The sequence below is a fragment of the Mytilus trossulus genome, chromosome 6 (assembly GCF_036588685.1).
Source record: "Mytilus trossulus isolate FHL-02 chromosome 6, PNRI_Mtr1.1.1.hap1, whole genome shotgun sequence".
Taxonomy (NCBI): Eukaryota; Metazoa; Mollusca; class Bivalvia; order Mytilida; family Mytilidae; genus Mytilus; species Mytilus trossulus.
In genome coordinates this window covers 62,135,606-62,207,694 of record NC_086378.1, presented here as the reverse complement: position 1 = coordinate 62,207,694, position 72,089 = coordinate 62,135,606, and the positions used below count along the sequence as shown (strand labels likewise).

General features: G+C 31.9%; 1 protein-coding gene and 1 long non-coding RNA gene across 2 annotated transcripts; one reads left to right on the top strand and one right to left on the bottom strand.

Moving 5' to 3' along the window:
- The first annotated feature begins 20,549 nt into the window (after positions 1 to 20,549).
- Positions 20,550 to 39,604, top strand: LOC134723626 (uncharacterized). The gene is made up of 4 exons (XR_010108136.1): positions 20,550 to 20,645; positions 34,773 to 34,858; positions 37,630 to 37,641; positions 39,097 to 39,604. It is a non-coding gene; the product is annotated as an uncharacterized LOC134723626 (long non-coding RNA).
- A 14,528-nt stretch (positions 39,605 to 54,132) lies between these two features.
- Positions 54,133 to 55,640, bottom strand: LOC134723625 (uncharacterized). Its single transcript, XM_063587186.1, has 3 exons — positions 55,563 to 55,640; positions 55,023 to 55,109; positions 54,133 to 54,653 (listed from the first exon to the last, which is right to left on the bottom strand). The coding sequence occupies exons 2-3, from the start codon at positions 55,081 to 55,083 to the stop codon at positions 54,289 to 54,291; spliced, it is 426 nt and encodes a 141-aa protein (XP_063443256.1). The 5' UTR covers positions 55,084 to 55,109; positions 55,563 to 55,640; the 3' UTR covers positions 54,133 to 54,288.
- Between the last annotated feature and the right edge of the window lie 16,449 nt (positions 55,641 to 72,089).

Sequence of the window (72,089 nt, the reverse complement as noted above, 5' to 3'; positions counted from 1 at the left end):
CGGAGTAGTATAGTTGGCCAAACGAGTCAATGATTGCAAGCTATTATACAGTCAATAAAAAAATATCCGACATGGAGAAAATAAGTATATTTGAACTTCTACTGGTACAATGGCTTTGAAACTTTCCGACAGATAAAACTATATATCAGAAAAGGTACAATGTCATGTGAAAATTCAGGTAGCAAACATTGATTTTCGATGTTTATTTGACATTTTTGATCGCTGTTGTGTGACAATTTTGATCGTTTTACACGGAGCTCTACAATTCTAAGGAAAACGTTTTGATGCATATTATTATCTTTCTTATTATTTTATTGGTTCATATTTACATAAAGAATGTTTTAGCTATCAAATTTTGAAGCAGAAACGTTATAGGAACATAAGAGTTCGTCAAAGTTTCCATCAAGCAACTTGTTATTTTACAAATGCCGGAGCACCGCTTGACAGTCTCCCGAATGACGAAATTATAAGAAAACCTTACAGTTCCGTTCCAACACTGTGATATTGGTCGAGTGGTGATACAGCATGCAATATGGATTTTGCCATGTAATATTCTATTTATCATATATTTTAATACAATCAGATACTTGGGATATCCTTTTTTTTAATCGTCTGAAATAAAAAGCTACAAAAATCATAAATGTTCTTTTCTAGCTGCTAGTAAGGAACATTATAATATTCCTGTATTTTTCCAGCTGACTTATTTGTTTAATATATACAAATCGTTAAGTCCCCTATAACCTTATAACATGCTCAATATACGTTAGACCACGTATTTAAATGCACCACTAACGATACTGTCCTTTTATTTCAACTAAAATCAATATAACTTATATCAAATACATATCATAAGATGTAGAAATGTTTAAGTTTAATTGTTTTTTGGCGATTATATTATTCATGATCATTTCTATTGTCTGACGAAATGAACAGCAAGAAAAATATTTTTTGAAAAGTTTGCTATCTATTGTAATCAAATTAGAATCGTGAACATTTTGTAATTGTGTTTAATCTATCAGGTAATAAAAACAAACTTCACGAAAATTATAACCAAGTAAACAGTTATACAACTTCAGATATTTCTACATCTTATTACATTTTTTTTGGGGGGGGGGGGGAATTCATTTTTCCCGATGCAAGGAAATACTGGACGTCATAGATCAAACTTTGACTTCATTCTAATTATGACGTCACACAAGGTATGCGATACGGGTTTTGCTATGCGATACGGGGTATGCGATACAGGGTAGGTGATACAGACTGGAAAAAGTACCTTTATTAGATATACAAGATAGCTGTGGTTTGTACTAAATATATGATACATAGAGAATAATACATGGCAAAATCCGTATCATATGTCGTATCATCCCGAGACATCAATATCAGCCCGAGGGCCTTTAGGCCCGAGGGATGATATTGGTCGAGGGTGATACGGCATGTGATACGGATTTTGCCATGTATTATACGCTTTATCATATATTTCAACAGAAGAGTATTAGTTTAAACATATTTATTTAGAGTGGATTGGGAAACAAGTTTTGCAACTTATATTAATCCCTTTCCACTTTGCGGGTGCTAGTGCTGCCTTGTAGCGGCATTAGCCTACTCTTTTTCGAAATCTACAAGGGTGTCTTTAACGTGCAAGAGATATGGCTCTCTCTTAACACGGGTCAGCCATTTATCGTCCCCTTCCGACGGACTATAGTATATGAACTGTTTTCTGATCCATAGCACTGGGTTACCTTCAGTTCTGCTTTTGTCTTGTTTCAAAGCTTTAAAATAACTGCTCAATTATTTATACGAAGCACCTAGGTTACCTTACAATCTGTAGTTTTGAAAATATTTTGTTTATTATTGTATATATTTAAGTGTTTTGTATTTTTTATAGTTGCATTGAGTGTGCCAAAAAATATGTTGTAAAAACTTGATGTTCGTGACGTCACATACAATATGAAAACTTGATGTACGTGACGTTACATACCAAACAATGACGTCATTCCAAAAAATTACCTATTTTTAGAAAAAAAATTCTTAAGCAAAATAAACCCCTAAAAAACTGACTTAAATTTAAAAAAAAAAAAAAAAAAAAAAAAAAAAAAAAAAAAAAAAGGTATGCGATACGGGTTTTACCATGCGATACGGGTTTAGCCATGCGATACGGGGTATGCGATGCAGGGTAGGTGATACAGACTGGAATAAAGAACCTTTATTAGATACACAAAAAAGCTGTATTTTGTACTAAATATATGATAAAATTATTGATCATATCTTTATCTCTAAACCCGTATCGCATACCCCGTATCGCATGGTAAAACCCGTATCGCATACCTTTTTTTTTTTTTTTTTTTTTTTTTTTACATAAAGTAAGTTTTTTGGGGTTTTTTTGCTTTAGGAAAAAAATTCCTCAAAATAAGTCATTTTTTTATGACGTCATTGTTTGGTATGTAACGTCACGAACGTCAAGTTTTCATATTGTATGTGACGTCACGAACGTCAAGTTTTCATATTGTATGTGACGTCACGAACATCAAGTTTGCATATTTTTTTGCACACTAAATGCAACTATAAAAAATACAAAACACTCAAATAAATACAATAAACAAAATATTTTTAAAACAGCAGCAGGCAAATGGCAAGGTAACCCAGGTGCTTTGTATAAGCAGTTATTTTAAGGCTTTGAAACAAGACAAAAGCAGAACTGAAGGTAACCCAGTAATAATCTATGGATCAGAAAACAGTTCATAATATAATACGCTGCTGTTGAAATATATGATAAAGCGTATAATACATGGCAAAATCCGTATCACATGCCGTATCACCCTCGACCAATATCATCCCTCGGGCCTAAAGGCCCTTGGGTTGATATTGATGTCTCGGGATGATACGACATATGATACGGATTTTGCCATGTATTATTCTCTATATATCTATTTACTTGTTGAACTATTATATACTTTTCTGATGCACAAATCAGTTCTAATACATTGTATAATTGCACTTCAAGTATTCCATTATTGCTAGTATGCATATTTATTATAATGATTTGGCCTTGTATGTATGTATGTATGTTTCTTTTTTTTTTTTTTTTATCTACTAGTAAATGTTAACCGATATAAATGATAGACGGACATTTATACAAACTTAATGAATAATTGAAACCAATGTTATAACGCAAAGATAGGGGAAAAAGAGTTGCGTTAATTTAATGCACTTCCGTAGAATTCTAGACTTGTTAACTCATTTTCTGGTACATGTATCTTAGTATGTTGCTAATTATTTTGTTACCCGTGTTTATAAGATTTTTCTATATTGAGATTTATGTTTGCGAATATCCTGAAAGTTTTTTATATATATATATGAACAATCTTTTATACCTGTTGATGCAAACTTTTCCATCATTTGTTGTCTTTGTGGTGCGAACTTCCTGCAGTTAAATAGATAGTGTCGCAAGTCGTCCACTACTAAACATGTTTCACATAGTTCACAGTGTCGTGGGCCTCAATCCTTTTTGTTGTCTGGGGGGACTATGGGATTGAAGTCACGCTTTTCGTTATCCAAATTTTTTTTTACTGCCATTTAATAACAAACACATGTATGGCAGACGACACTAACTGTTCGCCGCCGACAATCATAACAAAAGGTATACAGTCCCGTAAAATACAATAAACAGTATAAATTATGTCCTACATTTCCGGTAACCAGAAATACCAAATAGAGGTATATAACACTAGTACATTTATCCATTGTGGATTTGAATTTATTTGTGTTGATATAACTTGATCTAAGTTTAAATAGAGTTATTTCTCTTTCTCTCGTACTCTTTGTATAGGTATTCAAAAGTTGACATTATTTTATTAGTGTGTAGTTGATTGCTTGTGTTGCCCCAATATTGTTTCCAGATTTTCTCTAGTTAATTTTACGTAAACATTTCTTCTGTTTAAAGTGCACGTGGTACATGTATGTTGGTTATGCATGTAGTAGTTGTCGTCTGTTTATGTAGTTCATATTTATCGTTTCTCATTTTTATATAGATACGACAGTTGGTTTTCCCGTTTGAATGGTTTTACACTAGTAATTTCTAGGGCCCTCTATACATGTAGCTTGCTGTTCGGTGTGAGTCAAGGCTCCATGTTGAAGGCCGTACCTTGACCTATATTGGTTTACTTTTATAAATTGTTTTTTGGATGGAGAGTTGTCTCGTTGTCACTCATACCACATCTTCCTATAATTATCTATTGATATAGCCTTTTTTTCTGCTGTTTCTTCCATTTCATTTCCACTTAAACCGAAGTGACTAGGCATCCAATCTAAAATAATTGTCTAATTTGGGAAGTTTACTATGATTATATTGAATGTCATATAATATATGTGTTTTTACTTTGAATATACTTCCTGTGATAGCTTTTCGTGCTGAAAGTGAATCTTCAAATATTAAAGTATTTTGTGGTTGAAACTTTTCTACCCAATATAAAGATAAAAGTATGGCTGTTAATTCACACATACATATTGAAACATGCATGTTTTTTTAAAATTTAAAACCTTTTTTTACTTTAAGTTCTGGTAATACAAAAGCACATGTATTTGTGATGTTTCTGGATTCTTAGGTATATATATATATTATATATTAAAAAGTTACACCACTTGGTATCAATAAGGATATTTCCTTCACTGTTAATGAGGTGAGGACTATCTTTTTTAGTTTTAATTGTAAGTTCAGTTCTGACCTTGGGTTTTTGAACATGTCATGGTAGGATTGGACAGTCTTTATATTTGCAAACAGTTATAGTATCTACATCGAATGTCTTCATAGTACCATGCGCAGTTACACAATATGTGATTTTTGATTTTCCTAAAATAAATTCTGGTTAAATTCATAAATTTTTCATGTAGACCTTTTTAGTTAGGTAAGTGTCATTAGGACTAAATATATTCAGAAAAGACTTAGTAATAAGACTTTTTCTCCTCAACTCAAATGGTAAGTCACCAATTTCAACTTATAGTCCACTTATACTGTCTAGCAGTTTCATGAGCATCTTCACATAATCATAAGGCTTGTGCTGGAATGCTATCTTAGTTTTGTTTCTGTCAAAGCTCGAGTTACACTTAGAATTTCATGAGTTAAATGTATATACTAAACGACTTTAGAAACGCAACACTAGATTATTTTGTGTTATTTTTGAATGAATGTGTCAACGTCAAAAGCGATAACTGTCTGTTACTAACTCCAAAATGATTGTCAGACAGGTCAACAAATTCTGTCTGACATTTTTGGGTTCTGTTTTACACTTTCTGATTTTGCATTTTTTCAACCCATTAATTGGTTTTGGCATTTATGCGGTTGTAACTTGAGGGCTTTTCATGTTTTCCTTCAGTCAATTCTTTGGCAATGCAGATTCAAAATTTCGGTATGTTCAATAACCACAGGTAAGTCAGATTTTTTTTTTTTGTAAGAAAAATGAAGCATGATTAGCATAAAAAAGTAGTTGTAAGAGAATACAAAAAAAATCAACAAAATAAGTGTTGCGTTTCTAAAGTCGTTCAGTATACTATGAGTTAAAATTTCTGGTAAGACTTAAAATTTTGAGATCCGATAAAATTAGGAGTAATATTGCAGTTAATCTATTTCTGTTATTGCACCATTTTTCTGTGAATGAACAGTGGAAATCACTTCTAACCTCTGATTAGAACTGTTAGAATAATCTGTCATTGATCTGTTCTAAATGGTCCTAGAACAGGTCTTCCTAGAGCAATTCTACTCTAGAACTGTTCTAAGTAGAACTGCCAGGATCAGTTCGAGGCTAAAACTGTCTTAAACGGTTCTAGATAGAACTGTCCAAATCAATTATAGTCGTAGAACTGTCAGCAGAACTGTCTAAACTGTTCTAGCCGTAGAACTGACCAAATCTGTCAGAACTGTAGAACAGTTCTAAATGACGTCACTGCAGTTAGGGCATGTCACTGGTCACCATTCAGTGTTATTTTTAGCACTTTACGTATTGAGAAATTTTAAAACAGTGCTGTGATGAGAGTTTTCAAATATATATTATATTCTTTTGACGTATTAATATTTATTATTAAAGAGTTCTTAAAATCGTTCTATGGGTAGAACTGATTAAATCAATTCTAGTCGTAGAACTGTTCGAGTCGTAGAACTGACCAAAGTTCTAGGTATAACTGTCTAAAACTATTCTACGCAGAACTGTCAGGATCAGTTCTCGGTAGAACTGTTGGAATCAGTTCTAAGAAGAACTGTATAAATCATTTGTACATTTAGGTAGAACTTCCTTATCATTTCTAGGTTAGAACTATTTTAGCTAGAACTGTCTGAAAAGTGTCAACATGTACACAGAACAGTTCTTCTGAAAGATTTATTGAGAGGTTAGAAGTTATCTCCACTCTATATCTTTTCTTCAAAAGTATGTTTTAGTATGATATTAAGTATGTTTTTTTTTTCATATTACGACCAATGATCGGTTAAGGTCTAGAACTTATTTTAAATAGCTGATTGATTGCGTGTGCCACTTTCAGCACTCATTTCTATACCATTTTGTCCTTATGTTTTAAAAACAAGGTACAATGTAAATGCACTTGTATCCAGAGAGAACCAGCTACATGTACGTTTGTATAAAAAAAATGGTTGTCCATTTCAGTCCTGCATGATCTGAATCTGACAATTATATCCCAATTATAATGTTGATATTAAGATAGTAAAGGCGACTGAATTAAAAATGATAGAATTTGTTCCTTCTTTGCCAAAACGTAGTATCCATTGATATATGTTAAAAAATATAATAAAAAATGATAGGTCACCGCACATTTTCTGAAGCTACAGGTTGTGACAAAATGACACATTTTGTAATATGTGTTATATAGGAAAACACATCATTATGTGATTATATTTATAAGCTAAACTAAATGATATAATTGTAAAATAAAATACCAAAGTTAGCTTTTAGAAAATGCTTTGAGAATATTAAAAGAAAAGATAGAGTCACCGTACGTTTTTTCCGGATAGAATACAAAATAGCAAAATTTCGTGTACATTATAAGGTCTATAAAAACTTGGGATGTTCTCTAAATCTAAGTCCATCAATCTATATAGAATAAAGCTTAGTTAAGGCAATCTTACTTCCAATATATACCTAAAGTGTGTAGTGCAATACTACGAATTTAAGTTACTTGGCCTTATCGAAACATAAATCTTTGACGAACAAAGTTCTTTGACCCAGTCTCAGAGCGAGTATGAATCAATATTATGCACGCGTTTATAGACATGACACACTATACACTACTTCGAAATATCATAGATTAACAGTTTCATGGATAATTCTGTCATTTCTATAAACTGGCTCCTTAGATCTATGCCGTATATATATTTCAGTGTATAAAATTTTACTACTTTTTAAATAAGCACAAAAAAAGTCATGTATAAACAAAAACAAAACAAACACTAATAATAATAACACAAACAAACAAACGAAAAAAATATAAAAATATGATGTGTTGTTAATGATTTAGTACGCAGCGATAATGTAAACGATATATTCCTTTGAAATGTGATAGAGAACTTCTGTGTGTGTGTGGTTCTTTTTTTAATTTTACATTACTAAACACTGGACACTTTCAATTTGCAAAACACTCATTTGCAAATCCGCCGCCGCCTCAAACAAAAGCTACAATATCATGTATATAACCAAAATGTGCAGAATTACATGGGATTCAATAATTTCATTGGTTTTCTACTGTTTCCTTTCATATTTATTTTGCAATTTGAATTATAAAAACATGGGATTTTCAATATCCCATGGGACAGGGCAAAATCCCATGGGATTGATCATTATCCCATGGGATTTTTTTTGGTCCCATGGGATAATTGTAGTCCCATGGGATTTTCAATATCCCATGGGACAAAATAAAATGCTATGGGATTAAAATTATAAATATATAATTATATATATATACATATAAAGTTATGTGTATGTTACAATGAATGCTGTTTGGTAGTAAAATGTTTTAAATGTATACAAGTTTTTTTTAATATAATTTAAATATACATATATATATTTATTTATTTTTAATTTTGTAACATACATGTTTTTTATTTGTTTATATGACAATAAATATTATTCTTTTTTTGGAATGTATAATAATATTTACAGTCAAAGAATAAAGTCCTTTCACCGAAACAAAATGATGAAATGTCTAAATAAATAAAAACATATTGTTTTAAAATCTTTGTCTTGTTTATTCTATTATGAAAAATGTGAGGAACAGTCAGCAAGAAATTAAAGTTTCAAGTAGAAACCGCCTAAATCCAACCTGACAACAATCTACAATCACTAGTGACTGACTGAAAGATCATGGATAGACAGATGTAAAACAATATGTTCCTGTTCCGCGAAAAATCTATGAGTTATGATGACAAGGTCTCCTACAAACTTGAAAAATCTTCAACAATCTCCTTACACCAATAACTAACGCACTACATGTAAGAGTCTGAGATTCATATTGCATATCTATGATCGAGTTTATAAAGCTACAGTTATAAAGCTGCAGTCCAAAACAGAAGCTGAAGATCATGCGAACATTTTATTTTGATTCTGTGTTCCTATGCAAACCAATCTACAATCAAGACACCAACATTTCTAAAATAATCTATGTATCAGTAATAAATATCTCAGTCAACTAATCCTTGAAAGACATTGGTGCTGGTAGTTGTGTTAAACAGAAAAACACAGAAACATCACAAAAATAAGAAGCCCTTGTTTGCAGATCGTCAATGTGTTTTAGCCATTCAACATGGTTTTAATTATATGAAATGAAATCAGTTCACTTAAGAATTACTTTATCACTCCATAACACCATCCCCGACAAACTTGGTTAGGACGATGGAAATTTAAAGTGTTGACAGATAGACGGGCGAATCTACGGAAGCAAAGTGAAACAAGACAGATCACATCAGCTCACATGACCAATACTAGATACTAGTATTAGATTTTGCAAAGTGAACGAAAATTTCAAATTTTCGCAGTGATTTTCAATTGTCCTTTCATAATATCTGTTTTTACTTTTTGGATTTTCGGAGGTTGTGCCAGACATATATACTGTGTTCGCCACAAAACACTAAAATCAGAATGAGATGCATTTACGAAGATATTTTTATTTTGTGGTGATCCCGGCCATGCATGTAATACGGTATACATAATTCGGCACTTCGATTATCAAAGAAATTGATTATAAAGACGGCAAATACAATATAACATTTATTTGTACTTTTACTGCAAAAACTTTTATTTTTATTTTTCAGACACCTTCCTTTGAAGTATACAATATCTATAGTTGATTAGTAAACATGTTGATTCTTTTACTAAGTTACTTAGTATAGAAAGTCCCTGGTTACTTAAACTGACAGTTTTATATACTTTGAATGTTATGAAGTAATGGTCTCTTCTAATACTGAAACAAGTTGAAGACAACCAATGCTTTGCAAATTTTAGGGGGGGGCGCACGCCCGCCACGCCCCCGCCTGAATGCGCCCCAGGATTGGACTTCAACTTCATCAAAAACTACCTTGACCAAAAACTTTAACCTGAAACATGCACTTTCATTTTCTATATTCAGTGGACCGTGCAATTGGGGTCAAAAGTTTAATTTGGTTTAAAAAATAGAAAGATCATATCATAAGGAACATGTGTACTACGTTTCAAGTTGATTGGACTTCAACTTCATCAAAAACTACCTTGACCAAAAACTTTAACCTGAAGCGGGACAGATGGACGAACGGACAGACGAACGAACAGACGGACGCACAGACCAGAAAACATAATGCCCCTCTACTATTGTAGGTGGGGCATAAAAATAGAGGCCACCAATGAGTTAAAAAAGATATTACATTTCAAATGCCAAAAAATGGCATTTTTTGCACCAAAGGGAGATAATTTGGAGCTTTTCCAATGATATATACATTTTAAAAGTCATCTGGGGCCAAACCGAATTGATTGTTTTGAATGAATTGATGTACCATATGATAAAGTTATAAATAAAATGAGTTATGAAAAAAAATTATTAAATATTTTTCTGAAATTGTTATACCCTAGAGCCTCCTCAAATGTCATTTGATCTCTATTGGAGAACTGTCTCATTGGAAATCAGACTGCTAAGTGTTTCTTTTTTTTATATCAACCCAGCCATATTATACCTGTCCAATATCAGGAGCTTGTACATAGTTCAGTGGTTGATGTTGGTTCATATCTGTCATTTCTATTTTTCATAATTTTTTGTTTTTATAAATTAGTCTGGTATATTTGAAGTTTGAATTGATGCTCTGTTTCAAATTTGGTTAGTGTTGTCTTTTATAGATTACTATAACATGTATAGGGTATGGGTTTTCTAATTACTTACACATGTTACAGGTCATCTTTTTTTTATTAAACGAACTGGACATACCCTATAACGTAAATCTGGGTAGCGTTCATCGATTTGGAAAACCCGGACTGAACGGAGCCCGTCCTATTGTAGCCAAATTTATCCACAGAGATGAGCTTGAAGATGTACTTAAAAATACATTCAAGCTGAAAGGGAAAACATTTGGGATAAGCGAACAATTCCCGATCGAAATTGAAAGAAAACGGAAAGAACTCTACCCTGTAATGAAGATGGCCAAGAATGAGGGTAAAAAAGTAAAACTGGTAAGAGATAAATTATATATCAATGGGAAACCGCATGTATCAACCGAAACAAAACCAAACGGCACTGAATATAGGGATGTTCTACTACGTCAAGCCCAACAAAATTTGCATAGAAACAAAACTGTAAATGAACGCCCTTTTAAAAGGTCCCGACAGGAATCTGGAAACAATGACGCCATTAATGAGGCAGCCATAACCACGCAACTGTAGGACAGGTCGAGAGAGTCCTCGAAAAATCAGAATGATCAGTTAAATTATCTAAATCTTACTTGTATTAATTGTTGTGGAATTAAATCAAAACTCAAATATCCTGAATTTACGGAACTGCTGTATAAAACGGACATTGCTGGCATTGTAGAAACAAAACTAGACGATATCGATGATATACAATTACAGGGATATGAATTGATTTATAAAAACAGAAATAAAATTGGCAAAAGAAGGTCGGGGGGTTTAGCTGTAGCGTACAAAAACCATCTCAAAGATAATATTGAATATATCAAAACTGAAAGTAAATTTGTTTTGTGGTGTAAAATATCGAAAGTAATAAATAGATCAGATGATATTCTTTTGGGAATTATTTACATCCCCCCTGAATATACTTCATATTCATCCATTGATGCAATAAACGAAATTGAGATGGAATTATTCGAACTATCACATAGGTTTTCAAAATGTTTACTTGTTGGTGATTTTAACGCAAGAACCGGGTCAGAGGATGATTTTATATTTGTTCCCGACAGTGAATCTCAGGTCGTAGATATCGAAAATATACAAATAAATGCTGTTTGCAATTTAGACCAGTATGACTTCTCTCGCAAAAGGAACAGTAGAGATAAAATCAAGAACAGGTTTGGAAATCAACTACTAGAATTTTGCAAGGGAAATAACTTCTTCATCATGAATGGTAGAACTCTAGGTGACATAGATGGAAAGTTCACATGCCAAAATTCAAGCGTTGTTGATTATTGCCTATGCAGCGCAGAACTTATTCAAAATTTTACTGATTTTAAAGTACTTGATTTTTCAAGTCTCTATTCAGATGTTCATTCCCCAATCGAGATATCGCTGAAACAAACAGATCAAGAAGTTAGCACCAAATATAGCGATGATACTAGAACAAATGAACAAAAAATAAATAATTGGACTAATGAAAAATCACACAAATTCTTAGAATGCTTGAACCTTACAGAAATAGAAAATATTAATTCTGAAAGTGATGGCACGACAGTAGTGACGCAAGAAACAGTAGATACGATAATAGGTAAAATAGGCAAAGTGTTAATAAATTCAGCAAGAAACACTTTTGGGTTTAAAATCAGTGCAGGAAAGAAGTCAGAACATAGAAAAAATAAACCATGGTTTGACCATGACTGCAAAACCGCTAGGTCAGAATTCCGTAAGATGAAACGAAATAAAAATAAGTCACCGTTCAACAGAGCACTTGTGTTAGATGCCGAGAAGAGATATAAAAATACAATGAACAAAGCACATAAGAAATACAGAAGCGATTTCAGAAAGAAAATGGATGATCTAAAGCAAAAGGATGGTAAGGAATTTTGGCAACTTCTAAATGGAAACAAAAGTACAGCTCAGCCCAAGATCGATTTCGACAAATTAGTCTCATATTTCAAAGAATTAAACAGTGATCTGAGAGATGATACAGAAAATCAACAAATTGAAAGTAATATTTCCCATGAAGAAATAAACGATGAGTTAAATAGCAGAATTACAAAACATGAAATTCTTAAAGCGCTGAAAAATCTGAAAAATAACAAAGCATGCGCCGAAGACAAACTGATTAATGAATATTTAAAAACATCAGCTCATGTTCTTATAGACATATATGTGAAAATTTTCAACCTAGTTTTCGACTCCGGAAAAATCCCAAAACAATGGGTCCAAGGAATGATAAAACCTGTCTACAAGAACAAAGGTGACAAACGCAACCCCAAAAATTACAGACCAATAACTATTGTGAGCTGTTTCGGAAAAGTCTTTACAGCGGTATTAAATGAACGCCTTAAAAAATTCTCAGAACAAACATCTCTTCTTAAAGAAAATCAAAATGGTTTCCGAGAAAAATACTCAACAATTGATTGCGCGTTTCTTCTGAACTCTCTAATTGAAGTTTTACAACACTCAAAAAAGAAACTATTTTGCGCATTTGTAGACTTTGAAAAGGCCTTCGATACGGTTAATCGTAATTTCCTATGGTTTAAAATGTTGAACAGCAATATAAAGGGGAAAATGTTTAATACTATTTTCAGCATGTACCAGAATATTAAATCCAGCTTGAGCTATAATGGTCAAATTTGTGAGCCGTTCGCTTGTGAAATCGGTGTCAGACAAGGAGAAAATCTCTCACCGTTTTTATTTGCTTTATACTTGAATGACCTAGAAGACTATCTCATCTCAGAAAATGTTTTAGGCATGAAGACAATAAGTAAAGATATAGAAGAAAAACTTGGAACTTTAATGAAATTATTCATAATTCTCTACGCGGATTACACTGTAATCCTGGCAGAATCACCTGAACAACTACAACATGCACTTAACAAATTTAAAAAGTATTGCGAAACCTGGAAGATGCGAGTAAATGTTGCTAAAACTAAAATCTTAATATTTTCAAAAGGAAGAACGACAAACCCTCCACTTTTCCGATTCAACAATCATCATATTGAAACTGTAAAACACTTTAACTACCTAGGAATTATTTTCAGCAAAACAGGCAGCTTTAAACAATGCAAACAAAATTTAAAGGACAAAGCAATAAGTGCAATGTACGAAGTTTTAAGGAAGGGAAGAATTCACAATTTATCAATTAAATGCCACGTAGATTTATTTGACATACTGGTAAAACCTATTCTGCTATATGGATGCGAAATATGGGGTTACGAAAACATAGATATACTAGAAAGAGTTCAAACTAAATTTTTTAAGCTACTTTTACATCTTAAGCCATCTACTCAAAACGAATTCATTTACGGAGAATTGGGTCGGTATCCCCTAGAAATAGATATAAACATTAGAATTATATCTTATTGGACAAAGTTAATTACCGGTAAAGAAAGTAAGCTCGCTGCTGTCATGTTTAGATACCTTTTGAAGTTATCACAAGAAACAACATTTCGATCGCGATCATTAGACAAGATGAAAAGTATTCTAGATAATTGTGGATTTTCTTACTTATGGTCATTCCAAAATACACCACCTAACATTAAATCGACAATTAAACAAAGACTAGAAGATCAGTTTACACAGTTATGAACAGGAAAGGTAAACGATTCGCCGAAAGCCCTGAATTATCGCCTATACAAGACATTACACAATTTCGAACACTACCTTAATGTACTTGACGATAAAGATGTGATAACAATGTCGCGGTTTAGGACCATGATCCATAAACTGCCGATTGAAAATGGCAGATGGCAAAACATTCCCCGTGAACAGAGAAAGTGTCCGTTATGCAGAGCTGCTATAGGTGATGAATACCACTATGTAATGGAATGCAGCAGTCTCCTGACAAATAGAACACTACTAATTGACAATAAATACCTAACGAACTGTAATGTTATAAAATTTAATGCTATTATGAACCAAAAACAGAAATCTAAACTCCAAAAATTGTGCAAATTTATCAGAATTATATATGACAAACTGGATTCTCTCTGATGTTAACCTGTCGACTACACTGATCATACCGTTGTAAAAAAAAATCTCATAATATTATTTAATGCTTCCTCAACAAATGTACTTGTATGTAATGTAATGTAAACTAATGTGTTTTTCTGTATACCTTTGTCCAACTTAGGTGATACCAGAATAAAATGATATATATATAATAAGTAATTACAATGCTTACATTATTATATTTTAATAAATATTTAATCATTATTCACGGACAAAAACTTTAATAACAGTGGACTTACCAGTTAGGCTTTGTTGACCGCTGTAAATCTTATTTTGTTGATGATTTCTTCTGTTTATACTTTCCCCTTTATCTTTGATGTTCTTGCCCTACACATAAAAGGGTAAACATCATTTAATGACAAAAATAACTACTATATCATAATTAGTAGGCAACAGAAAATTTTGCCTTATTTGTATATAACGTCAACTTACTCATCATTTTTGCTGTTCAATATCATGAATATTATCATTATTCTATGAATCAGAGGTCACAGTAAAATTAACCTTGGCAGGCAGACATCTTTTTTTATATGATACCTTGTAGTCATTCCATACAACAACAAGTAGACCTATGCTTAGAAAAACTGATAAAATGACAAAACCAAGAAAACTTATCATTGACCAAAGAACAATAAAATGCGGTCATGGTTTATATATGAATCTGCCATTCAGACATGCACACCTTACAATTGTTTCATATCTACCAAATATAATCTACCTGTAACTTTAAACATATGATAAACTGACAAAACAATGCAGCGTTTCATTGACCAATAAACCATGAAAATGAGGTCAAGTTCATATAAAATATGGCAGACAGATATGTGCATCTTACAATTATTTCATTCACTAAATAAAGGGGCCTTATTGCTTACAGTATCCGGAAAAAAGACCAAAGCACAAAAACTAAAAAACTTTTCAAAGTTCCTTATACCCTGGCCTGCCAATTTGTTATGGATGTGCCTGTTCCAAAAAAGGATCCTATAATTCAGTGATTGTCATTTGTTTATGTGAAACATATCTGTTTTTCATTTTTTTTGTACATAAATTAGGTTGTTAGTTTTCAACTTTCAACTTGGCTATCATGTGTAAATTCATACAAGTGTTCGGAAAACAGGAAGTTGTGGAGTGATGAATCTGAAAATGCATCACACGGTATAGCTGACTTATTTATTAAACCCTGAAAAAACCAAATTTCAGAAATCCTTCTATTGTAGTTCCTGAGGAAATTGGGACGAAAAATATTCATTGGACGGACTGACTGACGCAAGACAGAGGTAAAACAGTATACCCCCCTTTTAAAGTGGGGGTATAATTTTAATACGTAGGTATAAAAACCCTTGCAAGATGTCAAAACAAAAAGTAAAATCACAAAAATACTGAACTCAGAGGAAAATCAATTTGGAAAGTCCATAATCACATGGCAAAATCAAAAAACTGGGGGCTACATTGTATTTATTTATTGTCGGTTATACATATAACAATACAACATAAGCTCTGTAGAGCTTTTATCCGACATACATACAAGACAAGCACAATACATTTGTACATGAAACATAAAGCTTATCAATGAGATAGTATTCTCAGATAGAGGGAGACGCGGTCAACCAAACTCCCCTATTCAATCTGAATGTAGGACAGAAAGTCACATTTAAAAAGTCACACACTGTCACAGGACAAAAAGTCACAATTTAGTTTTGAGATTATTTTTCTTTGAACAAGAAAACACTCTTTTTGTATTTTTGTTGAAGTTTTATACATGAACATGATGTAGCAACTTTGTAATTAAAATTTATTAAATCAAATAAATCAGTGCTTTAGGTTTGCGCACATTACCATTACATTTGCACACAAAAATCATTACGTACAATGTGTGCAGCTTTTGATTACATTTGCACACATTTTTTGACATGTAAATATAAAAAAAAAATATGGTATGATTGCCTTTTACAGCTGACTATGCGGTATGGGCTTTACCTCGGCTTTGCTCATTGTTGAAGGCTGTATGGTGATCTATGGTTGTTAATGTCTGTGTCATTTTGGTCTCTTGTGGACAGTTGTCTCATTGGCAATCATACCACATCTTTTTGATATTGACTCATTGTTGAAGGCCGTAAAGACCTATAGTTGTTTATGTCTGTGTATTTTGGTCTCTTGTGGACAGTTGTCTTATTGGCAATCATACCACATGAATTTCAGTAAGTAACTTGTGGATTTACATGTATATACTCAAAATTTAGTACTAATATTAATGGGATTTTAGCATGACATCCTGCCAAATGCTTGTTAATCATGTTTATGTTCCAGAACATACAAGTATTTGGACTGTATGCATACAGTCTGCCCAATTTTAAGAAGTTGGTCAAGTTTATTAGAAACAAATGTACAGTACAGATCAACATAACTGAAATCTTTGACTTTAATAGAATAATACAAAAAGTTTAATTGCAATTAAAATAAAAACACAGGTTTGGTCGAGCTGGTACCAGACAGTACAAGTACACTTAAATGGTCTGACTGTACACATATGGTTGGACAAAGTTCTGGACCGTAAACGTAAGATCCAAATACTGATATGGTCTGGAACATTTAAACATGTCTTAAAATTGATATCAAACACATTGGTGTTTTTGAACTAATAAGTTATTTGATAGAACTATAATGTTTTGGGATATCAAAAATATCCCATTTTTACTTTTAATAAAGAAGAACATTATTGATGTATGTATAAATGTATATTAAAATGAGACAGCAAGCCAACAACACAAAAAATAAGGATGAAACATACATAATTTTTTGGTATCAATGTTATAATTTCCAATATATGTTCAAAGAGTTCAATGGTTTTTTTCATTGAAATAAAACACAAATTGAAATCTGTCAGAACTTCAAAAGCTTAAAGACATATTGTTTCTGTTGTCTGCATTTTGTATAATATATTGCAAATTCTTGTGAATAATGGAATGTTATTACAGTTGTCAGTTTTAACATTTATCTTTATACTGTAAATTCATAAATCACTGCGTGCATTTATTATTGTGATTCTGTCATTTTAGACTTAAATGCGATTTTAAATTTAACGATTTTGAGAAAAATCCTGTTTAATCCATATAAAACATTTCATAATGCGAGTTTAAATTATTGCGTCTACAACTCCGTTGCATTTTTCGAAATAAAAAAAAACTCGCATTAATTCTGAATTTACAGTATATATATTATGTACATAACTTTGGAAAATACCCAAATGTTATAAAGAAGAACAAATTTATTGATTGTTATATGGTATTAGAATAGGAAGATGTGGTATATTGCTAATTTGACAACCCTCCATCAGAGACCAAAGGATGTAGGCCGTTAGCAACTGATGACACTGGACAACCTTTAACAATCAGTAAAATCCATACTGCATAGCTATTTTTATTGAAAATCATATTATTGCTACATGTATGCAAACAATTTTGTATAATACATTACTTTAGATTTTATTGGTTCTTTTTCAGAAGGATTGAAATTCACCACCTAATATAAATGGAGAAAACATAAAAACAAGACCAGAATAAATTCAAAGACAAAAAATGGATCAGTTATTATTTTCATCACTCAGTCAATGATTTGAAGTTCTTTTTTTAAAAAACATAAAAATATTGAAACCACAATAATGTCAAAGTTCTGTGCTGAATGACCAAAAAGTGGACTATACCATCAAACAATGCTGGCTGATAAGAAACTATTAATGTTTTGTGTTGAGGGATATGGTGAAAAAAAATAGATTTACTTAAATAGCTACTAGTACATGTAATATTTTAAGCCTAACAATAGAGTTTTTATTGATTTCAAATGGGAAATAATTGTGTTTCAAGAAAGTATTCTATAATTCATGAATAAACATATATTGATACTTACATTATCTGCTTCGTTGTTTAAAAGTTTAGTTTTGAACTGTTATAGAACAATATGCTAAATTAACATTTCCCAAGAAAAAAAGATATTCAATTAAAACGATTCATATTATAATTATTTACTACCAAATAGAATACATTGTAACATACACATTACTGTATATTTATATCTATATATTTACAATAAGAATCCCATAGGATTTTAATTTGTCCCATGGGATATTAAAAATCCCATGGGATAATAAAAATCCCAGGGGATTTTTTTGGTCCCATGGGACAACAAATATCCCATGGGACTACAATTATCCCATGGGACCAAACAAAATCCCATGGGATAATGGTCAAACCCATGGGATTTTGCCCTTTCCCATGGGATATTGAAAATCCCATGTTTTAATAATTCAAATTGCAAAATAAATATGAACGAAACAGTAGAAAACCAATGAAATGATTCAATCCCATGTAATTCCGCACATTTTGGTCATATACATGATATTGTAGCTTTCATTTGAGGCGGCGGCGGATTTGCAAATGACTGTTTTGCAAATTAAAAGTGTCCAGTGTTACTAGACCAATACTTATATATATGATAAAATGAGAGACCTTTAAAATAAAACACAACTCTGTGGTCGGGTTGTTGTCTCTTTGACACATTCCCCATTTCCATTCTCAATTTTATAATACATTTAACCAAGTGAATACTTTAATGGCCTATCAACAGGACGTCCACAGCGTGTTCTACGCGTGAGGGTTCCAAATATTTCTTCCTTTAAAACGCTGACCTATTTTTCTTCAATTCTTTAATATTTTAAGCTGTTCCGTTTTTAAATCACTCAAAATATTTTGTGCAGAGCATCTGAAACTCATTGTTAATTGCTGAGTCTTTCAGTCACCGGACCAACCATTCTATATTGCCGTTTGCTTAAAGTGTACCACGTAATCTTTATAATCAGTTGACTACCCGTCAGGCTTTTTTGGTTCCTTTTCACGCCTAGAAATCGGTCTTGTACTTATACTTGAGCGCTATATCGGACGAGGGGTAGCAGTTGTTGGAGGATTATATAATCGGTTGTACATTCCAAACGTGACGCCTCTCTGAGTCTCGACTGGGCAGGTTGTAAGCATGCAACACTTCACGCCTATTTTGAAGACTTTCTTCGGATTCTTTCTCTCGTCTTATTCGCTTTATTAAAAGTCGTGTCCATTACCAATCCCAGCAAAACATATTATTACCTTTGTCAATAAATGACTTACAATGTATATATTGCTTCCTGTACAGACTTTTTTTAAAAACAAATATATTGCGTAACTTATACATTTATTTTATAGTTATTTTCATCGTCACCTGATTTGACCTTTCTTATGTAAAATAATTACTGTTAGAAAGGTGTATGTCTGTTAAAAGTTGAGGTTATAAGATTATCATACAATTTATTAAAAGTCGTGTCCTAAAATAAATGTATAAGTTACGCAATATATTTGTTTTAAAAAAAAGTCTGTACAGGAAGCAATATATAAGTCATTTATTGACAAAGGTATTAATATGTTTTGCTGGGATTGGTAATGGACACGACTTTTAATAAATCGGGTATTATTCGAGTAAACATGCTCTAAATTAAATTTAACATTCGAATAATCGCGACTGTTATTCCTATTAATGCTAAAGTCGTGTCGCAAGTTTTCATTCGGGATACTACTTTTATGCTTATCTCCCTCCCGTTATTTTAATTCAAACTAACTTATTACAATCAGACCTGCCCACAAAATCAACCTTCTCACTAGAACCTAACAAAAATCTACTTGCACCAATACCAGGCTTAGACAGACCCCTATATTACTTATAATCTTTAAATGTCTTGTGTATCTTATCCTCAAAATCTCTTTTAATAACACTAATATAGCTCATGACTCTTTTTTTTGGCCATTTCAACCGGTACGTAATCTTCAGAACAAATATTTTTGCACCCTTTTGTCGTTTTGAAATCATATATATCCTCAAATAAACTCTATGTACGAACTTTAAGTTTCCATAAATAAAAAAAAATGCAATTTTCTTATCTCTCAGCCTTACAACAGGGCCCACGTTGGGCGCTAAAATGAAACAAGAGACGGTTCGACCTTAGTATATTTTCTATGTATCAACTATTCTTTTTAACTATCTGTGTGTTTTCTTTGGTAAAGTCAGCTGTAATTGTAACTCAGCATCTACAACTAATTTAAGGTATTTCTACATTGTAATGATGAGCTCCTTTTTATCGTGTGTATAAATCCACAATACGTGTGTCTACTATTCGAACACACCTTTACCTATAAGTACATGTACACCGACAGAGGAATACTATAATACTGTTCACGGAACTTGATCGTAAGTAATTGTTTATATCACTGTAAATTGAATAGGACAGTTATATTAAATCAAGCGTAATTAATCTTATGGCTCGGAAATAATTAATTCCCGAAACACAAGTGTACTTGATATTTCCGACTAAAAATTTAAACCGCCTGTTAACCTCGTATAAAGGTTCGAACCACTGGGCCCTGAGTCTCCATGGCTGAAGAGATCGAGTTAATAAAATTGAGAATGAAAATGGGGAATGTGTCAAAGAGACAACAACCCGACCAAATAAAAAACAACAGCAGAAGGTCACCAACAGGTCTTCAATGTAGCGAGAAATTCCCGCACCCGGAGGCGTCCTTCAGCTGGCCCCTAAACAAATATATACTAGTAGTTCAGTGATAATGAACGCCATACTAATTTCCAAATTGTACACAAGAAACTAAAATTAAAATAATACAAGACTAACAAAGGCCAGAGTTAAGTTTCTATCATTTAATAAGGTCTCTCAAAATATCAACACATGTAAATAGTTGCCATAACAATAACAATATGAAGTATCAGTCACATACATTACATTGTAAAAAAATGTAAAATTCTTATCAAAATGTAAAATGAATATTAAGTTACGGCTTCTAAACAATATGGAGTAAAATTGCATGGGGCCTAATCTCACTCAAAGTAAATGCATAGAAAATACAGTTTTTTTGTTTCTACATTGGATAGAGGTATAGTAGAGGGAGGGGTGAGATATCAAAAAAATGTTCAACAATTACCCTGCCGCAGTTTTGCTTGTCCAAAGACAGGAGCCTATGGCCTTTGTTAGTCTTGAATGATTTTAAATTTTAGTTTCTTGTGTATAATTCGGGGTTTAGGATGACGTTCATTATCACTGAACTAGTATACATATTTGTTAAGGGCATACGATACAGTTACAGGGAAGGTAATGACGTTGCTAACGTAATTTGTTATTTTCGCGACGTCAAACTGTGACATATCGGGAAAAGATGCATTTTTCGACTGATTTCTATCATTCAAATGATTTAATTTGAAAACGAGTTCATGGACCCCTATTTTTCAAAACGGCATTTTGTTTCATTTTACAGGGAGATAATGTGACCCAAATTTTATAAAACTGTAAATAGATTTTTTTTTTTAAATGTGATAAACATGCAGTAAAAAATTACGTTTTTTCCTCAATTCATGAAAATTTGATAAATATGAGTAATTTCTGAATAAAAAAATGCATATTTTTTAAAGATATTTATAAAAAACAGAAATTAACGATTATTTAACAAAAAATAATTTGTCTTTATCTTTTATAACAAAAAAGTTATGTCTTTCTTTCGAAAAAGAAGTTACGGCCACAAATCTGAATTTCGAGTAAATATACAAAATTTCGACCTCATTTTACGCAAAAAGTAGCACATGAAGGTATATTTTTTATTACATATTTGAGTTAATCCGGTAAAAAATAGCCTATATGCAAATTTCATGAACTTGTAAATACAGGATCAAAACTGTATCGTATGCCCTTAAGGGGCCAGCTGAAGGACACCTCTGAGTGCGGGAGTTTCTAGTTACATTGAAGACCCATTGGTGGCCTTCGGCTGTTGTATGTAATAGGTCTACTATAGTTAGATATGGAATGATTGTAAGGTAAACATGTCTAGCTGGCAGGTGTCATCTGGCCTTGACCTCATTTTCATGGTTCAATGGTTAAAAATAAGTTTTTGAGTTTTGGACTTTTTTTCTAATACTAACTGCAATAGGTCAACTATATTTGGTGTATGGAAATATTGTTTGATCTATATGTCAGTCGCGCAGTTTTTTTTTAACCTTGACCTCATTATCATGGTTCATTGCTCAGTGTTAATTTTTTTGATTTTTTGTCTTTTTTTCTATAAGCAAAAGGTCAACTATATTTGTTGTATGGAAGAATTGTCAGCTGTACATGCCTGCCTTGCATTGTTTATCTGACCTTTACTTCATTTTCATGGTTCATTGGTCAATGTTTAGTTTTCATGGTTAAGTTTATGTGACCAGTGTAATAAAGCTTTATATTTAGGACTATCAATATAACATCAATGATAAGTAAAGAAGGCGAGACATTTCAGCGTGTGCACTCTCATTTTTCTAGATTTTATTGCATGTCATGCATGTGAAAGTAGTACCTATTCGGTCACTAGTTGTGTGGTGTGTCTAAATATGAATGTAACACGTTTAAGTGACTGACAAGGTCAAAGAAATACTTCACAAGAAACATGCAGAAAAAAAGGCAACTTGGAACAGCATCAGCCATGCAAGACTAAAAAAACAAAGTATGTATGAATACAAACCAAGATCAGAATAGCATGGACGATATGTTATTTGGTATCTTTCGTCCCTATTTTAGTTATATGTTCTTATGAATTGTAACGAAATCTATCAATAATTCTGCAGATAACGCAGTTTTATTAGGTTTATCATACATTTTCTATTAAAAATTTCACACAATCAGGGAAGCATTTAAAAGGGTTTAACTAAGTTTTTATTACTGAAACAACTCGTGGATTTCTGTGAAAAAAATGCTTGTGCAACTTTGTGAATTAAAGGTTAAAAAGATCTTTTTTCGGTGCACTGGAATATGTCAATTGTTAACTGACCCAGTATATTTTCTTAATCATGACCAGTCAACATTATCAATGAGTACACATCACAGGGGAAATGTACAAATTACCGATAAAATAACTTACACGCCCTGTTTCGTTTGTATCCCCTGTTATATCAGTATTTGATGGAAAAACAACTAAAAATGTTCTTTATGACAACTGACTCCTAATCTCTTGGTACCATAACCCCCAAAATCAATTCTTACCGTTCTTCTGGTACAATTTCATACATTTGTCATAGAGATCCTAGTAGTTTGTTGTTATTGATGTATTATTGTCATTTTTTTTTCTTTGGTTATTACATCTTCTGACATCAGACTTGGACTTCTCTTGAACTGAATTTTAATGTGCATATTGTTATGCGTTTACTTTTCTACATTGGCTAGAGGTATAGGGGAAGGATTAAGATCTCATAAACATGTTAAACATTGCCGCATTTTTGCGCCTGTCCAAAGTCCGGAGCCTCTGGTCTTTGTTAGTCTTGCATTATTTTTATTTTTAGTTTCTTTTGTACAGTTTGGAGTTTAGTATGGCGTTCATTATCACTTAACTAGTATATATTTGTTTAGGGGCCAGCAATATATTTGTTTAGAAGCCAGCTGAAGGACGCCTCTGGGTGCGTTTTTTGTTATCGCTACATTGAAAATTGTTGGTGACCTACTGCTGTTGTCTTTTCTATGGTCGGGTTGTTGTCTCTTTGACACATTCCCGGTTTCAATTCTCAATTTTATCCATTCACTTAAACTAAAGTTATTGCACGCAAACTTAATGTGTCTTTAAACAACAACAGTGAAATGATAGCATTACTCGAAAACAATTTTTTGACATTATTTTCCATTTTCATTCTCAATTTTATTTTGCCTTCAAAATAAAAACTTGAATAGAAAGCTTATACTAGTAACACAAAATGCAAGAAAAACTTCGAAGCTGACTCTGAATTAGTACATGTACATTGATGTAGAAACTCCCAAACAGAAGATGATTAGAAATGCATTTATTCTGCTGAGCAGCGTTATCCCCTCAAATTCTAAATAACATCTACATTTGTATGAAAATCGACCAAAAAAAAAGTTAATAAATTGATGGATTGTATAACACATGTAACAAAATTTCTATTTTAAACGCGCGTCTGGCGTACTAAATTATAATCCTGGTACCTTTGATAACTATTAACAAATGTCATGTTTTTTTCATGCTGTTATTAATGTTATGCTCTTTTAAAATAGGCCCTTTAATTTGAAAAATAAAAGTATTGTATTTTATTGTATTGTATAATGTTCAAAATTTGGTTAGATTTGCAAAGAAAAAAAATGTTATAAAAATGGCACAAGATAATGACTGTAAGCATGGTCATTTATATAAATCACCTATAGATTAATGGTCAGCAGAAAACAATAACCTTTAGGGAGCAACCATTTAGGTTCAACGTGGTGGTGGGTGGAAAATTTGTTTTTGTTTAAGTCAGATTTTTTTACATGCGCAGCGCTTCCAATGTTGTCAATTAAAATTAGTTGGTTAAAATATAACATTAAAAATGTGGAAAATCTTGATTTAGAATAAATTTGTTTCATTAATTTGGGAATCAGAATATTTTTTGGAAAAAATACTAGACCAAAAACTTTTGTTGTCTAGGAATTCTAAATTATTTGTTTCCATTGTCAGACGCCTCCTGCAATGTAGCAAAGAAAAAAAAACCAATGGCGTCTAGTTACAAATGTAGGCTATTTAAAATGTTTGCTGTTAATGCCTTCCTACAACACATCAAATAATAAAGACGTCATAATTATTTGGACAAGAAAATTATCATACCCCTCCTCCCTTTTAAAATAAAATGATCTTTTTTCATCTGAACTTATTATTTTATTTTAGACAAAACTATTGGCATGATGTAGGACATTCATCCTGCACAAGCATTACATATTTGCCACTGAACATTAAGCAACCAACAATCAATCAATATATAGAACAAAGTAATGTTATCAAGCCGGCATTTAAAGTAGCGCCTTCCTCATATTAAATGTGAAATAGTATTGAATATATTATTTTATTACTCATTTATGGACAGATATTATGATTTAGGTATATGTGCAAAATGTTTTTTATACTTTGAATGCATTTTTGTTTTGAATGAGCTTTCTTACTCTCAATAAGTCTCATGGTTTGTCATTCGGCATCTACGCCGGGTATGCCGACCACCTTTCCATGGTTGGCTTTTTTGTTTTTAAAAATTAAAAAAAATCCGGGATTTTGTTTTTGGTTCCGCACCGTGAAAATGTAGAAAATAATCCCGCCTCGCTGATTTGTTTTCAATGACAAAAATGACCGATCATTAATGTTATTATTCACAAACATGTTCCAGAACATGAAAAAATTATAACCCTCTCATCTGGCATATATTTGTCATGTTATTTCTGTTGCAAAATTCAAATTAATTCAATAACATTTTAAAATACATTACAGGTAATTTTATAGTTTACATGAAAAAACACATTGTATTTTTTTTTTAACTATTGCGAACAAAGAACTTTCATAATCAATGCTCTCATTCACAAACATGTTACAGAACATAAAAAAACAGAACATGAAAAAAATCTACCGTGTAAATGTCAACAATCCAAGTTGTACATAAATTTGTCATTTTTTTTTTCAATTGCAAAATATATCACGATATCTCAGTAGCATGGGTTCGAATTCCGGCGAGGGAAGAACAAAAATTTGCAAAAGCAAATGTACAGATCTAATAACATTGTTGGGTTGATGTTTAGACGAGTTGTATATACATAATGTACACAGCCATGTATCACCATCATTGCTGGTGATCCGATGGACAAATCTGTTGTAGAGTTGTCACTGGCTCAGACGTACTTATATATACACATCAGTTGTTCGACCTGTTAGTCAAATGCGTTTTGTTTAATTAACACATGACATGAGTAATATCTCTTTGTTCTTACTGTGCTTTAATCTGGATAATGCACAGCAAAGGTGTGCATTAACTATCTTAGATATACTGCACAGTTCAAATCTATTTTTATTTTTACTCCTACGTCGTTCGGGTTAATAAGGGTCAACTGAGCTGTGCAGATTAACTTCTTTATACTGCAATCAGCTAGTTTACTGTACAGATAAAGCTATACGTATACACGTTAGCTTTATACGTCAATGACCCCAACTGACCTATAAGCCCCGCCTCCTTATTGTATTTCATCAACAACATCACGTCACGACCATGACAACGTAAAGTAACAATGGTCAAACTTTTTTCAATGTAAACTTTTATGTCTTCAAATTGGTTATTTATATATCATGTTTATCAAATGTTATTAATTTAGTTCATTTTCCCTTTCTAATTCCTTAATACGCCAATGTCTTACCACCTGGACTACGCTCATAGGGAAATACCCCAAAATGGTACCTCAAGAGGGAAATTCCAAAGACTTTTTTTAACAATTTTTGTTACATGTTTTTTTCATTTTTCATTTTTCCCCCCGATTTCAGTATAAAAACAATATACGTATAGTGTCTTGAAATAGTCCGGAGCCTCTGGTCTTTGTTAGTCTTGCATTATTTTTATTTTTAGTTTCTTTTGTACAGTTTGGAGTTTAGTATGGCGTTCATTATCACTTAACTAGTATATATTTGTTTAGGGGCCAGCAATATATTTGTTTAGAAGCCAGCTGAAGGACGCCTCTGGGTGCGTTTTTTGTTATCGCTACATTGAAAATTGTTGGTGACCTACTGCTGTTGTCTTTTCTATGGTCGGGTTGTTGTCTCTTTGACACATTCCCGGTTTCAATTCTCAATTTTATCCATTCACTTAAACTAAAGTTATTGCACGCAAACCTAATGTGTCTTTAAACAACAACAGTGAAATGATAGCATTACTCGAAAACAATTTTTTGACATTATTCTCCATTTCCATTCTCAATTTTATTTTGCCTTCAAAATAAAAACTTGAATAGAAAGCTTATACTAGTAACACAAAATGCAAGAAAAACTTCGAAGCTGACTCTGAATTAGTACATGTACATTGATGTAGAAACCCCCAAACAGAAGATGATTAGAAATGCATTTATTCTGCTGAGCAGCGTTATCCCCTCAAATTCTAAATAACATCTACATTTGTATGAAAATCGACCAAAAAAAAAGTTAATAAATTGATGGATTGTATAACACATGTAACAAAATTTCTATTTTAAACGCGCGTCTGGCGTACTAAATTATAATCCTGGTACCTTTGATAACTATTAACAAATGTCATGTTTTTTTCATGCTGTTATTAATGTTATGCTCTTTTAAAATAGGCCCTTTAATTTGAAAAATAAAAGTATTGTATTTTATTGTATTGTATAATGTTCAAAATTTGGTTAGATTTGCAAAGAAAAAATGTTATTAAAATGGCACAAGATAATGAATGTAAGCATGGTCATTTATATAAATCACCTATAGATTAATGGTCAGCAGAAAACAATAACCTTTAGGGAGCAACCATTTAGGTTCAACGTGGTGGTGGGTGGAAAATTTGTTTTTGTTTAAGTCAGATTTTTTTACATGCGCAGCGCTTCCAATGTTGTCAATTAAAATTAGTTGGTTAAAATATAACATTAAAAATGTGGAAAATCTTGATTTAGAATAAATTTGTTTCATTAATTTGGGAATCAGAATATTTTTTGGAAAAAATACTAGACCAAAAACTTTTGTTGTCTAGGAATTCTAAATTATTTGTTTCCATTGTCAGACGCCTCCTGCAATGTAGCAAAGAAAAAAAAACAATGGCGTCTAGTTACAAATGTAGGCTATTTAAAATGTTTGCTGTTAATGCCTTCCTACAACCCATCAAATAATAAAGACGTCATAATTATTTGGACAAGAAAATTATCATACCCTCCTCCCTTTTAAAATAAAATGATCTTTTTCATCTGAACTTATTATTTTATTTTAGACAAAACTATTGGCATGATGTAGGACATTCATCCTGCACAAGCATTACATATTTGCCACTGAACATTAAGCAACCAACAATCAATCAATATATAGAACAAAGTATTGTTATCAAGCCGGCATTTAAAGTAGCGCCTTCCTCATATTAAATGTGAAATAGTATTGAATATATTATTTTATTACTCATTTATGGACAGATATTATGATTTAGGTATATGTGCAAAATGTTTTTTATACTTTGAATGCATTTTTGTTTTGAATGAGCTTTCTTACTCTCAATAAGTCTCATGGTTTGTCATTCGGCATCTACGCCGGGTATGCCGACCACCTTTCCATGGTTGGCTTTTTTGTTTTTAAAAATTAAAAAAAATCCGGGATTTTGTTTTTGGTTCCGCACCGTGAAAATGTAGAAAATAATCCCGCCTCGCTGATTTGTTTTCAATGACAAAAATGACCGATCATTAATGTTATTATTCACAAACATGTTCCAGAACATGAAAAAATTATAACCCTCTCATCTGGCATATATTTGTCATGTTATTTCTGTTGCAAAATTCAAATTAATTCAATAACATTTTAAAATACATTACAGGTACTTTTATAGTTTACATGAAAAAACACATTGTATTTTTTTTTTAACTATTGCGAACAAAGAACTTTCATAATCAATGCTCTCATTCACAAACATGTTACAGAACATAAAAAAAACAGAACATGAAAAAAATCTATCGTGTAAATGTCAACAATCCAAGTTGTACATAAATTTGTCATTTTTTTTTTCAATTGCAAAATATATCACGATATCTCAGTAGCATGGGTTCGAATTCCGGCGAGGGAAGAACAAAAATTTGCAAAAGCAAATGTACAGATCTAGTAACATTGTTGGGTTGATGTTTAGACGAGTTGTATATACATAATGTACACAGCCATGTATCACCATCATTGCTGGTGATCCGATGGACAAATCTGTTGTAGAGTTGTCACTGGCTCAGACGTACTTATATATACACATCAGTTGTTCGACCTGTTAGTCAAATGCGTTTTGTTTAATTAACACATGACATGAGTAATATCTCTTTGTTCTTACTGTGCTTTAATCTGGATAATGCACAGCAAAGGTGTGCATTAACTATCTTAGATATACTGCACAGTTCAAATCTATTTTTATTTTTACTCCTACGTCGTTCGGGTTAATAAGGGTCAACTGAGCTGTGCAGATTAACTTCTTTATACTGCAATCAGCTAGTTTACTGTACAGATAAAGCTATACGTATACACGTTAGCTTTATACGTCAATGACCCCAACTGACCTATAAGCCCCGCCTCCTTATTGTATTTCATCAACAACATCACGTCACGACCATGACAACGTAAAGTAACAATGGTCAAACTTTTTTCAATGTAAACTTTTATGTCTTCAAATTGGTTATTTATATATCATGTTTATCAAATGTTATTAATTTAGTTCATTTTCCCTTTCTAATTCCTTAATACGCCAATGTCTTACCACCTGGACTACGCTCATAGGGAAATACCCCAAAATGGTACCTCAAGAGGGAAATTCCAAAGACTTTTTTTAACAATTTTTGTTACATGTTTTTTTCATTTTTCATTTTTCCCCCCGATTTCAGTATAAAAAAAATATACGTATAGTGTCTTGAAATATGAAATTTATTTGTATTCGGCACGAAACGGGAAAATGCTCGGTAGAACCTCGCATTTTCCCGTTTCTAAGCCTCATACAAATAAATTTCATATTTCAAGACACTATACGTATATTGTCTAAATATACCGACTTGCTTGGTCAATAACTATAACATATACTTTTTCACTTTTTTGGTCTTTTGGAAAATGTTGTTTGTGCTGATTTTATCCAACGCAATCATAGGTTTGAAAGTAGTTTTCAATTTAGACTCGTATAAATATATATATCTCAGTAGCATGGGTTCGAATCCCGGCGATATATACAACTCGTCTAAACATCAACCCAACAGTGTTAGATCTGTAAATTTGCTTTTGCAAATTTTTTGTTCTTCCCCTCGAGCAAGTTTACAGATCTAGTAACATTGTTGGGTTGATGTTTAGACGAGTTGCATATACATAATGTACACAGCCATGTATCACCATCATTGCTGGTGATCCGATGGACAAATCTGTTGTAGAGTTGTCACTGACTCAGACGTACTTATATATATAATTTATATATATATATTTGCGAAAGCAAATTTACAGATCTAACATTGTTGGGTTGATGTTTAGACGAGTTGTATATATAAATGTTGTTGTAGAAGGGTATAAAAACAGCCGTCTTTAGACCCTTCTACAACGAAATTTGTTTTACATGCACACGTATAAAAATTGCGGTTTTTATCCAGCAAAATCATAGGTTTGAACGTAGTTTTCAATTTAGACTCGTACAAATGTATATATATTGTATATATAAAGCGTCTGAATAATAGTCAACGATTTTTCCCGCGAGGGCGCTGGATCGTAACAATCGATTACTAGAATTGTATATATTTATATATATAAGTACGTCTGAGTCAGTGACAACTCTATATATATATACACAACTCGTCTAAACAGCAACCCAGCAATGTTAGATCTGTAAATTTGCTTTCGCAAATTTTTTGTTCTTCCCTCGCCGGGATTCGAACCCATGCTAATGAGCTATCGTGACACCTAATTGCCTACACTGCAGCCGTCCCGCTAGACCACTAGACAACCTGGGCTTCACAAAAATAAAGCTTTCAGTGGCCGTGTGTTACCTTTCCTCGTCAGTTTTAATCTAGCGGCGTAACTACAGTACATGGTATTTAAGGCATGAAAATGTTTTTGAGTTACAGCTCAGCTCAATTATCTATAGTAAAGGATCCTACAAATTAATGCAAGATACAGTCACAGAAAATAATTATATTTTTAAGTACGTATATATATATATAAGCATGTTAAAGACCGTTGTGTTAAATATGTTGTTATCACATTCTAGCCATCAATATAAAACTGCAAAAAAGAAAAAAAAAGTCCTTTATAATATAAATGTTTACATCTTCAGAAGAGATTAGGAACATATGACTGAGTATTTGTAATCACATATTTCATTGAAATCTGAATGGAAGTCTACTGCTAAATATATTGATAACATTCGAAAGTCTCCCGGTTTACTTTAAATATGAGGTACATTACATACTAGTTGTGTTGTACATAAAACTGTTTCCAAAATTGATCAAATTTATAACAAGTATTTGGTCACGGCTAATGAATGGTCTTTGCTTACGAGAAAAAAATGCAATAATCGTATTCAATAATCTGAAATTATATTAGCTTCTTTGTTCAAATGAGTAATAAGTTCCTGCTATCTTTAAGGAATCACAATGACAAAATATCATTTAACTACTATGTACATGATGTATATGTAATTTGTCCATTTGCATATATGCACTTACTTTTTTTACCAATATCTAGAAGCTGACATACATGTACTTATTTTACAAAAAGTAGCCTGTTCCAGAAACAGGATAGGTTGCAAAAATAGAAACAGACACGGTGTAAATTCTAACAGATAAAAGAAAGTATCTGGTCAAGAGATTAAACATATTCGTTTAACAACAAAAATATGTAAAGTCATATTATATTTAATTTTCTTTTTTTCGTTAAGTGCCTTAAGAAACAGAACTCACAATTTATCCTTGGAGAAACATATTGTGGATGGTTTTGTAATATCAAAATACGAAAATCTGTCTCCTTAACACCCATAATCAAACACCTACATGTACGTTCAAACGAAAATATGCACGTTTTTATGGATGGCCGTGGGTCTACTAGTTAAAAAGAAGTTCAAATATTTAAAAACACTTCAGTCCAAACAAATATAAGTAAAATGTCAGTAAAAATATTTAAGGCAATATTAAATTCATTTTGCATCATGTTGGACATTTGGGACTGAAGATAAAGTGCATGTTGTTGAACGTGTTAAAGCGGAAAAAACAAGACACGTGTACGAGCTACTAGGATATCTAAAAGATAAAAAATACAGTCACACAAACAAACTATAAAATTATAAAACGTTAACGATTGTTCGGCTCAAGCAACTGCATTGACAACATTTTAGATACCAAATTTATAAAAATCAAAAGTACCTTTTCATCACTACACATCATGAACAGTTACATTAGTGACATAATTGTACTGTGTTAACATTTGTTGCGGACAAAAAACATTTATTAAACGTTATTATTCACAAACATGTTTAAGAACATGAAAAAAAAAACCAACAGAACATTAAAAAGTATAACAAGTAAATGTGAACAATCCAAGCTGTACATAAATTTGTATTTTTTTGTTTTCTTTAGCAAAATTTAAATTAATTCAATATAATTGTAAGGTACAACTTTACATGTGCCTTTTACGTGTACTATGCATTATATATATATTATTGTTTGTGCAGGCGTTTAAATGTCGTTCAGTTAAATATATTTTTTTTAAATCCTGGATTGTTGGTTACGCCAAGAAATCAAATCACATTCTTTCATTTGTTAAGGCATTGATTTTGAAATGTTTTGAAATAACCAATGATACTTAGTATAATGATTTTCTTAAAGGGGCACTAGCTGTCAAAATCATGGTCACCGATTTGACTCAAATTCTCATATTTGATTTATAACAATGAAAAACATTTATCTAAACTATCAAAAGTCTAAAATAAACAGCTTACAGAGCATTGGGTAGATAATATATAGGTTCGTTTCGTGTGTATTTTAGTCCAAACGCCATCTAATTAACTGCCTCAGATGACCATATAAGTGATGTAAACATAAATAAAGATATGAATAGATTGAATCAACACGTGCAATTGGATTTTTATAGGTCTGTTTGATTTTATTTTATTGATTAAAAAAAGATGTTTCTCATTGTTTTTAACCGTATAAGAAAGATTGTATGTGCATCGAATTAGTAATCAAATGATTTACAGTAGTTTCCCATTCATTGTTGACATTCTTTTTCTTTAAATAACCAGTACACGTACAATGCATGCGATGTCAATCTCTAGCTAGGGGTTAAATTGAAGTTCACTTGAATATGGATTTAAAGAGGTCGACTCATTCACTTGCAAGTGAATCAGTAATTATCAATATTTCTTCGCTTAATTTGACAAAATTGAACCATTCATTAGACTAAATGAGTACTTTTTAAGTATAAACCACCTGGTGCGAGTCGTCATTACCGGAAAGGGTGATATTACTTTTATTTTTTTTAAATAAATAAAAAGCGTGCGCATACATTTAAATATGGTCATCTTCAAACATACTACGCAATACAAAGATTAATTTGCCCAAATATAATCAACCGCCTACATTATATTTATTACAATATTTTTAACCAGGTCAATTATATTTTTCAACGTGGCATTCAAACATATGTCACACAATCTGAATAAATTAACTGATGTACGGACTATAAACATGAATGTGCATTCGTGTCAGTGGCAAGATTGTTTCCAACGACAGTAGTTTCATCATTTAGGAAAACTTTAAGATCAGGTAAATTATTAATATCATAATTATGATAACAAAATCGGGATCCCACTATTATAGACGGGCAGCCTTTCCATATATAAATATCAAAAGCCTGTTTAATATAGGTTTATTTTTACTTTTCAGACTCAAAGCTTATACGACAGGTACGATCGACATTGTAATGAAACATATTTGTACAAATTTAGAGAAACAAATCTAAATTTCAATTTTTGCATTGTTCATTTGCAAAATTGCAAGTGTAAGTGTAATAGTTAGTTTATGGTTATTTGCTTTGAGTGTCGTTTGTGAAGTTTCATCGTAACTACTTGTTTATGCAGCTTATCGAAATAGGTTGGTAAGAAATGTTAAAATGATTAAAAACAAATATTGGGATTCGTTTACATTCAAATAAAGAAAACATGTAGAACAAATTTTACATTACATATGATTATTTTATGGGCAATTCAATCACACACTATAATATTAAGGATATTGTTTAATTTATTTCACCAAAAGGATTACTTACTCGATATAGACCAACCCCGGGTACAGTATTGATTTGCTGTGGTGAATACCAATTGGTGACATTCGACTGTTTTAAACTTTTTGGTGGGATTGTTGCCTATTCGGCATATTCCCAGTTTCCATTCTAAGTTGTATTGTATGCACTCTGTCTATGACTAGTATCATAAGTGTGCCTTGTAAACATAAATTGCCGAATTATGACAGATCTTGGTGAACTTGAAAACACGGTATTATTAAAAGCTAGAAGTAGAAGTGTTAGTAGAGGAGAACCAACTGCCAATTTAGTGTTGACTTTTCTAAAACAAGGAAAATCTTTAATATTTAACATTAAAACTGATATCTTTTGCAATTTTATTAAAGACAAAAATAGCTCAAACAGTAGTTATAATCACTAGTAATTTTTAATTTAACTCAGTTGGACAAAGAAATAAACAGTCAAACTCGCAACGGCAACAGCATTCTCGCACTTATTCATGTTAATACTATATATATTATGCATTATTTTAGTAATTTTCTTTTTGCAGAACTGCGTATCAACTCTCAATTGCAATGATAATGAGGTCTGTTTTAACATGTATCTTGGTTGTTTTAATGTGTCGTACGAGTACAGGTAAGATTTGATCTTTGTCACAATTTTAATTTACCAAAATCTCAAAATATGTATGTACTGAAACATTGTAGATGTTAATGTTTAAAAATAATCAGGATGAACAATCAAACTAAATGAAAAAATAATTATCAAGGTCAGGTGCTTATAGCGATAGAATTTATCAACGCAAACATTTTAACGCCAATGCTGCTTTATCTAAAAACATAGTCTAACCAATACAACCAAACAAAACAATTCAAAAACTTCAGAATTTCGCAATGTATTTAAAACAATTGTGCGTTATTCTGCCTGTGATACATTTCAAAGTAAAAAAAAAAACATTCAATCAAAATTTTATTGTGTTCTTTGTTATAAGGAAGATCATATATAAATGCAAAACAGAAATTGTTTTAAATACTGCAAACTCAAATTCCATTAGAAGTCGAGATCTTTCGCAACTCGCCTGATACCAGTTCCTCTAAAACATTTTTTTTCTATTTGGAACAAATATAATGAAGGAACTTCCAAAAGTCTTTAATCGGAAACAAATCATCGTGTGACTTAATGAAACAGCGCCTCGCGACAGCAATACATGACAAAAGTTATCTCTATACCAGAAACGAAAACAAGAGAGACGATTTTCATTTTTAAATTATGAATTTCCCCCACTTTATCAGCTATATACCAACGTCATCTGTATATGTGATAATCATTTCTTAACTCAAACTCAATAGTTTATCGTTACTAGTCAGACTTTATAAAACGTCATCTGTGCAATAACAGGAAGTTGGTCAGCCAGGGTTATCTCAAAGAACGTCTTCCCCTGTTTCTGCAAAAAAATCTTTGAAAGATACCAAGACCATGATAATATTTATAACGTATCAACTTCAAACTAATGCATGCTTGTCTCTAAGTATAGATTCTAGGTACCGTCGTTTGTTTATTATCTTAATTATGTGTTTTCGTCACCTGTTTTGTCATTGTGTATTTTCAACCTTTACTGATTATCCGTTTTTGTTTCTACGTTCCGCCACTATGTAATTGTGCTATGCATAATTTGACTTGAATTCTTGTCTTTATTTTTTGCTATGTTCTCTGTCTTCTTGTTTGTGTTTTTCTGGCAACACAGTTATTTGTTTTAATAGTACGATTTTATAACACTTATGTCCTCTGTACCCAAATTTATGACACATTTCTACAAAAGGAAGTGCCTGAACTAAGTCAGTAATATGACGATTGTTTTCCGTTCGATATATTCGTATGTGTTTTGCCATTTAATTGTTTGAATTTCCTTCCGAGTTTGGTATTCATGTAATTTTACTTTCAACTAATTAATTGCAAATGTCATTTGAAATGAAAACGTAAATGAATGGAATACGATGACGAAAAAAAAATGAAATGAAATCCGTCTTCAAAAATACATCTGTAGATGGTAACATCATGTTTTCAACACTAACATGACTAATGTATTCAACATTAATAATTGCGGGTTCACACATTGCCGATTATTGCTCCCGTTTGAGATCAGACAGCAATACGACTCGAAAAGTGGAAAAGTCGGATTATTATCCTCAATTATCTGGAATGTCCTATCATTGTCTGAACGCAGTCGTTTTAGTTCGTAACAGATTCCTACGGGTCGGGAAGTGTCCGAATAGTTCGGCAAAGCATCCCGACAGTTAGGCGCGTCCCGTAACATTCGGGGCAACTCAGCCGATTTTGTCTAGTCGGATTACAATCGTGGCTATGTCGTGACAGATTCTGCTGTATCGGATCTAATTCCAAACAATGTCTTGTGTATTCTGGACGGTGTCCTGTGGAACTGGAATGATCTGGAGTAATTTTTCATAGCTGTTTTTCTGCCGATTGAGTCCAGATTGCATCCAGATCTTGTCGATTGCGAACCGTTTTTTGCCGAAACCGTTCCGAAACAGTCCCGTTATTAATACGAAATTCGTCAATGATAACAACGTCAAAGTCTCGACAATTACAGAATACAATACGACCGAGACCAGACAAAACCGTTTGCAATGCGATAGAGCGGACCGTGATAGGATTACGTTCCGACAGTACCTGATTATCCCGAATATGCCAACAGTTTTCGAACGGATAACTTCCGTCAGCGTTGGTTCACTGTCTGGTCACTGTCTGATATCTGTCGGGTAACATTCGGTAGAGTCGGGACGCAGTCGTGACAGAATCGGTCGAATTTTACCTGGCGAAAAATACAAATCGGATTAGAAGCGGATTCAGAACGGGATTATCGGGACAAATTCGCTTAGAAACGGTTGAATATCGACGCTTCCTGAACACTATCTGATTGTTGTCGTGATCAATTTTCTTTTTACAAATTTTAATTTAAGTTTGAATTTCCATCCACGATTCACAGGATCTTGATCAGACTTTTAATTAATTTTAATCGGGAATGGTCCTGTCAAGGACGGTAGTAAACATCGTGAATGTGTGACCCCAGCTTAATGCATTACATAAGATTACCATTATTTAGGAGAGTGTGCATAGTGTGCTTAATGTGTATATAGCCAGGTTACCACTTTCTTCCTGTTTACCGTTTAGCTATAAAACATTCATGAAACTAGGTGTGGAGAAAGCAACTGAATAAATTACCTGCAACTACATGTATTGATATATTTGCACACTTAGTTAATTGTCGATTAAGCGGTTCCCCTAAGTAGAATATCATCTTATACATAAAATCCACTTATCTACACATTGTCCCCCTTTTTTTATATACATTTTAGATATACTATAACTATTCTTTACATCTTTTGCAGGCTGTATACGTGGTAAGGATATTATATTAACAATTTTAGTCATATAAATAAAAAAAATTGCACAAGGACTTTAAAAAAATGCGTTTTTTTACTTGTATGGGTAATCAATGAGGACTAAAACATTTGAAAGGGATAAGTTTTCTATTTAAAAAAAACCCACAACCATGTCCAACAGGAAACCAATTATTCGAGTCTCTGTTTGGATCGATACTCGGTTCTACTGAGTGGTACTTGAGTACTCATTAACAATCCTGCATTGGAAATATGTAGTTATGATTATCAGGATCGTTTATATGACCAAAATTTGTATCTGTATTTATATTATTAAATCTACCAATATTTATAATATTTGTACTTTATGGATAGTTGATATTTCGGTATTATTAATCAAGAGATATTGTATCGCATGATAATCAAACACATAAAGCATACCACTATTGACTAAATATCTATGCCAGCTTTAATATCTTAGTTCCTTCAATCCAAAACACAAACATTTAAGGATTGTCGTTGTAACAAATATTTCAGCGAAAAATAAAACATTTGTCTTTTCATTACAAATCTTCTTTATTACACTATTAGTTATTACATTATGATATGGTACAAAATTCAACAAAAACAAGCGATTCGTTTAGCTCTAGATGTTTTTATCATTGAAAAAGCTCCACATTATCTCCCTTTGCTGCAAAAATGGCATTTTTTGGCATTAAAATTGAAATTCATTTTTTTTTATTATTATTGTTTTCATATAAGTTATACATAAACTAAATAATTGTAAAACTTGAGCGATTTTCGTAATTAAGATTTTTTTTATTTCGATATAACCTTTATTTATCCTATTAGGTCAACAGAAAAAAGGACAATAACAAACATTTATGCATCTTTCGGAAGCAAATTGTGAGCTTAAATGAACGGCGAACCCATTTTTTTTATTTCATTTTTCTATTAAGTATATGATAAAGTTCATTTATAAAAAAATATAGCAAAATCCTATATTGAAAAAAATCATTTAAACCTGCGAGTCCCCTTTTGATAATTCAAATAGTTTTATAAGACAATCACAACTGTCAAACTTCGTACTTTATAATGGTATGCCGTTTTCAAAAGTCAATAAATTGTAAAACTTTTCGATTTATTATTTTTCCCCGATTTGCATGTATGGATGTGATGAGACGATTATCCACGTCCTTTATTTTTATTTATATCTTAGAACGTTTAATCATGTTTATTCAAAAGAAATGATTACCAAGATCAATCAACACTGTCATGTTTGAAATGTTTAACCAAAATGTTTATGTGTGTATCATGTTTTTATAGTGAATATTAACAAGTACAATATTTTTAATAGACAACTGACAGCAGTATACAATATTTTAGAATAATACCTTTTTATTCTTGTGCATGTCATGTGCACTAACAATTACTTGTAAAATCAGAGTTTTAAAGATTTTGAAATCCTTTTTGCAGCCGCAACTACAACGACATTACCTTTATATGCCCAACCAGTGCCGGTAGGAAGTATTGTCAAATACAGCACTAAGCTTATTAATGGTAACGTAACGTAGCCTCTGAATATGATCCCGTTACGAGTAAATTTACTGCTTCGTTCACTGGTATTTATAAAGTGACTGTAACGATGATGTCAGGGCTTGTAACCGGTCACACTACTCTAAGGAAGAATGGAGAGATTGTGGTGTGGCTATTCACTAACAAAGAATTTGATATGGCAACCCAATCTATCAATTTAAAACTGCAACGTAACGACACGATATGGGTACAAATGAACAGTGGGTCAAGTCTTTACAGTGTTTATAATACTTTCAGCACAATTTTAATAACAGTTTTAGGCACCTAAAAATGTAACGTATGGGCAATTTTCAAATTTAAATTTGGTAACATTTTAAAGATGGCATTTTTCTTATCTGCCTATGAACATGAGAGTAATATGAAGCACACATATATGTTAAAAAATATTCAAAATGTAATAAATGTCATTCTAGTGATACCTTTTCTTTGTTTTATATACCCTGCCGATTACCAGACCTCGGCTGCTCATCACGTAGGAGGTGAAATCTGAATTTTGAGAAGCATAAGTTTCAATAACAAAAACATTGTTTAATGTGCAGGTATCAAACAACAACAGTATATGATGATGTATAAAAAGAGTACCAAAGGGTACCTAATTGAGATGGTCAAAAATTGATTCAGACTGGAACATAATACATTGTCTTTATATGCATGTTGTTATTATCCCATTTCAATGTCAGGTTTTGAATTCAGAGCACTCATCATGTATTGTGACATTAGTAAATGACGTTGCATAATCAAATTCTGTTGATGTTTCATTGTCACTACACGTTGATCTGTTCATTGATGGTCAGCAACAAATCTTGTCTACTTGTATCGTTGTCGGAAGAACAGTAGGACGATTTCTTGAAGTCATACGATATGGTTGCAGCACATTTATGTTTTCATGTTTTCAGTATTCTTAAGGGCTTATTCAGTTCTTTGGGTTTTTTTCATGCGACTTCAAAAATTGGGTATGTTCAATAACCACAGGTAAGTCAGATTTTGATTTTTTGTAAGGAGAAAGAAGCATGATAAGCATGAAAAGTAGTTGTAAGAGAATCAAAAAAGATTTGGTAAAAAAAATCAACAAAATTAGTGTTGCGTTTCTAAAGTCGTACAGTATATATCAGCTCAATTGTCTTTTACGGTAAACAATCACCTTTAAATTAAATTCAACAAATGGCACAAATTTATAAGCAAATGTATCATAATTTATTATGCAGAGACAAGTTCATAAGAATTATCATTCAAATTGAAATGTCAACTGAACTATTACCTTTCAATTGATCAATTTCGTCACACATATTGCTTGGTCATTGTTGCAGTGCAATCGTCTATTATTGGAATGGGATAAAAATCAGATGTTTAAATTGAATTAACTTGTTTTGAAATGAGTTATGACACGACAGATTGTATCAAGGACAATGAGACAATGAAAACTCTATTCACAGTAACTCGGCCCAATAATTTAGTCTGTAAAGGATGTCCATGCCCAGGACCTGACAAAAATATAAGAACCTTACCACCAGGCTCACTAAATATGTGCCTAGCATCTTTATCATACCATTATTCTCATCGTGTTTTGAACAGTTTTGATGTTTTCTGTGCAATTTTAAAGGCAGTATACAATTTTTCTTCATATATAGATACATATTTTAGAAGATGAAAGTCGCTTTGTTCAGTAAGCGATTTTTTTCTACCTATTTTGAAGGCCTCTTAAACTATGACCAAATACTATCTTTAAAGGGCAGATACCAGGGTATACATTAACAGCCTCTCGATCCGCCAAGAGTGGAAAGTAAACACCATCATCCCATTACCTGTCAAATTTATGACCAAAAGTTCTTACTATGTTCTTCTATGTTTGATAAAAACGTGCTATGGCACCTTGTGATTCTGGAATGTTATATATTTATGTATTATTAATCTGATATATTATGATAATTATAATTGACTGGTAAAAGAAACAATCATAAAAATACTGAACTCGGAGGGAAATTCTTAAAGGAGAGTCCCTTATCAACATGATCAGATGGCAAATAGATGTAGGAAGATGTGGTGTGAGTGCCATCCAAATAACAATTTAAAAAGTAAACCATTATAGGTTAAAGTACGGCCTTAAACTAAAGCCTTGGCTCACACAGAACAACAAGCTATAAAGGGCCCTAAAATTACTAGTGTAAAACCACTCAAACGGGAAAACCAACGGTCTTATCTAAATAAACAAAATGAGTAACCAGAAACACGTATATATTACATAAACAAACGACAACTACTGTATATCAGATTCCTGACATAGGACAGGTGCAAACATTTGCAACGGGATTAAACATTTTAATGGATCCAAACCTTCTCCTTTTTTTTGAAACAATAGCATTACATCATTACATAGAAAAACCCATCAAACGAATAGACCATACCTGTCTTTTTCCTGACTTAATAATGGTGGAATAAGTCTGGTGTTAAGCTTGCTAAACCGCTCACATTTCGAACAGTCACATCAAACGTGATAATATTGACATTGATGTGTGTAGAAAACAAGCAGACAAAATAGATAATAATGTCAAAAATAGGGATACAGCAGTCAAAAATAAAATGCATTGTGTTGACATCTTAATCCTTAAAACAACAAACAAATATGTAAAAAGTAAAATCACAAAAAAGTACTGAACAATTAATTTTTAAAAGTTATTCAATTTATTACAATTTCAAATTTGCCGTCTCTTTTTGCGTTGAAGCTTTGACTATCTCTGGTGTGTGTATTTGTTTTGGTTGGATTCTGTTGGTTTATGTAATGTATCCTTTCTTCTGTAATTAGTTAATACTTCAGTTTTATCATGTCTATATATTATACTGTTTGCAAATGTATAAATTCTTCTAAATAGTAAAGATGTTATTATCCCAAGCAGAAAACCTTAGCCGTATTTGGCACAACTTTTTTGAACTTTTGGTCCTCAGTGCTGTTAAACTTTGTACTTGTTTTGGCTTTCGAACTTTTTTATCTGGGCGTCTTGTGTGGACGAAACGCACTTCTGGTGTATCAAATTTTAAACCTTGTGCCTTTTGTTAGCTATCATTCGTGTGTTTCTTTGTCCAATACAACATCCTATTTATTTGTATTGTAGTCCTGTAATGTTATGTTGTCATTTTAATGTTATATTTAACATTGACATTAAAGCGGGACGTTTGGCATGCCAGGTTCAAGCCACCATTTGGTTTTAAATGTCCTGTAACAAGGCAGGAATATGGCCATTGTTATATCATACTTCGTTTTTGTGTGTTTTACATTTTAACGTTGTGTTTCTGTTGTGTCGCTTGTTTCCTCTTTATATGTGAAAATTCACATTACTATAAGATGTACTTTCTATCCCAAATTCATGTACAATATATTTAGTTTTGTTGTTATATTTGTTATTCTAATTGGATTTTTCTATTACTTTGTTCGTTTCTGTGTGTGTTATATTTTAATGTTGTGTCGTTGTTCTCCTATTATATTTGATACGTTTCTTTCAGTTTTAGTTTGTAACCCGGATTTGTTAACTTCTATCGATTTATGAGTTTCGAACAGCGGTATACATGGTATACTTCTGTTGCCTTTATTTCTCAAAAGTTAAGACTTCTGTCATCAACAAAATTGTTATTCAATTAAAACAGCATAATAAAGTGCATACATTTGAACAAAAAAATCCAATTTAAACTTTAGAAATATCAACAAATGCCATTAAAGACCAATTCAAGAACACGAAAAGTTGAAAAATTTTTAAAAAGTATTTATTCTTGGAATGTTATCACATATATCAGTTCCCAACATTGCTATGCCTTGTTTATTCATGATCGGAATCTCTAATGCGTATGTGTTCCATTCTTTCACTGTATTTACTAACACCAGAAAGAGATATAAACTTGCACATCAGATACATAGTTTTTTTTAGAGACGTTAACTTCTGACACATCATCCTGATGCATTCAAATCAGATTTTACTACCTTTAAAACATTCTTACATTCCATAGTAATATATTTTTCTGAAAGCAATCATATTTTCCACGCCCTTACTTGACTATACAAGCTGAAAGCACTATTCATGTCTATGCTAAAAAAATTTAATATTCTTAATGATTTGTATGCAATTGAGTCTAAATGTATTGGAACAGTTCAATTCATTGATCGACAATAAACTGAGAACGCCAAGAATGTATCAATAGTACACGGTTGTCCAATCCGCACTATCGTTTTCTATAGGTTCAGCGGACGTTGAAATTGGGATAAAAACTCCAATTTGGCATTAAAATTAGACAAATCATGTCATTTTATATGGACAAACAAATGAACGAACAGATGGAACAGACGTACAGACCAGAAAACATAATGCTCATAAAAAGAGCATTAAAATAAGCAGACATACTTGCAAATAATAGTGAAAAAGACACAACATTGAAAACTGCAGACTAAGCAAAACGAACACCACCAAAAAAGCCGTACGAACTTGTTTGTACATACTTCTGCACAAACTGGTGATAGGATTTGGCACATTTTGTTTGGTCCGTGGTAAAGGCCAAACTGTTACTTTAAGATTAACGATATCAAGTTAAAGCGCTTTTACTTTTTTGTGTTTAATTTGTTGCGGTGTATATGCTGGATTTCCTGTTTGAATGGTTTTACACTACTAATTATGGGACCCTTTATAGCTTGTTGTTCGGCGTAAGCATACTAGGATCTGTGTCCGTGTTGATGGCCGTACCTTGACCTCTAATGGTGGTTTACTTTTATAAATTGGTATTTGGATGGAAAGTTGTCTTATTGTCACTCATACCACATCTTCCTATATCTATATATGGTTATGTTATGTCATTGATTGATACCTCATAGCCTTTGTATCTTTATTTTTAAAACACGAATAAACATATCGAATACATAACAAACAAGGAATTTTGATATAATATTAGTTTGTTATTGAAATAAATCTTAATGTTATATTTCCACCTTGGTACTGTATTTATATGCAACTAATAATTAACCAATTGCATTCCAAAGGTTCAAATTTAAAGGTTGTATATGTTGTGTTTTTCTCATAAAATAATTCCTATCATATTTATTTATTACCATCTCAGATATATACCTATAACCATTGTTTGAGCACTGATAAAATGAAGACCCGTAGTTGACATTCAGCTGTTTCTTGTTCTTGGATCATGTAGTTGTCTCTTTATTTGTTCTTCCTCAATGTCATATACCAAAATGAAAATAAAAAAACAAAGAACCTTCACGCAATATGATTTTTGTTTCAGATAAATGATACGAAATAAAATAAAACAACAAACACCGAATGATTTTGTTAGCGTATTATTTGTAAAAACAGAGTCTTTCAATAACAAAATAGTCAGTTAATCCAGCTGAAAAAAAAATGATATTAAGAATAATGTATAACATATACACATCATTTAAATTGATATAAACATACTGTTCTTTAAAATGTAAAACAATTATTCAATTTTTAAGATACTTTATCTGCAATCATTGTTTGATGATACGTTTGCATGGTTACTGTTAAGGCATGGGGTATGAACATTAACAATATGTTAAAACTATGATACATCATAGATAACATTGTAGTTAAATTCCCGTTTGAAAATAAGTTAAAAAACGAGAGGCAATATTGTGCCTTTTCGAACGTACTTCTTTAATTACCTAGAACATTATATTAAGGACAAACTTGTTTCCACGATTTGATTTTTTGTGTTTTAACGTCACTTTTAATCCAGATTTTATTGGTGGCGGAATCCATAGAAAACCACCGACATTCGATAAGGAAACTGACAATCATAGTAAATTAAGATTTGAGTCGAGTGCACCAGCTCGTGCGGGATTCGAAATCACAATCTTAATGTTGACTGGCTTCTGATTACAGTACTTTCTTCCTAGACCACTAGGTCTCCGAGGCAATAGTTTGAACTGATCATGCTAATAAGGTAAATTATATAGATATAGGAAGATGTGGTGTGAGTGCCAATGAGACAAATCTCCGTCAAATTTCTAAAATTAAATGTAATATATGCCTTCATGATAAATAAAATGCCTAAATCGGGAATAAAACAATTACGAAATTATTGCTTAATTAGTGTTTTTTTGTATATATCAGTTAGGTTGCACGTTGTTAATCAATGAACACTAAATGATTCACCATTATCAGAAATTCAATACAGAAAATTCATGGATAATAAACTTAATTTATAAATACTATGTATGTGAACAAGAAATCAATAGGATTTTTGAAAAAGCTGTTGTAAATATATTCTAAATAATGAAAGAAAGTATGCATATGATAGAGATTCTTTAAACTCGCAAACAAAGAGAAGTAATGAAAAACATATGCCCTTCTTTATGTAATATACACATAAATCAGAAAAAAATGTACGAATGAATTGATTCATCTGACTGGTAGTTAATTTTTACAAACAGAATACACATTAGACGAAAATCAGGTTTTTTTTGGTAAAAAGATAATTTTATACATAACTTCAATTTTTTTCTTCAAATCTGATTTTTTTGATTGTCATGATTGATATGGACAAAACATTGTTGTTATTTAAAACATCATCAGATATGAATAAACAGGAAACGACATAAAGCCTCCTTCCGTGACGGAAAATTAATACATTCACAGCAAAATAAGAACTTTTAGCAATAAACAACACTTTCATTACTGTTATACCTAATTGTTTGTTATTTTAAACCTGTACGATTTTAACTTTAAATATCGAATATATACATGCAAATCCTTGTACATGGATGGTAAAATTATACGGAAACCTTCGATATAAATAAACGACACTCGCTGAGGATATTGTTTTATAGCAATACCTGTTATACGTGTTAGATATTTAGAATATAGATGAAAAGATACATTTTAAATCACACTTCATCATATATAATTATTTGTCGCAATTGTACACAGTAACACAGTGGTGACTGCTGCACCCATGTTTTGACTTTTATATATTATGTCTTTTTTGTTCACGCATCGTTGTAAATATAACAGAAAGCGATGTCATATAAGTCAGAGGTTTAGCGTTATGAAACAAGGTTCAATCTAACATTTTCTACATTTGAAAATGCCCGTACCAAATCAGGACTATGAAAGTAGTTGTCCATTCGTTTGATGTCTTTTGTCATTAGATTTTTCTATTTAATTAGGGACTTTACGATTGAATTTTCCTCTGGCTTCAGTATCAATGTGATGTTATTTTTTTATTCTGCCCATGAAAATACCTTAACAAAGAGGAATATATGATTTGATTGCATGAATCAACGGTCCGGAATTTCAATAATTCTTTAAATAATTCTCGAACACGTTATAAAATATGCACAAAAGAGGAACATGTAGTACATTTTAAAAAGTACATTTTACCTATAAAGTACTTAAAAATGTCATTGACTTTTTGGACGTTAATATCCTGACAAAAATATGTACAACTGAAAAAAATTACATGTACTTGGTACAACTATTTACATTTTCTGTAACATATTTGTGAATAATAATGATGATTATTAATTCTTGTTCTGCAAAAATATTTGAAAAGTACAATGTCTTAAACATGTTAAATGTTAATAGTTATGTGTATATTTTAGTAAAAAAAATAATATATACTTTTATAAATTTTGGTATTTGAATATTTTTCAATGAGTGTATTCAAGATAAAGCCTAATTAACCTTGGCTAGTATAATCATGTTAACTTTACATGATTCACTTTAAATTTAAGATATCTTACACTGACTGGATAATTGTGTCTGTTTCTTGTTTTTTTTTCTCCCTTACACGCCAAGAACCTTTATCTCTATTCCACAAACTTGTTTTACATTCGACTCAGATCGATCCTCACAAAGTGCTAATTGTAGTTTGAATTGATGTTTTTGATTCTGCTAATATTTCTCTGTTCTAGAACAAAACTTTTTCTATACAGGAGTAAGTTTCTTTATACATATATTGATACTCAACTTATATTTACGATGTTATTTTCACGTATACACTATGCATTTTATTCTGAAAAACCGTTAATCCCCATCACTTTCTTGAATGTGACCTATCGAATTAGACTATTTACCGGATTTATTCTAACATGAGAAACGAGACGGATGCAACATATGACACATGATCTGCTTACCATTCCGGAGCATCTGAGATCACTCTAAGTTTTTTATGGGGTTCGTTTTGCTTATTCTTTATTTTCCTATGTTGTTTCGTGTGTTCTATTGTTTGTCTGTTTGTCTTTTTAATTTTTAGCAATGGCGTTGTCAGTTTATTTTCGATTGATGAGTCATCTTTCGTCCCTCTTTCATTGCAAGGTTTTACATGATATTTGTATACAAGCAATAATACAGATTTTTTTAACGAGAAATCCACAATTTAAAATTATAGATACTGTTGTATCCCTTGTTAGTAATGCAATTTCTCGACACAGGGTGAAGTTGTAAGGGTGTATGTCTATTTATTTGTTATTTTTTCCTAGGAATAACTGATATGTGACTTGTTTCTAAACACTTAGTAAAACATCTTCGTATGGACAATTTTCCTCTTATTATGACATTAAACTGATTTTACTGTAATATTTTGATAAGTCTAATCGACGTGCGATGTGAGCATGTATTTACAACGCTCGATTGATTGTAGTCGTCTTTAATCGATGTAAAATATCAATAAATGGTAAATTGCTGGACTTAATTGTTTACACAAACACATGTTCATGTGTTGTAGGGTTTAAACATTTATACATACTTTCCATATCATTTTTTTGCCCAAAATATGTATCATGCATGTACAAGTTTATCTTGATAAAAGGTTAATCGAATTGATCTACATAGAATATGTACGTGGATGTCAAGTAGGAAGCAACCTATTGATCGAAAAAAATCAAACACACCAAACCACATCTAGAGTGCATTATTCAATCTTCAACTATAGACAAAATAAAGAAGTACAGCTGATTGTTTTAGAGTATTGCATTGTGAACTCTGTAAGATATTTTACAACAAATTTCTGAGTTTTACACCTGGGATGAAACATATACGCAAACAATTTGCATTTTTTTATGTTGTGTTGTTACACAACTGTAGTACATGTATGTTGAGTGCACATACACATGTTTAAGGTGGTATGGGTGTCTTCTTCCATCTTGGATTGTAAAAAACAGAGAACCAAAGGTCCAGATTTTCAGTTAAGTTAGCAAAATTTGATGCAATAATGCAGATATCTAATGTGAATTTTCATTTAAAAGAACCAATTTATAAGAATATAACTTATAAATATTAATATTTTTGCAAATATTATTTATTTTTGGTTGTTTTTTTGTTTTTTTTAAATTGACATTTTAAGGGGAGGTTACTCTTAAGCAGTGAATTTTCTGAAGGATTCTACATGGAATATTCCTATTTTGAATTTTAGCGGGGGAAAACGTACGGTGACCCTTTCTTTTCTTTTGATATTCTCAAAGCATTGTCTGAAAGCTATCATTTCCTTAAGTATTTAACAATTCTATCAATTTGTTTAGTATCTAATCACAAAATGGTGTTTTTTCCTGTACAATCCATACAAAATTTGTCATTTTGTCACGTCCTGCAGCTTGAAAAAATGCGGTGACCTATCATTTTTATTATATTTTTCAACATATATCAATAAATACTACGTTTTGGCAAAGTATGAACAAATTCTATCATTTTTATTTTAGACTCCCATACCACCTTAAACCCGTTATATTCTCTATGGGCCTGTAGTGCTGTGGCTTTCGATAGTTTATGTCTGTCATATTTGTTTTCAGATTTTGTTTTATAAATTAGACCATAAATACTCTAATTTGAATTGTTCACATTATTCATGTCAGATTACATCTCCTTATTTTCATGTAATCTCATGATAATACAAAAAATGATATCACAACCTGTTTACATATTTAGTCTATTATGTTATAGTTCTTTAAATTCCTATTTGTCACACATTATTTGTTTAAAGCTGTAAAGAGTTCGACTACTGTCGGTTCTAGTCAATTTTGTAATATGTGTCCAAAACGGACATTGATTAGAGTAGCTAGAAATTAGACGTCGATTAGAGTAACCAAAAAAAGGACGTCGACTAGATATGCACAAAATTGGCAACCGGTTTATAATGATATTTTATTGTGACGTCAGATTTAAACGTCCATTTGAGCAACGGACGTCGATTAGAGACTAGACGTGGATCTGAGTATTACTGTATATATATTTAAAATGAGATTATTACAAAATATAGGCGGACAAATACGCTGTTTGTGTAAAAATCGATTTGAAAGTTGTTTGAAAGAGATTGAATCGATGGGTGGCGAAACACTTGTATTGGAAGATAACCTTATTACAAAAAAATGTTTTCTTTGATTGTCTTTTGGCTTTCGTTGAAAATAGTTTTTGAATAAATATAATCACGGTGTTCACAGCAATTCCCAAATATGCCAACTCAGTTGTCCGATATTTATTTTCAAATAGTGCATGCGTTAAGATATTTCATACATATTATACTTAGTGCATTTATTTTGAAATAACACGAACATTATCTTTCATTGATTCTATTAAGATATACAGTGTAGCAAAAGTAAAACATCGATCCAAAAATCAGATAAAATCAATTTGTATTTTTTTTTTTTATAAAATCTACTGAAAAAACATAAAGACAACAAACAATTTAGACAATACAGATATTAACATATATATTGGGGTCAGAAAACATTAAACAAACAGACATTTTAATGTTTCATGACCACATATATATGTAATTGCGAAAAACTGTCCAGAATCAATGTGCAGACAGTCCTGCATGTCAAAACAGATGAAATAACAAACCTAGATTCTCACCGGTTTGATATTTATTTACATACCTTCATAAGTTGTCAATTTTGTGGTCAAAGTTGGTTTATTATATGACGAATTACTGATACATGAATGGATCGGCCTTTCTGTATGGCAGTCAGATCCCCATGTTAATTGTATACCAAGTTGATGCTCAGCTACTGATCATCATCCTGTAATTGTTTACAAAAGTGAGCTGCCCCGTGTCTGTGCTGCTCGTCACAGGGTCCCTACCTAGAACAAAATTGGGCTAGGACACTAAAAATATCCATTGAAATGGTTAATTCATTCAAAAGACATACACACAAACAGGTAAACAAACACTGAACGATTTATGTTGAAACAATACAGATACAAAATCAATAATACAATAGGTCAGATGTTTTGAATCAATATGAGAAAGACAACTATAATCTAGTACCGCCTAACTAAAGAATATACACAGGTAAATTACAATACTTTTGGTGAAAGGCATACAGTCATGGAATACAGAAATATTTAAATAAAAATAATAATTGTGTTGTCCATAGTAAGACAACAAAAACATACATGCCGAGACATACATTAAACCTGGTCCGCAAAAACTGTTATATCGCAGTGCATTTATTATAAACGCAAGTTTTACTAATCACCCTACTCTTACAAAAAAGCGCTATAGCCTATATAGCTAGTCAATTTAGATCGCCTAACACTCAACCTGCAACTACTTGCAATAACAGTTTTTATTAAGAGCAAATTCGAATATATCAAATTTTCCCTAATAAATCTTCCTAATTTGAAACATTTCTAATCCATCTGAACGGCTAAAGAAGAGGCAACTAAAAATCTCCCAGTTACTTTAGTTTGCTCAAAGAAAATATATAAAAAGGAATCCAAAGATATAAAATAAAACACTTAAAGCATGAAAAGAATAAATAAATGACTTATGGTTACATACTTTGAACGTATGACTTAAAGAAGATAGCACACTTTATCTTATTAGCGTTTTGTGTAGTCCTTTAGTTATTAGTATTCATAGTAAAGTTATTTTGAGGTGAAATGTATGATTATTTGAGAAATAAATGCTGAAAACTGGAAAGGAGAAAAGAAAAAAAAACAAAAGGAATGTGATCTACCGAATAAGACTACATTTTTTGGTTTACTGTATTTGTAATCACATACGCAATACGATGGGTGCCACATGCGGAGCAGGATCTGCTTAACCTTGCAGAGCACCTGAGACCTTCCCTATGTTTTGATTTGGTTTATGTTGTTTATTCTTTAGTTTTTGATGTTGTGGCATGTGTTCTATTGTTTCTCTGTTTGTCGTTTTCATTTTTAGCCATGGCATTGTCAGTTTATTTTCGTTTAATGAGTTTGACTGTCCCTCTGGTATCTTTGATCCCTCTTTTACTAGTCATCAAAGGTTCCAGGATATAGTTTAATACGTCAGACGCGCGTTTCTTCTACATAAGACTCATCAGCGACGCTCAGATTAAAATAGTAATTAAGCCAAATAAGTACAAAGTTGAAGAGCATTGATGACCCAAATTTCCAAAAAGTTGTGCCAAATACGGCTAAGGTAATCTACTCCTGGGGTAAGAAAATCCTTAGTTTTTTTAATAATTCAAAGTTTTGTAAACAGAAAATTTATAAAACTGACCATATAATTGATATTCATGTCAACACCGAAGTGCTGACTACTGGGCTGGTGATACCCTCGGGGACGAAACGTCCATCAGCAGTGGCATCGACCCAGTGGTGTAAATAGTTTTCAAAAGTACCAGGATTATAATTTTATACGCCAGACGCGCGTTTCGTCTACATAAGACTCATCAGTGACGCTCAGATCAAAATAGTTAAAAAGCCAAACAAATACAAAGTTGAAGAGCATTGAGGACCCAAAATTCCAAAAAGTTGTGCCAAATACGGCTAAGGTAATCTACTCCTGGGGTAAGAAAATCCTTAGTTTTTTTAATAATTCAAAGTTTTGTAAACAGAAAATTTATATTACATTCTGAAAATTATACCCAATAGTGTTGGAATTAGATTTTCTGCTAACAGATTTGTCTCCGTCCCTCAGCAGGATTCAAACTCAGCACCAGCAGAGGTTCATGGTAAATATGAAAATTACACCCAAAACGAGCGTGTGAAAATTTTATATTATAAATACATACACAAATCCTCAATTTAACTGTAATGATATTTACTGTGCTTGGAAATGTAAAAGCGATCCTGGTTTCCCGACCGATCCTTTAGATAAACTTATTCTAAAAGGTTACCAATTCAACAATGTTTTTATTGCTAAAAGTATTGATAGGGTTATCAGTAAATCGAAACTGATATTATTTTTATATACTGTGAACTTAAATGGATCTTAAATGTGTCGATACCTATATATTGGCATTGCACAATGTTATGTTTTTTATGACAGTTTCTGGCGTATTTTAACTAGATTTATCAGTTTTTCGTTCAAGTTTTGTGCATTGGTTTTGCCGTTGGTTTTCTCGTTTGAATTATCTTACATTTTTCATATCGGGGCCTATTATAGCTGACTATACGGTGTGGGTTTTGCTCAATGTTGAAGGTTGTACAGTGAACTATAGGTATAATGTTCCGTTTCATGTTGTCTCGTGTGATGAAAAGTTGTCTCATTGGAAATCATACAATAGGGTTTTCATATAACTGACATCTTGGTAGGGGTACTTCCTAAACCTTGGGGAGTCATTTGTTCGAAAGCTTAGCAGTCAAACCATGATCTATTAAAAAAAAACACACTTAAAACACATGAAACACACGGAGTTCAATGATTAGTAACATGCATTACATATATCATGATATCACTGGTCAAAACTTTTCAGATAAAAAACATGTTACAAAATTCAAACGAGAAACTCAAGAGCCAGATTTATGTTAAGACAATAAATGAAAAAAACAATTAGGACAAACAGAAAACAAAATCAATCAATTTTTTAACAGCTACTGACTTGAAACTTGTTATAGACCTATTCATGTTATGACAGGGTTAGACATGTTTTTGAGCACTGCATACTCCATTAATCAAAGACAGTGTTGGAATAAAACGACATCATAAGAACACATTGTACAGATGAGTTGGAATAGACTCGACATTAAAACATGAACAGAATTAATGAATAACCATTGAGAAACAAGTTGAAAGCCTACTGTAGCTAATGAATAGACCAAGTTGTCCCTGACTAAAATATATAAATCAATACACATTATCAACAAAAGCGAGATTCTGTGTTATTTTCAAAGGCTTGCAAATTTATGTTTTGGAAGAAAACTGATGTTTGATTTTTAGATATTAGAACACAATCGGTCTATTTTTTTTTATCAAACTATACAAATTTGGAGAGTGCAAAAGTGATTCATGTGTTATCCTTATACTTAGTAACTCTCATTACTTTGGTTCATTGTTTTTAAGTTTGCAAAGTAAGGGCCAGTTAACTTAACTATTTTAGCATTTCAGTTATACAAGTTCACCTTGCATGACCATTTATTTTTAGCCATTGCGTTGTCAATTTGATTCGAATTATAAATTTGAAAGTCTAGCTGATATCTGTCGCGACTTTTGCATAAACACACTCGATGTTTGATTTTCATTTAGAAAAAAAATTGTTAGAACATAATTATCTAATGTACTAGTTAGGAGTCTCTCAGATTAATGGTTGAAAGCAAGAACAAGAAAACACAGATGTATTTACGCAAAGCAAATGCAAAGATGTTTTGATTGTTGTTTGGTGCAAACTTTAACCTTGTGGACATGCTTTTGAAATACGACTAAACATATCGAATACATACTTTACAGGACATTTTCATATATCACCATCATGATATCGTAATGAATCTTAATATAGTATGTCAACCAGGATGAAACGCAACTTTAATTAGCCAATCGAAAGTCAAACGTTCTAAATCTATAGGTTGTGTGTGTCGTTTGTTCGTCTATGACCTTTTCCCCATATCTGGATTTATATCCGTTTGAAATATATGCATGCTGATCACCATGTTGAAGGCCTAATAAAATTTATTATAATTAAAAAAGAAATTATGTTGAATATATTCTTTATTTTAGGTATAAGACACACGAAATAGATAACAGCAAATCCAATGAAATTTAAGCTTACTTTGCGTTTGAAAAATCTAAAACTAACAGTATTGGTTATTTTTTTTAATATAATTCACTGCTTATTGGTGTGAATCCGAGCGTATTATTACATCAAGGTATCCGTACTGCGCTGAAAGTGTTATAAACATCAAAGAGACGCGATGCCTGGTTGTTCATTTGCATCCAAATCTGATCGCCTATTACCAGATTCATGTTGACATTTTGGGTTGCCATATCATATTCGTTTCCAGTGTATAGCCACACATAAATAGCAGAATTCTTTCTCATAGTAAGGTGAGCCGCGACAGTGCCTGACATCATGGTAACAGACACTGAGTAAGTACCATTCGTTGTAACAGTATAAACACCCGAGTTGCTATTGTAGGCACTATCCGTAAGAAGCATTCGGTTGTATCTGATGATTCCATTTTGCGGATAAAAATGATTACCAGAAGGTAATGTCGCTGTAAATGCAGCTGTAAATATATTAAAATGATTTGAACTGAATAGTATACAAATAAATCGATATACAGTTTTTCATAATGACAATCGATTACTCAAACAATCTGTAGGACAATTCATCCTACAGCCAGCTATCAATTGTACCTGTCAATGGATTACAGTGCATGATCAAACTCAAGTTCCATGTTATTGATACATTCAACAACATTTAGTGTTATCTTAATCGCTTTCTTATAATCAATACATCTCATACTCTACTGTTAATATTTACCAAATGAAATTAATTGAAATAAACCTAATATCAACAGCAATAACTGTCCTTCTATTAACTTACATAGACATGTATATAACTTAAAATCCTAATAAAAATTGTATATGCTTACCATTACTTGAACGAAACATCAACACAAACAAGATGCATGTAAAAATATGGGTCATCATCATTTCAATTAACAGTTGGTTGAGCGTGTCTGAAAAAAATATTAAATATATAATACATATGAATTTAACATTAATTAATTTAATTGTTAATTCAATTTTCTGTACATTATCATCTAATAGAAATATTGTTATGTAAAACAAAATTTGCACACTAATTGAGACCATGAGTTATTCATTGAAAATTAAAACAATATCAAAGATTTTTGCTATTTACTTAATATAAAATTTGAAATGAAACCGAACAAAAGACGGTAAAGGAAAACTGCATTCAATTTACTGTTACATAAGCAATTTCAGCATGAAAATAAAAAAAATGGATATAGGATTTTATTTCTCTGACATGATACACGATGGTTGGAAACAAATCGAATATATATTTTATACATATTCCAAAGTCTACAGTGGTTTATAGTGTCCTTTCCTTTTACTGTTCATATCAAGACTTTGTTTTAATCGCTTTTATAAAAAAAAAAATCTCTTACCTGGTCTTAAAACTTTCCTTTTAATATGCTCCTGTGTGAACCTGTAATGGACGAAAGAACATTCAGTTTTATAGTCATGTAAACAATTAATGTATTCAGATTGTGCAACATATTGAAAAAAAAACACGTTGATTAATGTTTTGTATGCAAATTTGATCAACATCATAATGTAGGCGGTTGATTATATTTGAGAACATTATGTCTTCAATCGTTAGGTTTATTTTAAAAGGTTCACTGATATCCTCCATTACGGTATTGACCACTCTCACTGACTGATGAATACTACGTGTATAATGGTTTACAATTTCTTTTTTGTGAATTGTATTTGATATGGTTACGATGTTGTTATTTCGTCTGATAAGATTAGTCTGTCTACCACAATATTCTTAAAATGCATTTTCATGAATGACATAATATATTCCTTCAGATGTGCATGACGTGCGGTGCATCTTTGATAGCATATTCTTTACTCTGCCATTATTTGTTATCCTTATGATTGTTTTCTTTATATCAAATGTGTCTCTATTAACGCGGCATATGAAACACAGGTTCCAGAATATGGATGGTCAAATCGATTGGATACCAAAGATATCCATACATGTAACTTGCTGTGATGTATTGTGTTTAAAACCATACTTGTTTTATGTATTAGTTATTCAAAATATGAGATGAATAGATACATGTTGCATCCCTATAAATCTTGTATAATTATATGTTATATTTTAAACAAGTTTCTGTGTTTAATGTGTTTTCATATTCGAGACATACTTTTGTTCACAAACTAATTTTCTGACTGAGGTTTGCATTACACCACTTCTCAATTTTTGAATCATAGGGATCACGTTCTTAAAATTATTTTGAAAGGTTTAAATACTTGTAAACTAGGTTGATTTAAGAATAAGGGAACATTTCATTTCGGTATTCTCTTTTCTTAAGAGAGCACACCTTAGTGTAACCACCATTAATAAGTGCGAACAACTTTAAATACACCCATCAAAAAATAATACAGTATAGTACATGTAGTACATCATAAAAGTACCCGTAACGTACCCTAAAATGTCATTGAATAATTATTTTTTTTTCAGAAAATAACAAGACAAATATTTTTAACTAGATTTTTTACATTAACAGAGTATATTTTTTTTATGTTCTGTAACATATTTGTGAATAATAATGTACATAATTATCATTTTTGAAAGCAACAATGTCGCCAACGATTATATGAAATTTGTATGTGTCGTGGTTAATTATACAAGAAACATATAACATGTGTAATTGTTACAGAATTTTATATTTGAATGTTTGGCAATGTATGTACTTGAGGTTGACGACTTATTGGCGTTATCAAATTGCAGTACTCATTATATTTGTAATAATAATGATTATAATTAATTTTTTGGAAAGCAACATTTTTGGAAAAAGTACAATGTCGCCAACGATTATTTGAATTATGTATGTGTCGTGGTTAAAACAAGAACCATATAACATGTGTAACTGTTATTGAATTTTATATTTGAATGTTTGGCAATGCATGTACTTGAGATTGACGGCTTACAGACGTCCTCAAATTTCAATATTTAAGTTGTGTGAATTCTTCACACTCGCATTAAAGTAGTCAACACTGATGACTAGTAAATGTTACCTGTGATTTTTGTTTTCTTTCTCAAACGCTTAGAATATTATATTCAATTCCGAATGCCAAACATGATATGGCATGCATTCTTGTTTTTCTTAAATAGTATAACAAAATATCAGTTCCCTGAAATGGAACTTGTTTCCCTTTATATTGTGTGATAGTTTTATTTGTTTTTGTACCGATAATGACTTTTCATTTTATATATTTCTAGTATAACTATGTTTAAACATTGTTAATTCCTAACTTTCTATTGTTCTATGTTTTTCCATTAGGAATATCTGCGGATTGTTTATATCAGTTTATGTTCAATGACGTTATACCTATTTTATAATTACAAGTCCCAGTTTTCGGTTTTTAGAAATTTCGTTAATGGTAAATGGTAAACCAAAATGGTAAATGGTAAACCAAAATTGGAAATGGTCAAACAAAAATAAATAACTGCAAAAACTGGTTTACCTAAGAATAAATACGACAGAAAATAAAGATTAGATCTTAGCACGGTTTTATCCTAGGCAAGTGACACTCGCTAACTAACGATTTTGATATAGACACCATGTCCCAAAACAAGTTATAACCAGACAGCCAACATTATCACAATGTCTGAGGAGACTACGTAAACATACTGTGTTAATTCTCATCAAGTTGCACTAAGAGAATAACACCAACTGATTTAATTTACACCACACCTGTTGGAAAAAACCTTTATGTTTTTTACTCTCTATAACTTATCTCATTCTACAATGTAGTCCATTCAACTGACAGAATAGGTGTAAATTTCATGAATTCTTTAATATCATGATTAATCATGGACTATTCTCTATATGTTTTTTTTTCTATGGTCGGGTTGTTGTCTCTTTGATACATTACCCATTTCCATTGTCAATTTTATCTATAGCAATTGTATCTGTTAGCCATTTAGGGGTCTTTTGCATTTAAAGTAAAAAGAACTCAATTTCCAGATCACAGTTAACATCTTTTTTTATACGCCCGTCAAAATTTTGACAGGACGTATTATGGTATACCAATTTCCGGTGTCCGTCCGTCTGTCTGTCTGTCCGGCGTAAACATGTCGCACCGTAACTTGAGAACGACTTATCCAAATTTCATGAAACTTAATATGGTTGTTTCTTATGATGGTCAAATGATCTGTATACCTTTTGGTGAAAATAAGAATTAAACTTTTTGAGTTACGGCACTTTATAACTAAAACAGGGGTGTGTTTTTTTCACCAAAAAATGAAGGTTGGTCCAAACCTCCCAAAATCAATACCAATCTTCCTTTTATGGTCATAAACCTTGTGTTTAAATTTCATAGATTTCTATTTACTTAAACTAAAGTTATGGTGCGAAAACCAAGAAAAATGCTTATTTGGGCCCCTTTTTTGCCCCTAATTCCTAAGCTGTTGGGACCTCAACTCCCAAAATCAATACCAACCTTCATTTTTTGGTCATAAACCTTATGTTAAAATTTCATTGATTTCTATTAACTTGAACTAAAGTTATTGTGCAAAAACCAAGAATAATGCTTATTTGGGCCCTTTTTTGGCCCCTAATTCCTAAAATGTTGGCATCAAAACTCCCCAAATCAATCCCCACCTTCCTTTTGTGGTCATAAACCATGTGTTTAAATTTCATAGATTTCTATTCACTTTTACTTAAGTTAGAGTGCGAAAACTAAAAGTATACGGACGACGACAACGTGATGGCAATATACGACGATTTTTTTTTAATTTTTGCGGTCGTATAAAAATTTAGTGGAGACAAACTTAAGTTAAGAGATCAGAAACTAAAAAATTGTATAATTTTTCCATTTGTAAAGGGCATAACCCTAGAAAGTGCTTGTAATCACTGAATGGTTATTAATGACTGCTTTAATTTATTAGTTGGTAGTAAAGTGAATATTGCATTGTATATTGTATATAGCATTGATTTAAGTTGACTGAACAAAGATCAATTTTCAAAGAAGATTTCATAAAGCATTGGTATTAGGTAATTCAACAACCATTCTGTACAAAACGATAACTCCAATTAAGGGTCTTGAATTTACAAAAATGTTTGTTTTTGGCCCTTAATTATTAGACTGTTTGTCCAATAACCAACAAAATATATTCCAACCCTCTACTTATGGTATTAAACATTGTGGTACAATTTCAGAACAATTGAAATACTTGTAAACAACTTTTTATACTGACACTAGATTAAGGCTTGTTTTGGGCACCTGTGTACCCCTTATTTCTTAAACCTTTGGGACTATAACTCCCAAAATCAATCCCAAGCTTGCTTTTATGATTATAAACGTTGTGTGATAATTCTATTGATTTCTATTTACTTATACTAAAGTTATTATCCGGAAACCATCCATCTTTCGGACAGGATACTAATTTAAGACCGCAAAATTTTTTGTGGTTGTATAAAAATGTTGAACATCTGCAATGAAATATAGTTTAAGAAATCGATTAGACTAGATAGGCCTTATGATTTTTTCCTCCTAATTGAAGGACCATTTACACTCAGGGCTGAGTCTTCAGCAGGCAGTACAGATGTATTAAAACAACCTAGCATCATATTGCTAGAAGCGGGAGTAGCATTGTCGGGTAAATTTGTTCCCACTTTCTTTTTTTTTTAAATGTTTGGTTCAAATCAAAATAGAATGCTTTTATCTCCCGAATACTTACATTGTACATAGAGGTGATACTACTTTGACAAATCCTTGTCCATGAGAGTTGTCTGTCAAATCTTAATTTTACAAAGAATGAATTGCATAACAATGAACTGAGCTCAAAGCAAAGTACTTTAATAATACACTTAGACAAAGAGCTAAATCCAGTGATATACTTTGTACTACAGGTCCTTCATGAACATCCATCCACCAAAACCATATCTCGATAACATTCCATACTACATGATCCTGAAAAAGACATGACTTTTTTTTTATCGTATTTTAAGTATATATGCACAGGTTAAAACTTTACTGTGGTATAATCATTCAGTATCTAGCAACTATCAATTTGCTTTATGCACATATTGATAAAGGTTGACTGCTCCTCTGTTGGAAAATAAGAACACACCTCCACCTAATTTTAGTCAACTGACGAAGAAAAATTCAAAACTATATAAAATGTTATCGAAGACTTGTCAGTGTCTATTTACCATTGCCACTGAATAAGATTCAATGTCTACAACCAATGAAAATCAATACCCCTCTAATAGACTAGCATTGAAATCCCAGTTTTCTAAAATGGTAGCTAGATGGAACTAAAAAATTTGAAACAATAGATCTTAAATATTTCAAATGCATGTTAATTTAATAATATTAATTCTCCAAAATTCACCATGTTTTTCCTTTTTTTGTTTTCTGTTCGAGACCGTATATGACCTCTATGGAGCCTTTTCAACTTATAAAAGGGGGAATACATTTCCATAGAATAAAACTTTTCTGAAAGTATTGATTCCATATATTTTCAATAAATATTGAAGTCCATCTCAGGCATCTAGGAACAGGCTCAACATTATTTCTATACATGTATTAATGTATTCTAAAAATGTGGACAAACTTACATTAAATATTTTACTTCAATGACTTTAATTAGTGGAGGAGATCAAATTAAAAAGTTGCAATGGTTAAATACTCCAATGGCAGTCTTTCCAGCTAAAATCTTGTGTGTAGATTTACTGTAGAATGTGATATACCATTTTTGGGTCTATAATACTGTCCTTTATCATGTTTATATTTAGGTCATTTTGACACAGCAAAATAAATAAACAGCTGCACAATGAGCGCATGATACGCCCGACGTCTTATGTGAAAGTCTTATGCAATAATCATAAATAGTTTCTGAGAAAGTTTTAAGCAATAACCATATATTGTTTTAGAGACACAGCGGGACATGTGAAACCCCCCACCCTTTTTTTTTTTTACAAAAACTAAATATTACCAAAATAAAATTTTGAATCAAAACCAAAAAGTATACAGATCTTTAGATTAATATATCAAAAAAGTGTGTAAAGTTTTAAGCAATAATCATAACTTATTTTTGAGATACGGTGCGACATGTAAAAAACCCTCCCCTGTTTTACAAAATACTCAATAACTCAAAAATAAAATTTTGAATAATCACCAAAAAGTATACAGATATTTAGATTAATAGAACAAAGAAGTGCTTAAAGTTTTAAGCAATAATCATAAATCGTTTTTGAGATACGGCACAACATGTAAAAAAAACTCCCCCTTTTTTAAAAATTACTAATAACTCAAAAATGAAATTTTGAATCATCACCAAAAAGTATACAGATATTGAGATTAATATAACAAAGACATGTGTAAAGTTTTAAGCAATAATCATAAATAGTTTTTGAGATATGGCGCGACATGTCAAAAAACCCTCCCCCTTTTTTACAAAATACACAATAACTCAAAAATGAAATTTTGAATCATCACCAAAAAGTATACAGATATTGAGATTAATATAACTAAGAAGTGTTTAAAGTTTTAAGTCATAATCAGGAATCGTTTTTGAGATACAGTGCGACATGTGAAAAAAACACACCCCTGTTTTAGTTATAAAGTGCCGTAACTCAAAAAGTTTAATTCTTATTTTCACCAAAAGGTATACAGATCATTTGACCATCATAAGAAACAACCATATTAAGTTTCATGAAATTTGGATAAGTCGTTCTCAAGTTACGGTGCGACATGTTTACGCCGGACAGACAGACAGACGGACGGACACCGGAAATTTGTATACCATAATACGTCCTGTCAAAATTTTGACGGGCGTATAAAAAAAGATGTTAACTGTGATCTGGAAATTGAGTTCTTTTTTGCAAAATAAACCCACTAAAACTTTACTTTAAATGCAAAAGACCCCTAAATGGCTAACAGATACAATTGCTATAGATAAAATTGACAATGGAAATGGGTAATGTATCAAAGAGACAACAACCCGACCATAGAAAAAAAACAACATATAGAGAATAGTCCATGATTAATCATGATATTAAAGAATTCATGAAATTTACACCTATTCTGTCAGTTGAATGGACTACATTGTAGAATGAGATAAGTTATAGAGAGTAAAAAACATAAAGGTTTTTTCCAACAGGTGTGGTGTAAATTAAATCAGTTGTATTTTATGGCTGACATATTTATGTATATACATTTGTACATGTATGTAGATCATTGGCTTTTCAACGCATTGATATTTTTCAATACCGATTATCTATTTATTGTTCTATTGTTGGTATTTTTCAGCTTCCTAAAACAGTTTTCACACAACATGAACGCAAGCTTGAAAGGGTGTCCTCACACATTTTGACGTGGCTGCAAAAATTTTGGTTGACATATTTGTCCTCTTCTCATCAGTTACTGTGCTATTAAGAATGCATTCTGGCGTCACAATTTCATTTGAAAAGGCGAAGTACAAACTCAAATGACATACGAAAACATATGTTCTGACCATATACAAATGTGCATGTACATGTATGAGGGTAGTAATGGGGTACCTTATTGAAGTATTCTTGCCAAATGAAAACAACGGTAATTTTTAGACACGACGATAAAATGTACACTTTTTTTCAGAAGATAAAAAAATCAGCTGAATTTTGACAAATCACGCTATATGTTTTCCAAAAATAACAGTAATGATAATTATTTGAGAATCTGTCAAATCACCTTCGAATATTTTCACTAATCACAGCGAGTTAAATTCAAACTAAGTTGAAGCTAACGGTAGCGGAGAATGACTGTTTGACACCTGACAGTAAATTTAAGGGCATTACCACCCTCATGTATGTACATATTATCAGCTTTTCTTCATATAAGCCAGTGAGCTGCAATGAACTTAATGGCGAGTGAGTGTAGCTAATGAGCTAATGTGAATCAAATTGTGTCCTCAGTGGGGGGATATATAAAGGGATCTACACGAAGAAAACCTGATTATCTGTTTATCATTCTATCTCGCACACATGTATAAATTATCAGCTTACCTGCACATGATTATCATAAAATATTTGCCAGTGAACCGCAATGAACATTTTTAGCAAGTGAGCCCAGCTAATGAGCTAAAATGAATCAAACTGTGTGCTCATGCAATCAGAGTTGGTGATATTTTAAGGTATCTTTACCAAGAAAACCTGCAAACCTTAGTGGCGGATCCATAACTTTTCATAATGGGGTGGGGGGTTCTGACTGACCAGAGGGTTGCCCTCTCCCGTCATGGTTCAATGATTTCTTACGTGTATCCCAGTCAGCAGACTAACAGTGGGCCAACGTTGGCAAATGGTCGGCCCGTTGGTCGACCGTTGGTGTTGGCTTCACAACATTGGCCCAACGTTGGCAAATTGTCGGTCCGTTGGTTGCAAGTTTATGTTGGCTGCACAACATTGGCCAAACGTTGGCAAATTGTCGGTCCGTTGGTCGCAAGTTTATGTTGGCTGCACATCATTGGCCCAACGTTTGCAAATTGTCGGTACATTGGTCGCACCTTGATGTCGGCTGCACAACATTGGCCCAACGTTGGTTTGTTGTTGTAAATTTATATTATTATCTCATGTTGGTTATAAATAATCGGGCAAATGTTGGCATTATGTTAGTAGCAACATAGGGCCGATATGAAATTTTGTTAATAGAATTGGTTATATAATATTTAACGCTTTATTTCTTTTGGGAGGCGGATAATTCCGATTGCAGCAGGCTTTATGAAAAGTTAATGTTATACCGAAAGTGTTTATCAACTGAAATTACATTTACACCTCTATGTTGGGCCAATGCTGGCCCAACGTTGCGTGATCATATATTATACTCTATACATAAGTCAGGTAAAATTTATACTGGAATATCATTACTGTAATAAAAAAAATGTATATCGTAAACATAGATTGCCTGATTAAAAATTTGAATTTATTGCAATCATATTTTTTTTATAATAACTTTATTCATTAAACTTTGTGAAACATAATAATAGCAATTATTTGCAGAGTGATATTTGATACAGCCAGTCTGTTAATCAAGCCCATTCTAATAAGGTTGACCATATGTTCGACAAATTTCAAAGATAGTTGCTATGGTAATTAAGTTTATAGGAAATCTGAATGTAATGGGATGGTCACTTTTGCGATTATTTCCTGTTGTGTATTTGTAACAAAGCAGTGATACTAAGAAAACAAAAAGAGAAAATCATGTCATCTGAGATTCAAATAGAAAGATAGTAACATGTAAGTTGTAACTTTAAAAAATCTGATATATATATACGATTCAGAATGACAAATACAATATGATTTTTTTAATCTGAGGGATGTTGTTAAAAATCAAAACATATATAAATTTCTATCATTTTATAATGATCTTGAAGTTTATACGTTTCGGGCGAAATATTTTCTAGATTTTAAATCATTTCAATCCTATTAATTATCATAAAATATTTGCCACTGAACATTAGTATCTTCAAACAAATGGTAAATTATATATATAAATCTATAACCACAACATGTATGATCATTACTGAAGTTAATGGAATAAAATTGTCTTAAGATGTACCTTATTCCGTAATGTTTTAAAAATGTGGTATAATGATTTCTACTTCAATAAAATATAAATGAATTTGTTAGTTTTATTGTATTTCTAAATCGCATGCAAACAGATACGATATATTTGTGAAACCTGATCATATACACACTTCAATGTGTAACAGTGTTTTTATATATCAAATTTATAACTGTTCATTAATACACATCTAAATTATTCTTTATATATCATGTATATTACGAATATATAAAGTATGATACCGAATTCTGAAATAATAGTAATAAGGGTTTGTTATACCCACAAATCCGTCTAATACTAATGAATTTCTGACCATTAGACAAATAACCAATATAAAAAAAAAATGTTATTTAAGATTTTATTTTGTATTAAATAGTGTTTAAACTAGTTAGAATATACATTAATTTATATTACATATCTAGACGGGAGATTACGCACGCATGCATTAGACAAATACGCAATTCAAGTTTACTTATAACTTTATTACAGAGTCGGTTAGGAAAAAAAAGTAGCTGTAAAGAGTCTTCGGATAAGGAGATAGATGATGCAGCTAAAGATTGGCGGCGCTTAAGTCTTGACAGAGAAGGTGGCAAGAAACAGAGAAGGGAAAAAAAGAATAACATATATAAATAATAATGACATTGGTGAAGTTCAAATTGAGGAGGACACTACTCGTGGTGACGACCAATGATATCAAATTTAAAATAAATAAAGTTTCATCTTCTGAATTATTTAATTTTCATTCTGGATCTGGAACCAATACAACTGACATTACATCTTCGAAAAACTATTTGTATGATCGCCTTACCATAAGCCATACGTCATTTGTTCTGTTACAGAAATTAATGAAATTGATAGGAAAAAAGAAGATGTGGTATGATTGCTAATGAGACAACTCTTTACAAGACACCAAAATGACACAGAGTTTATCTGGTCGATCCATCAAATATTGCCAAAGAAATATCTTAGCGTCACACAATAAATAAAATTAAAGAGGCAAAGTTCATGAAAAAAAACAAGGACAGTAACAACAATGGGTAATACAAAAATACAGAATTGCTACCTTAACTTTTGGCAGTTTGGAATACAAAAAAAGATCAAATGCGCTCCGGAGTATTTATCATATACAGCTCCTCATGCAGCATCCATTGTAATTTGTTTGAAACAATCGACCAACGTATTGCCAACATAAAAATGAGAAATACCTACCTTGGACCAACATATTGCCAACATAAGAAAAGATATTTCTACGTTGGTCCAACGTTGTGCCAACATTGATTTCGTTTTTCATACAATGGGCCAACGTTGGCTCTATGTATTGCATATAACCGTACAACGTTGGGCCAACATGAAGCCATCATGTTGGGCCAACGTAGGCCCACTTTGCACTTATACGTTGGGCCAACGTTAAACAATAACGATGGGCCAATGCAATGATATACGTTGTGCCAATGTTGGGCCACCATACGCATGTTGTCTGGGATATAATCAACTTAATTTCCCCCACCCCCTTGGTCTGTCTATGCATGTCTATAGTCCTGCGAAATAGTACTAATACTGGGTTTTTTTCCTCCCATATTTGGCCCTAGACAGTTGCTTATCTGTTTATCTTTCTATCACTGGCATTTTTAGACTAGAGATTTCATGCATTCAAACCCATGTTCTATTGACCCTTTTGGTGTGTGTGTCTTTTTTTTTTAAATCTCTCAACCTGGATGTAGGGATTTGATATTTTTTTTAATTTGGGACTTCAGGATTTCATGTGTTTTATGTTAGGATTTCGTGATCAGGACAACTCCAATCCCAAATGACACCAAGTCTGATTTACTTCGACTATTGATCAGCTAATATGCAAAGCTAAAAACAGACACATAAATAACATAAAATAGTGATTGAAGGATTGATTGCACTTTAAATGTACAATTCAGACACGTGTTACATGAGGAGCCAGTTTGTTTACAAATAATTATGTCACGTGAAGGCGCACTGACGTCACAATTTGCATTGATCTTGCAATACACTACAGTTCACTCATACAGAACCCATTATCATGCAAACATAAATACAGAATTAATGCGTGTACAGTTTTAGAAGAAATTAGTTCATCAAACAGATTTTGACACGAATAGGTCGGGTTGACATTTCTGCTATCGGGGATAATATTGAGATAAATGGGATTAAACTGACCGTCAAAAATGTCTAGAGACGCACATCTCCAGAACCTTATAATTAATAAGCCATACTTAGGCAACAACCATTTGATTTTCTGGGGGGGGGAGGCTATGGGTTTTTTTTCTGGACAAATTTTTTTTTGCGCCTGCGGCGAAAAACAATCTATTTTTTTCGCGACAAGTCGAAAACAGTTTTTTTCTTTTAATTTTAGCATTACATATAGTGGCAGCTGAGGGTGAAACAAACATTTTTTTTTTCTCAGAATCAAAAACAAATTATTTTTTTTCTCCAAAAACTGGAAACAAACTTTTTTTTTCAAAAGATTACATTTGAGCGCAAGGAGATCTCTATTTGTGGATCGGTTTATTAATTAATACCTTTGAACCCAGGGTCAAAGTTCAAGATGTTAACATATTAACGGAAAATTTTAGCGGTTGCCTTTACAATTGACATGATTGAGGCCATCTATTTTTATTGTGGGGTTTCACATATTTAAATCGAAATTATAGAAAAAATTGGAATGTTAGCAGAATCAAAGCAGAAAACAAATGAACAATTGATTATTTTCAGCAATACATACATTGGATTGAGCGTCTATGTATACACATTATTTGTAAAACTCTCCTTATTCCTGTGAAGCGTGTGCTTTACATCGAGGCTTGCTATGCTTTACATCGACGCCGAAGTACTTCAACCAATCAGGGAATTTTTATTTTGAGGCATTCGACCTATTTTTACTCAGAATTTGGCACATTTTAATCGAAATTATAGAAAATAGAATATTGTTAGTACATATGAAATAGAAAAAGATGAATACTTTTAGATGTAGTACAATATGAAAATTGCAGTTAAGATGGTAAAATCACAAATCAGCCGTTACTGTAAATGGACTGAAAGTATGACTTTGAGCAAATTTAAAGGGAAATGACAGGGGAGGGGCCAAAAAGTGTTCAAGGGGAGCAAATGCCCTTTAATTTGGTATGCAGGTTTCAAAAATAAAGGGAGAATTAGAGGGAAAGTTGAGTCATCTTTTCAGACTTCAGTTAAATAATGTCACTTATGAAATTATGTAGACTTACCTTCTAATTCTAAAAAAAACACACACACACTTCTCAGAACTATGTCTAATTCACTTTGACTACTGATATGCAAACCTAAAAACAAACAGAAAAATATATCATAAAATAGTGATTGAAAGATTCATAACACTTTGAAAGGATAATTCACACGTGTTACACGAGGAGCATGTTTGTTTACAAATAATAATGTCACGTGATCGCGCAGACCTCACATGTTGCATCGCCCAAGGTTACTAATCCACTAATACATAACCCATTATCATGCAAACATGCAACGTGAATGTGATTGGTTATCAAATAATACAGAAATAATGCATGTACAATTTATGAAGAAATTAGTTCATCAAATAGATGCGATTTTCACTTTTGACACAAATAGGTCGGGTTGACATTTCTGTCATCGGGAATAATATTGAGATAAATGGGATAAAACTGACCGTCAAAAAGGTCTAGAGAAGCACATCAGTAGAACTTAACATTAATAAGTAATACTTACCAAAATTTCTCTAATTAATAAACTATATAACTGAACTTTCACAAAGATAACGGTAAATAATTTTGATGATGGTGATGATACTGGTTAAATTGGCGCGAAATTATATTCTTACTCCTATTGCTTTACGTAAAAAAAAATGTATAAAATTGAATTTGATTAAAGTTGAGCATAAAAAAACGTGAATATGCAAATGCCTGGTAATATATTAATGATAAAGTGTGTATAAATTTCCGTAAACGAATTAACCCGTATACTTCACTAAGAATTACATTTGAGCGCAAGGAGATCTATTTGTGAATCGGTTTATATAACCCCGGTGGAACTCAGGGTCGTATTAACGGAATATCATTGAGCATGTTGAGGCCATCTATTTTTATTACGGGTTTCCACATCTTTAAATCGGTATTATAGAAAAAATGGAATGTTGTCAGCAGAATCAAAACAGAAATGATGAACACTGCAACATTTTCAGCAAAACAAAAATAGGATGGAGGATCTGTGTATTCACATTATTTGTAAAACTCTCCTTATTCCTGTGAAGCGTGTGCTTTACATCGAGGCTTTCCATGCTTATCATCGACGCCACAGTACTTCAACCAATCAGACAACGTTTATTTGGGGCATTCGACCTATTTTAACTCAGATTTTGGAATTTTTTAATCGAAATTATAGAAAAATGGAATGTTGTTCGTACATATAAAATAGAAAAAGATGAATACTATTAGCTAAAGCAAGTTTGGATGGGGTTCTGTGTATTTACATTGTTTGTACAACTCTCCTTACTGATGCCATATTTTGGAATTTCCGTGACCTAAATGGTTCGCGAAGAATAATATTTTTATATATCGTATAGTAACCAGTTGTGGGGTTTTTTTTTGGTGTCGTTTGGTTGCATAAGTTATTTTGTATTCTTCACATTTCATATAATTCATCAATCGCATCACAAAATGACAGATGTGGTTTCTGGTTACGGCACTCTCATGAACATGAAAAGAAAAAAAAGGTAGCTGAAACGGAACACAAAGGTGCATTATATCGTTTTTTATCCGTCCTAAAAATATCCACCCAATCTTGTGTATCGACTAAACATTTTTAATATTTTTCATAATTTGCTGGTTAAAAAGCATGATTTATCGTGCTTTCTTCACATTGATATGATAATCGTAAAATATCAGTCGCGAGCAACAATGTGAAACTATTTGGCGAGTGAGCGCAGCGAATGAGCTAAAAAGCTTCACAGTGTGTCGAGCGACTGATATTTTACGATATCTGTACGAAGAAAACCCGATTCTCTTTTCCCACTTAGATAATGCGTGCTCTCGTCTAAAATCGTGATATAAAAAATTAATGAGCGACTGTGCATGTTGATATAGGCGAAGGGAAGGAGATTTTTTTCGTTGAAGCTGGTAATAATAACGAATTTGCTACCTTTGACATACTTATGCTTAACTGGTAACAGTGTAGTCGTTGTCGGTGATCTGTTCTCTACGAAACCCTCCATCTATGCATTATCTTTTGCCGTTTTTTAGAAAACATAAAATTGAGAATGGAAATGTGGAATATTTCAAACAACAATCCGACCAAAGAGCAGATAACAGCCGAAGGCTACCAAATGAGACTTCAACACACTGAGAAAATCCAGCACCCGAAGGTGGTCCTCAGCTGTCAATTTCATGTTCAACCAAACAAAAAAATTTACAAAAAAGATATTGTGATAAAATCATAAGAAAAAGATTAAAAAATACTAACAAATAAATTTGGCATTGAGTAAACGGGGATTCGTGTTTTAAAGAGCTTATTTCCAGTGGACAACAACAAATGGAAGTTTTTAACGACCTTGACTGGCTATACAGCACTTGCACGGTCGGTCCAGTGGACATATTTCATACTAGATAACTTATAGTAATTCTTTTTTATATATACGACAAAAAATTGTCCGATCTGATATACGTACCTATAATGTACAGAGTTTTGAACAGCTTCAAATATATGGCCTTATTATTGGTAATATATCATATTAGTGTCACGTATTGCTTAACGTGTTACCAAATTAAAATGAAGAAAAAGGCTCAAACCGCATTTTTAAAGATATTTTTATTCAATCCCAAAATAGAGAAGGGGTCCGGTATACAGACTAAAGTCCAGATGAGAAGATTAACTTGCTTTTCTATATCAACAAGAATTTATTATTAAATTCATCAATTTATTTGAACATGGGAACCAAATAACGAAACAAATAAACCGGAAATTGACCATACCTTTTTAGTAAGTGGACAAATAGGCAAGTATAATGTTTTTATAATTGTTCAAATATATAAGAAAAATTTCTAAACAAATTCACATTCATTACCTTTTAATTAGTTTAGGTAATTTTTTTTATTAGCCTAGCGATGAAGCCATATATGGTCATATATGTACCTAGTCATTTTAACTAATTGTTTTATTATGAATATTTGAAGAAAGAAAGAAATATATTTTAGATAACTATTTCCTTTATATTCAATGAAACAAGAAGCGAATTTGTCAGCAAACTGGAGTAACTATATTTAGAAATAGCGTCGTTACAGGTCTTCTTTTGACCGGCAATAAAACCTTAGTAGAAGGATAGTGGAACGTCCATTGGGCTGTGCTCAGCCACATCCGAATGGGGATCCTGGCAACAACCCTTCGAGTGGACTGTGGAAATACCGCAAAGGACCTCTTTAGTGCACTTATAACAAAAAAGTGCACTAAGGACCTTGACACAAGGACCTATAACTAACATACGTCCTTGCTTGACATCAGTAATAAAGTTATCTTTCATAGAAGACAGTTATGATTTATATTCTCTTTTTCACCAACTTGAAATTATACCACGCTAAACCGTTAGTTTATTCAACAACAACCATTAATTAATCATTAAGAAACGATCAAGAGACAATTGTTTTTTGGATAAGGTTGATTGAACATGATGATTGGGAAATTCCGAATTTGCAATAAGCCGTTGGTCTCGTGCCGAGTGGCACGCGCTGATTGAAAGAGTTATTTAGATGGAGAGATGTCTCATTGGCACTCACACCACATCTTCCTATATCTATCAAATAAAAAACACGACATTAGATATATTGCTCTGGTGACAAATTTATTATTTACAAGAAATACAAAATACACTTGAGAAAATACTTCGTCATTCTGAAAAAAAAACATTAATAAAACTTCAGCAACAATTCATTTATTAGTATGCAACTTTACCAATCTTGTCGATTAAACAAAACAGATAGTAGGATTCCCGTGTAATCAGTTATGTAATTTGACACGTGTCAAACGGTTCATTGATTTTCGGCATATATCGAAGAAAAACAGGCACGTGCCTAAATAATGTTGAATATCTTATTTATCTATGATTATTTTTCTATAAAATTTGAAATTTATGCATTAAATATCAATCTCTACCATATTTTGAAAAGAAATTACATTAGTAACGATCAAGAGACAATTGTTTTTTGGATAAGGTTGATTGAACATGATGATTGGGAAATTCCGAATTTGCAATAAGCCGTTGGTCACGTGCCGAGTGGCACGCGCTGATTAAAAAGTCATTTAACTTCAAAATTACAAAATCTATT

Bases quoted from the DNA above. Each gene is read 5' to 3' on its own strand.
- LOC134723625 (XM_063587186.1), bottom strand. From the start codon at position 55,083: ATGATGATGACCCATATTTTTACATGCATCTTGTTTGTGTTGATGTTT. The intron at 54,654-55,022 runs GTAAGCATATAC...ATATATTTACAG, and splicing joins GATGTTTCGTTCAAGTAATG to CTGCATTTACAGCGACATTA.